This window comes from Uloborus diversus, chromosome 4, assembly GCF_026930045.1.
Source record: "Uloborus diversus isolate 005 chromosome 4, Udiv.v.3.1, whole genome shotgun sequence".
Taxonomy (NCBI): domain Eukaryota; kingdom Metazoa; phylum Arthropoda; class Arachnida; order Araneae; family Uloboridae; genus Uloborus; species Uloborus diversus.
Window position 1 is genome coordinate 47,447,079 of NC_072734.1, and position 50,778 is coordinate 47,497,856.

General features: G+C 31.7%; 1 protein-coding gene across 1 annotated transcript; it reads left to right on the top strand.

The window, feature by feature from the left end:
- The first annotated feature begins 18,943 nt into the window (after positions 1 to 18,943).
- LOC129220423 (gametocyte-specific factor 1-like) lies at positions 18,944 to 47,435 on the top strand. Its single transcript, XM_054854845.1, has 11 exons — positions 18,944 to 19,135; positions 19,220 to 19,332; positions 26,813 to 26,936; positions 29,520 to 29,621; positions 31,700 to 31,838; positions 32,671 to 32,737; positions 37,506 to 37,572; positions 37,661 to 37,783; positions 39,722 to 39,796; positions 40,224 to 40,281; positions 42,074 to 47,435. The coding sequence occupies exons 2-10, from the start codon at positions 19,225 to 19,227 to the stop codon at positions 40,262 to 40,264; spliced, it is 846 nt and encodes a 281-aa protein (XP_054710820.1). The 5' UTR covers positions 18,944 to 19,135; positions 19,220 to 19,224; the 3' UTR covers positions 40,265 to 40,281; positions 42,074 to 47,435.
- The last annotated feature ends 3,343 nt before the right edge of the window (positions 47,436 to 50,778 follow it).

Consider the following 50,778-nt stretch of genomic DNA (forward strand, 5'->3'; position numbering starts at 1 on the left):
GCCCTCCCATCCCAAAGACTTTCACTTGAAAAATATAGAAACAGTCTTCTTGCCAGCAAACACAACATCGAAATGCCAACCTATGGATGCTGGGATAATTCAAGCATTTAAAATTCAATACAGACAACTAGTTATGAAGCATTTAATCAATAAAATGGAAGAAACTAAAACAAGTAGCGAATTGTCCAAAACAATTGATGTGTTAGATGCAATCAGCTGGGTTAAGCACGCATGGAAGGAAGTTAAAAAAGAAACAATAGTAAGTTGCTTTAATCGCGTTGGATTCAAAAAAGGATCTGCCACAGAGGAAATTGACAACGAAGTTGATTGTGACAATGATGGATCCGATTTGCAGTCGTTAAATTCACAAATGTGACCGCTGAAGACTATGCTCCCATCGACGACCAAGTTTTCACTGAAGAAAGCGAAACAGAAATTGCAAGCATAGTGCGCGAAATTAACGAAGATCATACAGTTGAATGACGATGAACTGTCCGTAAAAGAAGACGTTAAAACAATTAAAAATGTTAACGAAGCTTTAAGCGTATTAGATGGACTCAGGGAATTTTCAATTAAACACAACGATCCTAAAGGACTAGACTTGGTACAAGAACTTAAGATGCATTTCGAAAATGAAAGACTTTCATCGATCAAAACATATCAACAGACATCAATCGAACAATTTTTTAAAAGTACAAATTAGGTATGTAATTTTTATGCGAACCTGTTATTTAAATCTCTTTGAGTGTGCAAAACTGTAATATTTGAATTTAACCTGATAAAATAATTGTTTATTATGTATATGTTGGTAAAAACTAGTAAATTAAAAAAAATCTATGCATATGAAAGAGTAGAATTCACACATATTTCATTTAAGATTTCAAAAAACATAAACAAATAACTAAAGTTAATTAAATTAAAAAAACCTCTGTAAAGCGGACACCCCTCTCTTACGGACAAAAAAGTTTGTCCCGTTAGTGTCCGTAATAGAGGGGTTTCACTGTATATTCTAAGTAACGCAACATTTACATAACATTTCAGTATTAGTACTTATTTTAAAACTACTTTTTAAAATTGTTGTTAATTTTTTTTTTTCATTTTCTCCATGTTTCAGTCTTAAAAGGGCACAGCTAAGTATTCTACGAAATGTATAAACATCTTTAAGTGTTGAAACTGATTCACTGACTGATACTTATACTGTTAGTGGAACTAGTTTCAAATTAATTTATTTTTTGGAAATCCCTGTTTTTTTTTTTTTTTTTGGAAAAAAAAGTACATTTTTGCACTTTTTTTTTTCAATTTTTTTGAGACCAAATAGGGCCGGCTAAATATTAAGCAAATTAAGCGAAATTTTTTTGAAGGAGATAACCCATATACGCAACTTTTCCACACTATCCAAAAACAGATTTCCAAAAAAAGTTTTTTCGGCCCACCCTACTGCTTAAGAAGATAAAAAAAAAAGATATAACGGCAGATCCATTTCTGAATTGAATTGTATTGCACAGAAAAGTTAATATTTAACGTGCACTTAAATATTGAAAACTAAACAAATACGGAGAGTAATTGTTTTCATCATGCATTATGCAAATAAATTAATGAATATAAAATTGAGCATAACTCATGAATAAAGTCTTAAGCAAGAAAAGCTATAGATGAATGCATAGGATATATAAAATATGAATTTTCTACGCATATTTCTAACCATTTTGACTTTTGTAATTATAGTACTCTTAGAAAATAAAGAAAAATGATAGTAAAAACAAATAACAAAAATTCTATTTAACGAACAACATGATGTAGAATAACAAATGACAACAGTTCTGTAAAACAACAATCCATTCAAATTCTATTAGCTAACTTTTTTAATGGATTGAAGACGATCCACCACCTACTTCAACTCAAAATTTTAAAATAAAATGTTTGATGAGAAGTTTAACCGCTTAAGTTTAAAATAAACTAGCAAACGTATGACAACATTAAAATACAAGGCATAGAAAAAATTAATATCCTTTCATAACAAAGCTATAAATTCGTATTTTAAAATTATTCGTATTATTCAAAAAATTTTTGTAGTAAATAAGAGAATAGTAGAACTAGTTTATGAACTTTCTTGCTTAATCAGTAATCACCGCGGAAAAATCACATAGAAAAAAAAAACGCAATAACTTGAAATTCACATCGATCATCGAACCGATCAGTTAAAAAATTTACAGTCACAGTTAATCAGCACTCGCTAGCAAAGTTCTTCATTTTGCGCATGCGTGTACTAGTTCCGAGACGAAGCATTAATTTCAGCAATGCGTTTCGCATATTGACCGATCCCAAGCGGTAATTCTGTAATCCACGCTATGGCTTGGTTTCTTCCATGCTCGATAGATGGCGCCACTACTTTTTCATGAATTTTTTTTTTTTTTTTGCTTTCTTTTTAAAAATGTCTTGTGTCTTTTGAAGTTTTAACCATGGATAGCTTAGCATCCGGCTTTACTCATTCAAATATTAATATTACAAACGATCAAAACGAAAATTTAACTTACAGAGTAAAAGAAATCACTGATGAAAATGCTGCAAATGTGGGTTTAAAAATTTTTTTTCTTAATTTAATTGCGGATAATCCCGAAAAAAAAAGATGTTATTAAAGGGACAGAACAGCCGATTTAAATTATTGGAATTTTAAAAAAATGTGAAAATTCATGTGCCTAAAGGTTTAACGTTGTAATTAATAATTTAATCAACGGTCTAATTGATACAACTATATCAATTAGATAACTTTATATGCAGTATTCGGGGGGAGGGGAGTACATATATATAGTGTGAAATGTAAGTCAGAACAGCTCTTTTACAAAAGTACTCCAATAGGCTTTCTAGTTTATTTATTTATTTATTTATTTATTTATTTATTTTTTGAAAAACACAAAGACACACACATATATTTATATATGGCAATGATTTTTTTTTTAGTGGTGGGGGTGTGATCGCTTCCTTTGGGGGGGGGGACACATTCACCCTTAGTTTTATTTACCCATGTTTTGTAGCATTTTTTAAAATTAATTTTCTGTTTAGTTTGTTCTTTAAGTTTTGTTGTTTTTTCCACCAGTACTTACATGTTCTTTACTTAATTGCTATGTTGGGCCTTTTTTGGTTAAAGATTTTTTAGATTGTATTTGTGTTTTAATAAAAATTGAATTAACTTCTCTTTTGATTGGCTTATACAGATTTAACTTAAATATGCTCGTTAATTTTATACACAGAACTGGTTAGAGCAACACAGTGAAAATACAAAAAGTACTTGGCGTGTTGCAACAACATATCCGAAATCAGGGAAATTTAATAAATACAAAATCAGCTATCGCTGTGTGCATAAGACAGACAGAATAGTTTCTGGGGATGGTCCTTCAAAGCATACAGGACGCACTGCTAAATTGACAATTACAATACAAAGGTAAGTTACTTTCAACTAAATGTATATATAACAGGGTTTGAAATAGGGTTCAATTTCTAGGGGGGAATGTCCCCCGTTACTTCAGATTCCAGGGGGAATTTTTTGAATTTCGGGGAGAATTTTTGTAAGTTCTGAAAATTTGTTTACAATTTTTTTTATAATTCATTTTTATTTCATTTTTCTATTTATTCATTTTTAAATTATAATTTTTTTGGTGTAATATCAGTCCCATTTTCAAATAATTATTCCTTAGTTTTGCAATTTTACTTTATTATTCCATTTTCAATAAAATATTTTACAACTAAGTAACATCACATACACTCAAACTGGTGGAAAAAACAACAAAAGTTAAAGAACAAACTAAACAGAAAATTATTTTTAAAAAATGCTGCAAAACATGGGTAAATAAAACTAAGGGTGAATGTGTCCCCCCCCCCCCCCAAAGGAAGCGATCACACCCCCACCACCAAAAAAAAAAATCATTGGCATATATATATTTTTGCGTGTGTGTTTTGCAATGAATAAATAAATAAATAAACTAGAAAGCCTATTGGAGTACTTTGTAAAAGAGCTGTTCTGACTTACATTTCACACTATATATATGTACTCCCCCCCCCCCCCCCCGAATGCTGCATATAATGTTATCTAATTGATATAGTTGTATCAATTAGACCGTTGATTAAATTATTAATTACAACGTTAAACCTTTAGGCACATGAATTTTCACATTTTTTTTTAAATTCCAATAATTTAAATCGGCTGTTCTGTCCCTTTCATAACATTTTTTTTTTTTTGGGATTATCCGCAATTAAATTAAGAAAAAAAATTTTAAAACTTACATTTGCAGCATTTTCATCAGTGATTTCTTTTACTCTGTAATTTAAATTTTCGTTTTGATCGTTTGTAATATTAATATTTGAATAAGTAAAGCCGGATGGTAAGCTATCCATGGTTAAAACTTCAAAAGACACAAGACATTTTTAAAAAGAAAGCAAAAAAAAATCATGAAAAAGTAGTGGCGCCATCTATCGAGCATGGAAGAAACCAAGCCATAGCGTGGATTACAGAATTACCGCTTGGGATCGGTCAATATGCGTCCGTTTCCGCGTCGAAAACTCCTACTGCCATCTGGTGATGGAACAACAAGTTGAATTCTAATTTATTACCGTTTATTTCAAAATTAGCGAAAAAAATATTGACTGGAATTTTGCTGAAACTATATTTCGAGTACGAAAGTGGTCAATTAAGGAACAAAGCTTTTTATCTTTTTTTCAGCGAAGAGAGGAGAAAATCTGTTTTAAAAAAATTTGTTAGCTGCACAAGTTCGTTCGAGATTTTTTATAAATCATTACAAAATTAATGTAAAAATTATGACATTTAAAACAGCTATAAACATCATTTGAAGAACCCGAAAGAAATATAATAGCAAAAATAAAGCTTGCAATCCAAATTTTGTTCTTTTAAGGGGGAAGGGGATGAAAAAAAAATGAAAATGAAAGAAAATTTTTGAACTTTTTTTTCCCTTTTTCATTTTCTTTCATTATTAGAAATTTTTGAAACAAATCATAAAACCGGAAACAATTATATTTTAGATTGTTCTTAATCTAGAGTTATAACAATGACACAGATATGAAAAATATCAAACGTTGGAAAATGAGCAAAAAAAAAACCCGTAACACAACAAGAATTTATTTCATGATAACTCAAAATTTACACACTACAGTAATCAAAAATTAACACAAAAGGAAAATACGACAGAAATATAAATGAAAAAATAAGTTTTACTTAAAAGCATAACTTTTATATATAATAATGAAAAGATCTTAAAAAAATAAAAAGTTTGACATTTTTTCTGAAAGTAAAACAGAAAATGAATTAATAAATAAATATAAAATGGCAAATTTGCTAAAACTCGTAGGGACGTGTTCGGGGTTACAAGGAACCCTTTTTCTTTTCAAATAAGGTGAGAGCTTGCGGATTTAAAAACTCTACCTTAGATCATTGTTTCTGGCTCACATTTTTTTCGGCATTAAAATAAAAAAAAAAGAGTTCCAGTGACTCCAAAACATGTTTCAAATAGTAGAAATTGTAAAACGCTGAAATGAAAAAATGTCTGAAACATTTAAACAAATACGTTTTGCTAATAAGTATTACTTTTCGACATGTAAATATCATAACGAAGCAAAGTTTCAAAATTTTCTGAAAAGTAAAAATAATTAAGCAAAATAAAAGAAAAAGCATAAATCTACTAAAAATTTCGGGCACGTTTTTCGGGGTTACAAGAAAACCTTTTTTATTTCAAAATAGATGTGAGCCCATGAATTTGAAGACTCGTGGCCAAAAAGCGATTTTCCCCCTTTCTTTTGGATTAGAAGTTTAGCTAAAGTTCGTTTTGCCCCATCCCTCCTTACCCTCTGTGCATCATGCAAAGACCAAAAAACACCATTTTCTTTTCGCATGTTTCAAGTGTTCTCTTTTCATTTAAATCATTTTCTTCAATCACTTTACACATTATCCTGATCATTGAAAATTCCTGAAGATCATTCGATGCAAATAAAGTAAGAAATAACAACGTCAAAAAGCACAAATTGCAGATGACACGTATTTCGGCGTTACGAGGAACGCCTTTTTCAACGCGAAAAATGAGCTAAGACGTCCGCTTTTGTCGGAAGCTTATCGTTCCACATCGTTGTTTTTTTTCTTTCTATTTTCGTTTTTGAATGAATATTCGCCTGCAATGTTTTCTTTTTCTTTGCGTTATTAGTTTTGTCTGTGCTTTTTTTTTTTTTTTTTTTTTTTTTTTTTTTTTTTTTTTGTGGTCTCGTGGCGCATATTGCCCTGTGACCAATCAGCACAGTACATTTCTGTTGAACTTTACAAAAACGGGAATATTTTGGCTGAAAAATTTTCGCACCGCATTTTTAGGAAAAGTTACACTTGCTATCTTTTCATTGATTGTCATCTTCTTGATGAAAGCACCCCCCCCCCCTTTTTTTTCTCATTGCTAAAAAGATGCAAACTTGTAATTCTGGTGACAATAGACTGAGGCAAAGTCTTTAAATTCATAGGCTTATATCTATTTTGCGAGGAAGAAAGGGTTCCTTGTAACATGATCGATACACGTGTCCGATGGTTTTTTTTTTTTTCCTTTGCTTAATTGTTTTTACTTTTTAGGAAATTTATAAACTTTGCTTCGTTATGCATTTGCATATCCAAAAGTAATGCTTTTTTGCAAAACTTATTTGCTTAATTTTATTTCAGGCATTTTTTTTTCTTTTCAGTGTGTTATTATTTCTCTTATTTATTTTTGGTACTGTGGCATTACCTTCATTCTCTTTGATCTCACTATTAGTTTAGTGGAAAATAAGGATTTAAAAGTATCACTTTTTTTTCCCCAGGTATAAATTTGCAAAAACTTGCTGACACGTGTTATGGAGTCACATTGAGCTCTTTCTCCAATGCAGAAAAGATGTTAGCTTGTTTATGTACAGATAATCGACTGAGACAAAGTTTTTAAATCCTCAAGCTCACATATGTTTGGAAAGAAAAAAGGAGTTCCTTGTAACCCCGAAACACGTGCCAACGAGTTTATGTCATTTTATATTTATCTATTCATTTGTTTTCGTTTTCACTTCAAAACTAATTTTCAAACTTTTTATTTTTCAAAATACGTTACTAAAAGCTATGCTTTTTAGCGAAATTTACTTGTTTAGTTACATTTCTGGTATTTTTCTTCTTTTCAGTGTGTTGTTATTTCGATTATTTATTTTTGATGTTTAGTGGAAAATAAGAACTAAAGTGTACATGTAAGTGTGTTTCTTTCTTTCCCCAAATATAAATTTGCAAAAACTCGCTGACACGTGTTTTGGAGTCACGGGGAATTCTTTTTTTTTTTTTTTTTTTTTATTATTTTATTGCAGAAAAGATGTGAACAGAGACAATCGACTGAGGTAGAGTTTTCAAATCCACAAGCTCTATTCTCTTTTGAAACGAAAAAGGGGTTCCTTGTAACCCCGAAACACGTCCCTACGAGCTTTTACAAATTTATGTCTTTTCGAATTTATTTATTTATTCATTTTCGCTTTCAGGAAAAACTGTCAAACTTTTTATTTTTTTTATGATAAAAGCATAGCATTACTAAAAGTTATGCTTTTTACTAAAACTAATTTATTCATTTATATTTGCGCCGTATTTTCCAAAAAAAAAAAGAGTGTTATTAATGTCAATTTTTGAGTAGTGTAATGAGAAAAGTTTGAATTATCAAGAAATAAGTTACTACAGTGAAACCTGTGTAAGTTGACCACTTGCGGTGCACTACTTTAGTGGTCAACTTCAACGGGTGGTCAACTTATATAGGTTGAATTATATGATATAGATCTAACTCTGTTCCTGAAAATAGCGGTTAAGTTAGACAGGTGGTCAATTCATAAGGGTGATCAACTTTACAGGTTTTACTGCATTGTGTTATGGATATTTGCTGATAACTAAGGTCATAGGCGTCGGAACCGGGGGAGCTGGGGGAGCTTGAGCTCCCCCTGGAATATATCAAACCGGCTCAGCTCCCCCGGAAAATTCCAGCACTGCAGCTTATTGCCATACATTGATTTCCTCAAACCTGATTTCAAAAATGTGATCTGCCTTTTCCAGGAATTTCGGAATTTCCACCCAATAAGCAACAAAAGCAGGGGGCAGACGGAGTGGTCAGTGCACTTGAATTCACCTTCACCCTTTTTTTACTGTTAAAACATCTCTTGATTCCAGAAATGCGGAAAAGTGAGCTCTACCCCGCGGCCTGCGGAAATCAGTACCATCAGTACCAATATGGATTTGCTCCCCACCTTGAGCTCGTGTTTCGGCTTTCGAGAGCGGCATTGCAGTTCAGTTCATATTCTTATTAGTTTTGCATGCGGGTTTGTTTGTCCAATGCTGTGGCGAATCCAGAATTTTGTTCTGGGGGCGACTGAGGTAGTTAAAATTCTTGCTGAGGTCTCCTTGTCATTACCAAAGTTTATCGATGTAAACGAAAGTGTTCTGTATCATTATCTGCTATCTAGGGGTGTTAATGACTAATGAATCTTTCTGAGTTACATTTGAAATTATCTAAAATTTGGTATTCAGTGTTAAAACTCTAAATTTTAAATGTATATTCAAAGTTTTTTCATTCGTTTAGACATATTTGTTGTGCAATTTGAAGGCAAAATTTTCAATTCTTGTTAAGGATGCAAAACAATTACGCTGACAAGGTGATGTAAATGAAATAGAAGAAAGAAAAGCTGAAAGATGTTAAACAAATAGTGAAAAACAGCGAGAAAGAAGACAAAATTTTAAGAATTGATATTAAACACGAAAATTAAAGAGAGAGAAAGAAAGAAAAACAAGTAGCTATTATATCTACACTTTTTTCTCCTTTCCTTCTTTCAGTGAGTAAATGTATAAATATTTGGAACAGGTAAGGAAAAAGTTCAGAAATTTGAAGGGAAATTTCGGAAAATAAAACTCCTGTTACTATCGCAAATTTGTGTATCAACCTTAAGAAGAGCGAAAACAAATTATTTGATAAAGATAGAATGGATGTAGGAAATTATATATATATATTTTTTAACATTAAGATGCATAGACAGAGGGTGAAAGAATTTATTTCTGGTATGGGGGTGGCTGCAGCCTCATAGCCCCCCCCCCCCCCCTCGGATTCGTCATCAGTCCAATGATCACAAAAAGAGATAATAATGAGCCAGTTTGGCATTTAAATATGAATAACATGGAAGGTGCTCCAGACATGACTGAAAAAAGGTTACTAAAGTTGTTTGTACTTGTTCAAATAATGTTGAACTTGTTCAAATAATTTTAACTTTCCAAAAACTTACAGTGGCTCCCAAGAGTATTCGTACACTTAAGATTTTCAATGAAATACGCCATTATCGATTCGTTAAAATTAATATTTTGGAAGGGATATTTAATTATAAGATCTATGATTTATTTTTTAACAAAACTACATGAAAATTGTTAATAACATAATACAACTTGATTTTTAAAGGAATCAATAATCAAAAAGTGCCAGAAACTTGACCTCACAAAAGTCTTCGTACACTTTGAAAAAATGTCAAAAAACTAGTAAATAATCTAACTTTTTACTAAGTTATTATTTAGTAGAATATCATGCAGTATCAGCAACAGCTTTTAACCGCCGGGGAATAGATTTCATTGTTTTTTTTTTTCTTTCTTTTTGAACAATTTCTGAGTAAGTGTTCAGCAGCACTTCAAGTTTTGCTGTTTCTAATTCGTTTTCCGTTTCAATAGTGTATTTTCGTAATATATCCACCAAATATCTCCAAATATATTCTATTAAGTTTAAATCTGGCGATTGAGGAGATATTTCTAAGCTTAATGACAATATTTGAGGCACCAAACGCAAAACGTGTGCTTCTTATCAATATCTTGATTTTTAAAAAAACGAGGTTGTTTCCGATTGCCAAATTTTGGGCTAATAATTTAAAATTGTTTTTAAAAATATTTCCCTGAACAGCATGATTCATTGAAAAATTTCAAACTTCCAAGTCCTGCACCCTCACACAAGAACACCTTCACCGTCCTGATTAACTGATCCCAACTAAGTTCTTTAGATTTAATTTCTCATTTTTTTCTATTTACAATTATGCAACAATTTAACTCAAAATGTTGAATTAATTTTTATCTTTAAGTAAGACGTTGTTCCAAAATGTTTTGAGCTTATTTATCATTGATTTTACGGCGAAAAACGTAAGCTTTCTGTTTTTCGTACGAACAAGAAAATTTCTGCAGGAAGAGGTCCCATTTAATCCAGGTAATCAGAGAACTTGGCGAATAATTTTAGAGGAAAATTAAACGAAAATGTTTCATTCAATTCTGCAGAAAATTTTTCATCACTCGAAGATGTATTTTTCATAATTTTTTTTAACTGTAAATCTCCGTTACGCTTTGTTAACTTTGCATTTGACATTTTCTTATACCTTGTTTTCGATCCGATTCTTGTCTTTAAAGCATTTTATCAAGCACTTCACTATAGAATGGTATAAATTAACTAATTTAGAGACATTTCAAACCAATTTACAGCTACTGAGAGAGAAAAAACATCAAATTTCGAATTGTGTTTTTGGTTTATGCGCATAGCTGCCATTTTAAAATAATAAGCAGAATATTAGGTCATAAATAAACAAAAAATTAAAGCCAAATGACTTTACAGTGTGTCATTACAATGCAAAAATAATAAAAAACAACTTATGATAATTTTAATCATGAAATTATTCGAAAATATTTCAGTGTGCGATGACTTTTGTGGTGTATTTTTTTCTCTGACCCTTCGTCTTTTGACAAATTTCAAAAATAAAATCAGGCAATATTTTTAAAAAAAAAAAAAACTACTGGGTGTTATTCAGAATGGCATAGGAATGGTGTGAAAAAAAAATGGACTTCATATTCGAATTCAGTTTTGCGTTATTTTGATTTTACTACAAAATTTCAAGGTGTACGAACGCACTTTTGGGAGCCACTGTATCTCATTTTTAAGTTATCTGACCCCTTAGATTATACTTTACAAAGTTACAGTTATTCTTGTTTTCTGAGCAATCACAATTGCTTATTGCTTTCATTTCACTGTTTTGATGTGCTATCATTTTATTTTCCCGCTAGCACCCTCTGCAGCACCACCGTCGACCGGATCCTCACGATGCTGTTCCTCTAGCGAAAACCATCTCCAGGTAGCGTCAATATCCTACACTTACGCGCATACATACACGCACGTACAAACAAACACATACACACACACATACATACAACTACACACATACACAAACACATACACACACACGCATACATACGGACATATACACACACCTACACACAACTACTCACACACTCATGCCTGCACACAGACACAAACACATATGCCTACACACATACACATCCCCCCCTACCACAAACACTCATACACACAACTACCCACACACTCATACCTGCACACAGACACAAACATATTCCTACACACACATACACATTCCCCCCCCCCCCCTACCACAAACTCATACATACAACTACCACACACTCATACCTGCACACAGACACAAACACACACGCCTACATACACACACACACACACACTCGTGATTGCGAAAAACATAATTTGAATTCCAGATGTCAAAATTCAAATTAATTTTTTTTTTCTCAAAATTACGATTTTTTCATCACTAACAGATATGTTTTTATGCCAAAATTGTTACCTTTCATCTATTATTGCAGAAAAAAAGCCAACAATATTTTATAGTTTCTATCAAAGACTCAAAGACTTTAAACTAAAAATTTATCTGAACAATATAATATATAGAGAACAATTCACTTTAACACATATCCAACGTTCTGTTTTTCCACCCTCCTGTTTCATCTATTCCCCGTCTAAATGCTACGCTGTCGAAGCCTCCCCTTTCCTCCAAAATTATTACAGAGCGCCTCAAATTTTGTTTTCAAGGCTCAATTCCCTGAAAATTTCCGGAAGAGAGTCCTTTGAATGCCATGCCCTCCAACAACATGGGATATTATGCAATATTCCGTTTTTGGGACTTCAATTTCAAAAAATTGCTGGACCCCTAACGCCAACAAATATGATTCACAGTCGCGTTTTTCAGCAATTACAACTTTCGAAAAAATTAAGAAGAAGAAACCTCTGAACTTTTTCTGATTACATCATCTGATTATTTCATGAAAAACGCTCTCTATTAGGACTTCAATTTTGAAAAATTTCCAGAGTAGAGCCCTAGTACAGCCTTTTCCCCTGCCATCACTGAAGGTTGTCTACAATTACGTTTTTAGAACTTCTAATTCGAAATATTGGGACGGAGATGTAAATCGTTCGAAAAATCGATCGAGGACAATCTTTCGAGTCATATTTTCACTAAAGGCAACACATACGGTATACAATCGCGTTTTAAGACATTAATTTTGAAAATTTTTCAGGGAGGGTATTCGAACCTTTTCTCCCCTTAACATTATCAAAGATCACCTATAAGTTCGATTTTCGAACAAGAATTTTGAAAATTTTCCGGGAGAGACCCAAAACACCTCTATTTCTACGTGCTCATCTTCGAGTACTAACCGACTCCTTTTCAAAACCAGAAGTTTAATCACCTCATTCTCTCCATAAGCAATTGTATATATACAATATTCAATAAGAGATGGAAGCTTCGAAGCCAATTTTTTATGGGGAAAAACGTTTAAAAGCCTCCCTCCCCCCCCCCCCCAAAAAAAAAAAATATTTTCTGGTTGCGCCTCTGCTTCGGCCCCTTAGATTCCAGACACTTCTTATACTGTGTCCCAGCTCCCCCTACTTCTACAAAGTTCCTACGCCTCTGACTAAGGTTCGCCCAGCGGTCGAAATTCGACCATATTCATTACTGAATGTTTATGAATTTCCCTGTTTCTACTAGCTTCATTTTTACTCTTATACATTTGTTTAGTGTACATCTGGGAACATATAATTTTTGCATGAACTCACAATACTAAACAGTAATAATTTGATTCCGATTTTACTTTCTGTATGTGATGTAGCATAGCGTATTAAATAACGCTTTTGGGCCAAAAAAAAAAAAATGCAATCAAAGTTTTTTGCATGTTAATCTTAATATAAATGATGAAAGGGGTTATTTTGATGATTGGGAAATTGGCGTGGTCGTCAAATTCTTGGCGTGAATAATTTTATTTCGGATAACATGTGTTCCCTTTTCTGTACTCTTTGTTTACGTGTGCGAAGGGAAAACATTTCTAGCTCTGGCATTGGTGCCAAAAATTGACGCCAATGGATAAAGATTGCCAATTACCCAATTATCGAAATCTTCTCGCATGAATGATACCGCAAAACTCAGTTTATTAAACTCCTCTGTTTGTTTATGAAAAACAGCGTGACAAATGCCATTTTCATTTTAAAAAAAATGCGATGTTATATTCTCCCCATTGTATGTCGCATTGTATTTAATTTCTCTCCCCCCCCCCTCCCTTGTCACAACCTTCCAGCAATTTCTTCACGCTAACTATGTCGCATGAAAAAGAAAATAAAAATAAATTGTCACCAACTTTTAATTGCTTCTAGCGGCTTGGCGTTTTTGCACGGTAAAACCGGGCAGAATGTGTTTCAAAGTATTTTTCACGAGCTTTCCAACCATACCAAGCTCGAAGCATTAAAATACATTTTTCGTGTAGAAAAAACGGTTTAAGAAATGAATTAAAACTTAATGTTTCACGCTTCCAACAATGAATTTCACCAATGGAAAAGAGATAAAATTGAAGCTATTGAGTTTCGCTTGGTAAAAATCGCTTATAACTTTTTTTCTAGTGGATTTAGGTTATTGGACCTTGGGCGCTAGGAGCTATTTTTTTCGCTAGGAGTATTTTTTAAAGATCTTTCCAACCTATCAAATTCGAAAAAAATGGACCATCCGTTCGCGTAGAAAGAGCCCTTTAGGACGAAAATGAGGTTTTAATTAATATCTCCGTTAATTAGCATTCTATTTCAAAAATTTTTGTTGATGACACTAAAACTCGGTAATAGCTATTGAACGAAAAAAGAATGAAGGAAATCGGTTCAAACAGAGGAGAAATCGGTACCGAAAGAAAACGGCTTGCGTATTAATATATAAAGATTTACAACGTTTAATATTTTTCATCGAACTGTCATTGTTTTTAACTCTAGCTTATGAATAATCTAAAATATGGTTATTTTCATTTTAATGTATGCACGTTTTCTTCGCGTGCGATTTATTTCTATAATTGTTAAATATAAAAGGAAGTGAGAAGGCAAAATAAAAAGGAAAAAAAATTGCATTCATTTTTATTTTCCATTTTTATTTCTTTTCAATTTCATTAATCATAATTTATAACGTTAGATTATTCACAACTCCAACGAACTATAGGGGGCACTGTAGCCACTTTATAATGGCGGACGAAAAAGGTAAAACAAACGCACGTGGTAACAAAGAAAATGCTAATAAGCCTAGTAAATTTTGTTCGTATGCATGATTTTTTCGCTTGATTTTTTTTTTAAATTAATTTTCAAAGTCTTGTTGATATTCTGGCTCACGTAGAAAGAAATGAGAATTCAAGGAGCATTACTAAACGTCAAATATTAATGCAAACTACGTAGTTCGTAGTTCTAAGCAGCCATTTCCACGATGTTGAATTCGATATTTATCAATACTTGATAAAACTAAATAATAATTGTGGCCTGACAAGAATAACAATTAATGCTAGAAAATTTAATATGACATTACGAATTATTATCAAAAGAATATGACACTTCTTTGCCTTGCTTGGCTAGCGCTTATTGTTTTGCATTTGTAGCCGAGTTATTTCTCTCAAATTCCTGGATCGGTTAATTTAAAATTTTTCTGTTTCGATGTTTCTAATTTCTGAGTTATGATTTAATTATGTCATGCTATGCAAATCATCAACAAAATTCTCACGGATATATGGTGGTAGTTTTCTTTTCAGGTGATCTACCATTATTTCTTTTTACTTATCGAATTCTGTAATCTTTCTACTATTTTATTCCACTCATGATAAAAATTAAATATGGTTTAACTAACATTAACGAACATGCTAACGTTCGCCAAGGGTACTTTGCTCGCACAATACTAAAACTATAAACCTAAACAAATTTGCCGAAACCTTTCAGCTGAGAATAAAAGCAATAAAGTAAATTCATTCTCGGTTAAACATTTTTCATTTTGTTCTACGGTAATATATTCAAGAAAATATTTTGCATACTGTCCATTCCAAGTAAATATTGCTGTAAAATATGGTTAGTTAAATTAATTTAAGATAAAAAAAAAAAAACATGTTCTTACAAATTCACACAAAACAATAAATTTTTTTACCTGGATAACGTTATCCAACTCTGCCATAGGCTGGAGTTCATCTCGTTCCTATAGAGGTCCCAAGCCCGGGTAAAAGAGGAGGGTTGTGCAATGGGCTAAACGCCCATCCACGTAAAAAAACCCAAAGCCCGAGAAAAATATTAAACATATAGTGGCCAAATAAAATATCGAATTCAGACCTGTACAAACGTACAAATTGCAAGCCGATAACCACAGTGATAAAAAAAAAAAAAAAAAAAAAACAGATGGTCATGGATAGGACATGTTCTCAGAATGCAGGCAGTAGACCCTACAAGAACTGCTCTCACGCGAACCCCTGATGGCAAGAGGAAGCGCGGGTGTCCAAAACTAACCTGGCGTCAGATGGCCATACAAGAAAGAAATGTCTTTGGTTGGCCAAGCTGGGGGAGTGCCAGGGAGGCGGCATTAAACCGGTTTGGGATGGAATGCCACGCTAGCTGCCTCTTGCGCCACTAGGCGTTAAGAGAATAAAGTCCCCCTAAGTCTAGTCAAGTCATAACGTTATCCAAGTTTGTTAATCCAGAGTTTTCTTGTGTTAACGCTTTCACTACTTTTCAAACAACTCACGTTTTAGAAGGAAATAAGGAAAACTAACATTATTTTGAGAAGCTCGAGAATACTACTAACCAGGAAACATCACGATCAAGGAAATTCAAAAAAATTCCAAATTGGTGGCATTCGAAAGAGCATTGGAAAACATGTTTATGGCACTGAAACTACGTGCCCTCGTGACCACGTTATCAAAATATGATGTCTTAAAAATTGCCGAAATTTTTAGTAAAGTCGCCAAATTTAGCGAGTTTTGTTCAGAAATGGAAGGTACGGCGCGAATTCAACATCTGTATCTGACAAGACATTTCACTTCCATATTTGGTCACCACCAAAGCGCGTGAGAAATATCGCATTAATTCTTTACTCGGGTGACTACCATGGCGCGGGGTGTCGTGGCACAGATTGCGGCATTGAAATTTTTAGGGGCTTGTGTTCCGGGATATTAACGTGCAACTGTATAGGGGAAAGCGCCACAGCCCGAAATATTTGTTTTATTTTATTGTAAAAACAATGGAATTTTTTGTTATTCTTAAGACTGTCTGTTAAAAAACTGATGTTTAAAACTTTTATGCTTCTGCGGGTAAAATATTTCCACTGAAAGAGTTTATTCGATGATGAAACTGTTTTGAAAAAAATATGATAACCGTAGAAAAACGGTAAACACACTTTAAAGTCTTTTTTTTTTTTTTTTTTTTTGTTGAAAAGTCGTAAATCTGAAGTCTTCAACAGTATCTAAATACGAAGAAAACGACATTTTTAAAGATTTCAAACCATGTTCTCAAATTAAAAAAAAAAAAAACGATTTCTATCAGTTATTTCCAGTGTGTTTTTCGTTATGTGTATCGTTTTCAAGTTATGTGTAAACCCTGTAACAAGTCAAATAAAAAAAAAACTGTATTGATTTTTATTTTGCTCGTATTTGAATTCCCTTTTAACGTGAAACATAATTGGTAAAAGTGACTTTAGTATTTTTAAAAATGACTAAATAACATGCAATATGATGTGCATTTACGTTATAGCGACTTTCAGTTGCAGTGACAGACTTTTCGAACTACAGGGGTTGTTGTAATGAACGTCGACTATAAAATTTTTGATAAGAATCTGTTATGAAGTAATTTCCGACATCGTTAGTTTTGCTGCGCAAATTTTTAACATTTACTATCCGTTGTTTTCTTTTTTTTAATTATTATTTTTTTAAATTTTAAATTAAACATTTTCGCTAGCAGTGGTCAGACAATAAAACTTCATGAATGATAATAACTTTTGAAAAAATAAATAAGAGCTGGGATACTACAATCCATGATCATGTGCTTTCAACATCAAAAACTATCCATTTTATTTTCAATATATAAGCTTCATAAGCATGTTTTTTTTTACTTATTCATATTAATTCTCGTACATAATTATTAATTACTTACAACACATTTCATTACAAGAGTACAAACTTAAATTAGTTAAGTAAAACACACTTCAAATGCACTTAAATTCTGAAATGCATTATTATCACGATTACAAAGTTAAATCCTACGTTCAATTTCGTTATAAATTTGTAGCTCCTCTCTATAAAGCTCACTAGTTTCCATTTCACAGGCTTCATAGTTACTTTTTAATTTTACCCACACAAGTAAAGGGTTAATTCGAAACATCGTTTACGCGCTTTGCAGATGACCAGAAATGGAAATGAGAGTCTTGCTAGACGCAGGCGATGAAATCACGTGGTATTTTCCATTTCTTGCCAAGTCTTTAAATTTGGCGAATTTTCGTAAGATTTCGACAGACTTTGACCCCCTATATCTCAAAAACAAAAGGACGAGGGCACACAATATTTGGGTCAAATTTTTTTCTAAAGATACTCTTTCGAATGCGACCATTTTTAACTTTTTTCATGATTTACGTCAACAGACACACGTGAAACGCAATGTGGCATTGCTTTAGTTTTTTCGGCAGTTTTGTAAATCACTGGAAGGTAGCGTATTCGAGCGCTAGAGTTGCGAATCGCTTTGTCAATGTTTTAACTCTAGCTTATGAACAATCTAAAATATGCGTGAAATACACCGCCAGCTCAGTCATTTCCAGCCGAGGACTGCTGTTGCACGAAACTGCACAGTCCTCGGCTGGAAATGATTAAGCTGGCGGTGTATTTCACGTATTTTTGCTTTAGCCCTGGCTAATGGGCGGTAATTTACTGAATCTAAAATATGATTATTTTCATTTTCGTGTACGCATGTTTTCTTCGCGCGCGATTTATTTCTATAATTGTTAAATATAAAAGTAAGTGAAAAGGCAAAAAAAAAAAAAAAAAAAAAGTCAAAAAATTTTTCAAGAAGGATCTCGTACGGTCCATTCGGTCACGTGTACTCGTGCATGTGGCGCTTTCCATCATAATCATAGACTAATAATAAGAATGGACCGAGCTATGGCAACCCTTTTAAGTTGTAAATATTTTGTTAAAATAGTGAGTTTTTCGTTTAGATAGTATTGTGCATTTTCTTTATTCAATTTAAGATGCAAGCGCCCAAAAAGAAACGGCAAATGGTAAGATTTTTACCTACAATATCAATTTAAGATACCGATTAGTACATTTTTGCGTTTAACGCAAAACGTCTACGCCATTACGTTTACGCCAACGCTGACGTAGTAGTTCCGAATAAAATAAAAGCTACCGAAAACTGTGATCAAAAACTAATTACTAATGTCAAAATAATGCATAACTAAAAGAAAAACAGTTCAATCTCTGCACTTGGGGAAAAAATTACAATAAAAACACATTACGTCTTAAAATACATGTATAGTGCCAAACTATAGATAATATTGCCATCTAGCAACCATGCTGTCAAAGTTTTTGCCAAGCCTTCCACCAGTCACATGATCATGGAGATAGAGTCTATGATGTATCCATGAACCAATTTTCTCATCAGCAAGTTTGGGAAATACGACTCCATGGCACTTTCTTTTCTGCTCTACGGCTCTACATTTATCAACCGCGTGGTGGCAACCTCCAGATCTAAAATTCTGAAGTAATCTTTTGATTGGTTGTGTTAAGTTCCTGGAATGTTTATATAGGCCACGGACTGACTTCAGCTCGGTTTTAAGAAAAATTTTGCACACAATTTCTTGCAGAGAATTATGACTCGAGAGATTGAATTTTAAAAGCTCATAATACTCATTTTCTTGAAATTAGTATTTTTGTTTCAGCATATTAAATAGTTCCTATTAGTTTGCACCACAGGTAAGTTTTCGGAACTCATTTTCACTAGTTTTCCTTTCCTCTTGAATGTAATTTCATGTTAAAAACATTGATAACTTTATTTAGGCATTATGACATCATATCTGAAGTATGAAAATAAATTGGTGACTTGTCCTTACGATCCAGCACATAAAGTGAAGTTCAGCAGACTGCAGCTTCATATAGCCAAATGTCGATTGGTAAATATAATATTTATTTATTTTTTTGAAGAAGTAGTAAAATTTTATAATTACAGTTTCTGTCTTAAAATATTATAATTTCGTCTAGAATAAGAATTCTTACTAATGTCTTTATCTGTAATCCAAATCTACGTAAATTGTAGCAAAGTTGTTTGACTTTTTCATGTCAATAGTAACATAAACTTAAGTTTAAGGTAACTAAACAAGTAATCATTTATGTGCACTTGATCTTTCGATAGAAATTGTAGATTGAAAGTTCATCTATTAAATGTTTAGTTTTTGTTTACAATTTTGTGGGTTTGACAAAACAAATCACGTGTAGTGAAAGTATATTGGAGAGTCATTATACGAATACAAATGAGGTTTTTTGATTCCTGCTCTTTAAATCATTAAAACTTAGGCTGATCATGATTATCAAAGTTGATTTCAATGTTTGGCTGGAGCGCCAATGTTGCATGTTTCTGTTTTTTATTCTTGTCTCATCTAATTTGGTTCCATGCCATAACCATTCAATCAATATTGCATTTTATTTCATTTTTTTTTAATCAACACTAGAGAGGACACATAAGCTTTACACGAAATAAAGCTTCAAATGTAAATTTGACTTGATTTTTGTCCCACTTTTCACTCTAAATTATTTTTAAAAACCTTTAACATGTGTGGCAGCCTTATTAAAAGTAAAGTTGTTAAAATTGTCTCAATAAGATCCCACTTTGGTCATCATAAAATTCAAGATTAAGAACACAAACCAAGATCCAGAACTGTAAATATCACAGTCGTCAAACTCTGAGTGAACATTTTTTATCTATATTGTGAACTTATAGGTATTTCCAGTTGAATCTTGCAGCAAGATAATACATAAATACTCTTCTCATTTTACATAAAAAATGGCTTGCATCTCGGAATGTCACTACAGTAAACTCCATATTATCCACGAGCGGCTTATCTGCAGCCTTTCGTACTTTCACAAAAAAAATTTTTCCACAATGATTACCTGCATTAATGTCGATAAATACATATTTTAACTTAACAAACACTAAATTTAGTTTCAAACGTTCCTATTGCTTTCTTCCTCCTTCTTTCAAATGACATTAAACCTTTTACAAAACATGATTACTGTCTGGCTGTCATGAGAAAACCCTCCGCCGAAATGTCTGTGCCTGTCTATTGCTGTAGCAACAAGGCTTCTTATTTTTCCCAAGGACAGCTTATTGTTAGATAAAGGTCAAGATTTACGGTCGCCACTCGCCACGTGGCGACTCAGTTTTCAAAATTGGCGACCCCAAAAAATCTCTACAGTTGCCAACTTTTTTGGGGGGTTATTTTTATTTTAGATCCCAAGAAAAGAATTCCACACCACAGATGCCTCAGTACAATAAGGATTCACCGATAGAGACCGTACTCCGACTGAATGTTGTTTATTTTACAAAGCTTGCATGTCCTTTCTCACTGCCTGCCTGAATGTTGGTTATTTTATGTTGCTTGAATGTTCCTCTTACGCGATTCAGGCAATGTAAAATAAGCAAAAATACAGTGAATTAGGAAGCCATTTGCACAAGATCAGAGCGTTTGCTCCTTTGTCTTGACTCAGTTTTTCAAGTAATTAGCGTACTATAATCATGATTTCAAGAAGAAATCATTATATTTTAGATTATATTTTAGATAAATTTTGATTATGCCTTCAAAGTAATTACCTTTTAACGTTTTAGTTTAGTTGCTCAAATGGTATATTAAATTCAAACTTTATTTTTTTACATCGTATTATACACCTGGGATTACGAAGCCTTTTTTTCTTCAGGCCCATTTGAGAACCTGCAGATTATAGGCCGCCTGCCGATAATACACAGGAAAATATGGTTATTAAATTACAGGGTTCGTACGCTCCAGGAAAACCTGGAATTGTCTGGGAAAAGTCAGGAAAATTTCAAATTTTGCCCCCAAAAAAATTTTTTCCGGGGAATTTTGAACCTTGAGTTCTAATCTTCGTTTTTATCGATGTTTCCTGAAAAAAAATGTAAAAAGTTTTGAGGCAAAATGACGCTGGCAATAAAATAAAAAAGGCGAACCAAAAAAAGAACTTCCGCGGACGCCATTTTTGCCCCTCAATAGTTCCAAAGAAAAAATTTCCTAGGGTGAACAGGAATTATGCACAAATTTAACGGGAGAAGAACATTTTCCTTCTTCTAAAGCACAAGCCTGCGGACGGTAGGGTCAATTGAGAAAATCGTTTTTTAATCGAAAAGTCTTTTCAGCTACGAATGAAACGTAGTCGCCATGTTCGGTCATTCGTAAGATGGAAGTAGACACGATGCTTAAATGCCTAATATTTCAAAAAAATAAGCAGAATTGGATGTTTTCTTTAACTGTAAACTAATGAAAACAACGCAAAATGTGCTGCAATATGTTTATTTTTATTTTAATTTTTTATTTTAAATATGTAATTTTCTTGAGAAATGAAAATTTTTGTTCTTAAAACTTAATCTTATCCTCATTGCCTTGGACGCAAATGTGCTAAAAACTTTTCAACTGAAGTGTAGTTTCATGAAGATTTATTATTTTTAAATTGTTTTCATGCTACAAATTCAAAAAATTATTTCTTAATTTTTGTCGTAGCCGCCATATTTGGTCATTCCAAAGATGGCAGTACACAAAACCTTTTAAGTGCCTAAGTTTCCGAAAATAGCATTGGATATTTATTGCAATGCAAACTATTGATAACAACGCAAAATGTGCCCTTTTTTCCGGGTTATTTTCTGGAAAATTGCAAAATTTTATCTCCAGAATTTTTTTTTATTCTAATTGATTTAGACACTTATGTGCTAAAAACTGACTATTTTGTCTTATAATTGTAGTTTTTTAAGGATAAATTATTATTTGTAACTACTTTTATGCTACAAATTCAAAAATCTACTCATTATCATAAATTTTTTACTTAGTCGCCATATTTGGTCATTTGCGAGATGGAAATAGACAAAAATTTACAAAAACATAATTAGATGTTTATCTCAATGTCTATTGAAAGCAATGTTTATTGAAAGTAAATGCGCAAAAAAGAAAATTTTTAATTTTAATGCAAGCATCATTTATATGCAAAAGGAAAAAAAAAATCTGATTATTGGCATTGGCTTATGATTGACGGATGTTGACTTTTGATAGAATGCATTGTATGGTATGCCCATCGATGCAACAAGTTAATCATATTTATACTGAAAAATAGCTTTGTACTTTGCTCAATATGTTTTGTGTTACATACTAATAGGAAAATAAAAAGAATCGTAAACCAAAAGCGGAGAAAGATTGCTGCTGATTACAGCAAAACGCTAATATGCATGACATGTGGCATCAGAGAAACGTTAAAATAAGTTGAAAGTACATTGTTTTTAACAAATAGTTAACAAATGAAAACAATTTTTAACGAAATTTTTTTTTTTTTTCTTTTTAAACTTGTGACAGATTTTTTTTTTTTTTAAAAACCAAGTTTTTTTTTTACAAGTGGAAAAGTTTCAGTTCTTACACATTGCTACTTTGAACAATTTTGACTATTTTGAAAATATTGTTACTTAAATTTAATTTTGAGTGAAGCGAGTAACCTGGAATTTTCTAAAAAATTAACCTGGAAAAGTAAGGGAATTTTTTTTTAACCAAAAGTGTATGAACCCTGTACTTTTTTCAAATTACTTTTCTAAAACACTTTTCTTCTCTCTTCTTTCTGTTTTGCTTTAAATCTTGTTCTGAAAGTATGAAAATATTATGCAAATTTTGGCTCTTTAAAAAAACACACCATTATGTATGTTTTTTTACATAAATCCTCGAAGGTCGTTCCGATCCTATTTGATTCCCAATTAACTCAAACAGTCTTTATTCTGAAAATCGTCAAAATAGGAAAAAATTAATTAATTTAAAACTTAAAAAGGCAACTTGTTTTTGACTGCACAAAGCCCCCCGCACCCCGTTTTATCATTCCTTTGCCATAGTCAAAGTTCCATGTTTTCCCATAAATCCTGTATTTCATTATAAATCCAACATCATTAAAAAAAGAAATCAAAAAATATATTTCTATAAACTATATCTTATATTTCTGCTGTGATGTGGACAGTAATACTCGCGATCGATTAGGAATACGTTCCATTGAAAATCGTTTAAACAACGGGGGCTAGTTTCTTTTTATTCGAATAACAGTTGTAATTTTTTAATCTTCAATTGCATCAAATTAAAATATAAGCCAAATAGCCAGTCCTTTGATTGTTTTCCCTTCATAGTCATCCTAACATGGCGACGCTTCGTATTGAACGTAGTCGCCATGTTTGGTCATACTCTTAGTTCAAATAATGCAAAAAGAATGATTTTTTTTTTTTTTTTTTGGAAATATATTCTTGGTAAATGCCAAATTGTACATTACTGGAGGAGGTCTGTAGTTAAATATTTTTATGCTAAATTTTTTTTTTTTCACTGTGGGACCATGGTACTGTGTACACTGCTTTATTTTTGGCTTAATGATTTTTTTTTCTTATGAAACTTTAAAATGGGTGGAATGAACCATTTGCTTCAGGAGCTCCCAACCTTCACCCTATGCCTCTTATGTTTCCATGATTAATATAATTTATATTTCTTGTTAGCATTCCTTTAGCATCACTTTCATAATATTTGTTTCAAAAAATACAAGTCGAAATCCCCCCTTCCCCCACCCCCATTCTTGTACTACAGCACTGTTTTCGAAACCCGGTAAAACTGGTGGCCACCAAGCTTTTTGAGCCTAGTGGCCATTGGCCACTTGAAAATTTTCTGAACCTTGAGGTCTATTGTTAGAAAAACTCGTGTGACTGCACAAAGACAAATGACAAATGGTGCCAAAAAACCCTTGCAGAAAATGAAAAAAGTTCTTTTCTATGGCAGCAGCCAGGCTCAGACTTCATGGCGGGAGCTTTTCTTGTAAAGGACGATGCGCGGACAGTAGCTAAAACCGGTATTTAGATCTACAAAACTAAATCATTTTTGGACCTACTCCACTTACTGATCTTTAAATTTACACTACTTGCGTGCATAAACGAGTGACTGAACGGATGTTGAAAAAATTCTTGTTGACTCTCCTTTGCGTATTTCGCATAACCTTGACCGATCTGTTACAGTTAAGCTATCATTTACTTGGGTATTTATGTAATCCATTTGCAATAATGAGCAATCTGTTTCCAGCTTTTATATACAGTGTTATCGTTTTAGCTATTGTTTAAATATATGCAAGGTTATTGAATGTTGGTTATTGATCTTTTAAAGCTCTTTGAATGCACGATCGTTTTTTTTTCCTAATTTGGAGATTATCCTTGAATTAGCTTATGCTTGCTTACCGTGCCATCCTGTTCTGCAGATAAGCGGAAGTTTAATGTGTAGTGTATTGAACTGGCCTTCACTCAACTCAAATCACAATCTGATAGAGAACAACTAAGAATTCTCTTGTGTGACTTCTACAAGAACGGAAAACAATATTTGCTAGTGCAAGAACTCAAATTAGATTAGAAGCCTGAATTAAGAAAGCCTGACGTTGATTCATTCCTAAAAAAAACCTTCCATAATCTTGCATTATCAATTGAAAATCACATATATTCCATTTTGTCAAGGTCAATGGAAGTACTACAAATGACTAAAAGATTTTTGTGCGGTGTAAATCTTTTTTTTTTTTTTTTTTTTGGTATAAACTTTTGCTATAGCAGAAATATTGATTTCAAAATATTGGGTTGTTCGGAAAGTAACTTTGTTTTGCGAGACAGTACTTTAAACATAGCCCTTTCAAATGGTCATAAACAGTTCAATTTGAAAAAAAAAATTTTTTACTGATCACTGAGGTTGTTATTCACTGTTTCACAACAATCATTTTCTTTATTGTGTCTTCATTAGCTTCAACTGACTGTCCAGAACAAGATCTCTTTTTAACATTAAAATTGTCAATTCAAATTTTTGAGAAACAGCTTTGATACTGGCGTACTGTCAATCTATCTTCTCTGTGTAGGAGGAGATGGGGTACCTTGGACTGCGCAGCAAGTTGGGCTGGTCTCTATTATTTTAATAATATCAATATTTTTATTTTATGACCAACAAATAGCACCTATGGTCCTACAAACCCTATAATGAAATCACATAGTACAGTTATATTGAACAAATTTTATTCCAGAAAATTATTTCAGTAGTCCTAAGTAATTTTCAGAAAACTATTACTTGATTTTTTTTTAAATGGTTTTCATTAAGATTACAGGGGGGAAAATAGAACTCCTTTCTTAAAGCAGGTTCCTTTAGTTCATATTAATTGGCAAGTTTTTCATTTTTTGTCAAAAAGAAAAAAAATAGGACAGCTTTTTTTTTAGACAAAGAACACTGGGTCAAAGTATATAAGTCTGGTTTTTAAAATACAATAATAAGTGGATTTTAATGATGTGTTACGTCAATGTTGGAATAAAAGGTAGTTCGATTCTGTTTCTGTCTTGATCAACCTCAAATTAAAATTTCATCAGTGACTTGTAAATAAAACTTTGTGATGTGTATTAATTTTTGCCAACTCTGCTGTTATTCTCTATTGTTTCAATAGTTCTGCTCTTTTAATATTACATAGTTGAAAAGATCCAGAACATTTTTAACTTCCCGAGATTTTAAATTTGAAAGATCTGGCAATAATAGTACTTTTGCCTGTTGTTGAAGTACAGTACAACTTTGTTTATTCATACTGAACTGCAATCATTGCTAATCTGGAGCATCAATAATTCCAGTTAAAATGAATAATCAGCAAAATAAAACCTTAAATAAACAGGCGTTAAGATTTTTAAAAAACCACGTTTTGTAACAAAGTTACACAAAAGCATAGCTAGATAATATAGAGGCGTGCCTTGCGCAGGTACATTTGATGCTATGAAGATACATTTGCCATAGATATGTGCATTGGATTAAAATTGTTAATAATATCCGTATTAAACACTGAATATCTTCAAAAATTTTAAGATAACTTAATGAAAAATGTTCATTATTTCTTTGAGGAATACATAATTGAGAGCAAAAGGCATTTTCTTCCAAAAAATTTTACATACCCACTGTATGTTGATCTTCTTTCCTGCAGATTAAGCTTTGTGCTATATGCGCAGATACTTTATATTTTTTTTTATCTTACTGTGCACGTAAATATTTAAAAATCATTGTTTAACTAAAAACTGGTCCACTGTCTTCCGTTTCAAATGTGGTTTTTGAATGTGGCATCATTGTGCCAATGCTTTATATTCAATAATTCGGCTGGAGTGATGTCTGGCTGATGCTCCTGATATTCTATTTAGGTTGGCAAATTTTATCCCTATCAACTAGAGCCAGATAAACTAGGTTCTACTGTCCTATATTTAATTGAATCGCCCACTCCTAACATTGAGATTACTGCTAATTATGCTCTAACTCTCCTGAAAGCATTTATGCTTTCAAAAATTGAATTAATGGTTTGATTTTTAAATTCTAGAATCATTTAGATCAAGAAAAGGAAGTTTGTCCTTTCAATGCTACTCATTTATTTGACAGCAGTGAAAAACATTTTCATCTCTCCAACTGTCCCGACAGAGGAGTACTTGATCGAACAGTTGCTGGTAAATATGAATGAAGATATGTCTTTGTATTCAAGAAATAAAAACTGCTACTAATTGAATTCTATCATATATTTTTTCAGTAATAAACTCGAGGAAGATAGGCTGGGTTAAAAAAAAGGAGGGGGGGGGGGGGCTTGCAGGTGTGGAGAATCTGCTCCATTTGTGCCAAATTGCGCTGATTTGCTAGATCTGGTACATTCTGATACCAAAAAGCCAAATTTGTTATTTCTGCACCAAAACTTGCAATTTTATTACCTAACACCAATCGTTAAAAGAAAATAAATGAATGGCAGTAACATTCATCTTTGCAAAGTAAGTGATGAATAAAAAAAATTCATCTCACATTTGCAGTAAATTGCATGCCAAGCTTCCAATCTTTTTGCATTGTGTAAATTTTTCAGTTATTTTGAAACACTAAAGTTTTAACCAATGTTAATTGGAATTAAATTATTTTAATTTTTAGATAAAATTAAGTAATACTTAATAGTTTAATATATAGATGTATGAAAGCCTAAGAGCTTATAAAAACCAAATATATTCTTTATAAAAAAAAAAAAAAAGTTATGGCTGGAAGAAATGTAGATTCTAATTTCTTTTAAATAGTTAAACAAAATGATTTATTTAACACATTACCAACTGCTGATGTTTACAAAAAAAGTTCCTCTGGTTCCTGGTGAATTTCAAAATAATTAAGAGCAGCATTGCATGATGTTCAAAGAAAAGCAAATGAACAGGAATTTTGAGCAAATCAACAAAATCCGCAAAATGTTGATGAAATGTTCCTTATTCTTTTCCTAAAAATGAACTGATTAACAAAGTTATGCAAGTATGTTAATTTATTATCTTAAAAGTCTGTTAGCTCTCTCTCTCTTTATCTTATGTTTAAGAATAATTTCTTCGGTAATTATTAATCACAAATTTGGAGGGCATTTTTATCACCCTTAGTAATCCTCGAAGTTACTGGTTTTGTAGATCAGTAAGCATGAAAATATACAGGTCCGCTTGACACAAAATGTAGTTAAACGTTAGAAATATTTCTACATAAATTAATATTGGTTTTATTTACATCTATTTATTTTGTTCATTTAATCTACATAAGCTAATTCTATAACTAATCCAGATCTGCTGTAGCTAATTGTCTGAATTAGCTACAGCAGATTTGAAATTTAATACATTACACTGATGGTGCATGCGACAAAGAAAAAAACTAAATGTAAATATATAAAATTACTGTAAATGTTTTTAAAAAATGTTAAAAATGTAAATAATATGAAATACTCATAGATATGACAACCAGAAATAAGCTATAATTGTAAATGAATAGAAACCCATTTTCCTCCCTTTTTTATGTTTTTCCATCGCATGTGTATTATTTCAATTAAATAGAATTTAATTGTAGCCTCACACACTTTTTATTTTGGTAAAAATGTCACCTAGGATTCTTGTTTTGATGCTTAGAGTATATTTTAGGTGGCATTGATTTATAGATTTAAATACTTATTTTTAACACAAAGTAATGAAAGTTTAAAACAACACTAACCTTGTTAGTGTTTTTTTAAAGGATGCAGGAGTGAACCAAAAATAGTACAAATGTTTTTCGGTTTTCCCCTTCCAATTCTTCTGACAGTAAAGTTAGTTTATTGATGCAGTTCAATTTCATGTTTCTTTTATCTTATTTAAGTCAAATTATTTTTGTTGTTTATCATCATAAGCAGATGTATACATTCCATGTGAGCGGGCACCCTGTACATTGTGTAAAGTCATGGAGTCAGTTTTGAGCTTCCTCGTAATTACTGATAATTTCATACTTGTCCTCAGAAAATTTTGCTTGATTCAAATCAGAAATTAAGTTCTAAAAATTTAATTTTGTTTTATTAATTCTTATTTTAATTATGAATATTCCCTCTCCATCCTAGCTGACCACAGAAACGAGGGAGTTATTAGTTATGCTTCATTAGACAAGCTTGCATGAATTCATAGATACTTTTATGATCAAGTGTTTCAAACTTCAAAGGGGCATTGAGAAAGAAGGCTGGGTGCCGTGCCCTCCTAAAATTGGCTGGGAGAAGCACTAATACAGTATTGTATACATGAAAAACCAACATGCATTCAGCACATCTACACTTACAGGTTCAATTGCTATGCATTGACAAAATATATTGGTAGAAAGTTTACTTGATGGCATATTTATTTTCAAAAGAGCAAATTTTTTGCATAAAATTTTTGTTTTGGCTATCAACAAAAAAATTATTTTTTAATTGAAGTTGTTGAAATTGCTAATCCATATATCTAGATTCAACGAACCTTCTGTTTAAGAATGTCTTTTGTTGTTTTGTCAACTTCCTTATATAAAAGTCAGATTATAATAGTCATTACAAAGCTTATTGTAACTAACAAATTGAAATTGAATCTTTTGTCAAACTCAACCACCATGCAAAAGAGATTTTAAAAAGTAGCAGTTTCAAATCAATGCTTTACAAAATTAAAACTAGAAAATACGCTAAATAAACATGGTGTTAATTATGTTTGATATAATTGTGGTTGTTCTAAAAAGTGTTCCAAATAACTTTTTTTCCTTTTCAGCAAAGTCTCTGAATGAAAATAATCCTTTTAAAGGGAGAACTGCTGTTCCTAGCTATACAGCATCAGCTCATGTTGTTGAATCAGATGAGACCTGGGATATAGGTAATTAAAAGAATAAATCATCTTTTTCTTGCCATATGAAAAAAATTTCTGCTTTTTTTATCTTTAATATGTCCATAAGAAACTTAGTTATTATTTATCTCACTTTGATGCATTCATTTGTTTTCCTTTTTCTGAAATGTAACATTGCCAAAAAAAGGCTTAAAGTAAGGTTTTAAAAAGAAATGCATTCACTGCTGGACAGAAGTGTTCTTCTGTGGTTCTCAAACTAAATCTATTGTGAGGCTCTGAGAAGTTGAGCTCAGACTCTGACAATGTTTACCTCTCTTTCAGAAAAAAGGGAGGGGTAATTGGGGAAAAGTCAGGGAAATATCAGGGAATTTTGAAAAAATTACAAAAAATCAGGGAAAATTGATTTTATGAAGTTCCCTACGCATTTTCCACCAATTATCTGCTCAAAAAAAAGTAAAATTAATGAGGTGTGATTATACACTGCCGCATATTTGTGCATTCTTTTCCCTCAACGTCAAAGTATTGAATCTTACTTATTCCCCACAGGATGAACTTCCTAAGATTGTTTCTGTGTCTGTTAGGTTGTTTATTTTACCTAGCTTAAAATTTCCTTTTACGCTTTCAATGCTACGTAAAATAAACAACCATACAGGCAAAGAGGAAGCCTTCATTAATGCCTTAGCTCCTTTGCCTTTATTCCATTGTCTCGAAGTAATTATCATACTGTAATCAGAATTTCAAGAAGAAATCTTTGGTTTTTGAATTAATACTATAAAAGCTTAAAAATTATTACTTCTTCCTGTTTTTAATTTGATAAAATTGAACTTTCAATAAAAAACTTTGTTTTTTGCCGTTATATTATTTGTTATCACCGCAGATTATAAAGGTTTTCTTTTCTTCGGACTTAAGTGATTCTTTTATTTTATAACCAAGTTGTATTCTTCTTTTATATATTTTGAAATTAACTAATTGCTTTTTAATTTCTTTTTTCCCCCCTTGCATTTCAAAGTTGTTTGTTACAAAAGCGATGTAAGATTTTTTTTTCATTACATACTGAAATCATTTGAAATAGAGTTAACTAAGTAACATAAGTAAATATCTTTATTTTTTTATTGTTAAAATGCTGTATTCATTCATTAAAATCTATGTTCTTGATTAGTGAAAAGCTCCATATGAATGGATGTCAAATGGTTTCATCTGTTTTGCATAAATATGTCAATTAGTTACATAAGAATAACTACATTACTTCTATTATTTCACTATTGCTTGTTATTCTTGCAACAATTATTATACTGTTTGAAAATTTAGTTCAAAATAATTTCAATTACTTTTTAGTTCTATCATAAATACACATATGTTTTTAAGAGTGATTTTAATAGTTTCTTAAAATTCTTATGCTAAGTGGTTTCTGGAAGTAAAGTTTTTTTTTTTTTTTAAATTCTCTATAATCTTTCCATTGTAGAAAAATTTAATATTCTATTTTGTAGGGGGTTTTTCCCCCCCAAAAAAATGACTTTATGTTTTTTTTAACCATTTTATTAAAAAAGTAGCATTTTTTTTAAAATATACCTTTAGTTCAACAACTTTACACAACTTAAAACGTTTAAAATACTGCATTTTATACAAACATACAATGGATTTCAAGTAGAGCAAAGAAAGAAGACCATTATCATTGGTAACGTAAATCGGGGAAATTTGGTGAACTTAATCGGGGAAAAGTCATGGAACTTTTTTTCACAGTTCCTGTCGCCACCCTGTATTATTTTCATCATCACTTTGTCTTAACTGTTGCTGCACATAAAATCATTTTGAGCTTTTTTAAGTGTGTAACATTGATGAAAATGTTTAGAATACATTTGGACATGCTACAATTTTAATAATGGTATGTGTAAAAAAAATATGAAAAATCATACATGTTCGATCATACACAATAATGAAAGATTACTTTCATACCTTCCCCCCCCCCCCACCCTTTTTCTTTTGTCTGAAGATAGGCTTGAAAATCACAATTTGTTGAAAAACCTTGAACGGCCAAGGAAAATAGATTTGCTTAGTCAATGGCCAACCTGATTATTTTTAGATTTTAGTTTTTGTTTTGAACATTTCAGATACTTCTGTGCCACGACCTGGTTTCATACCTCAAGGCCCTCCTCCTGGTGCAATTTTGGAACCGAGGGAAAATGCAAAACCAGCAGAAAGGAGACAATTCTACCAAGAGCTTCATAGGATTAATGCAGACATGCCTGTGTAAATCTTTTCTGTACTCTGATTTTAGATTTCTTTTTTTGCAGTACTTACTATGTGAAAAGTACTGTACAGGAATATAATACTTATTGTAATTTGATTAACATAAGGGGGTGATTCTCAAAATAGTTCTTTTGTGAAAAATTATCTTCAAATATTATGGTGTAAAATTTTTGAAAAAAAAAAATTAACCAAGATAAAATGTTTAATAAAATATCCTGTTTAGTGTTGTACTACACAGGACATTAAATATTTAAATTTTCACTTTAAAAAAGAACTTGAAATAGAATAAAATGCTGTATAGCTGAAATATAATGTAATGATAGAAATGCTTTGACCATTTACAAGGAAAAATCTGGTGTAGATTTCCGTCCCCCCCCCCCTGCCCTTTCCTCTCAACCCTTAAAAAGAAAACAATTGGTATTAACAATGCAAAAATAATGTAAATTGGTTTTTAATTCAAACCACAGTTTCTTTTTGCCAGTCCCCCCAAACCACTCGGTATGTTCCTCTAAACATTTCGTTTCTAACTATAACACAGTTTGAAATCAATTCACATTAAATTTGTATTTTTACTGTAATAAACCAAGTGTTTTGACAAACAGCACTTCTCTGCATTCACCCCCAACTCTACTGATAATAAATATCCCATATGAAATTTGGGTAAGAAAATTAATATTATAAGATTTTCCAGCTATGAGATTTTTATTGATGTGTTTCGTATTTTGTTATGGAACATTTTTTATAAAGTAATTTATATCATAAAGCATACCTAACTAACCTATCTTAAGTGTTATGTTAGATGTCGTCTCTCATTATCAATTTTCTGTTCTAGACCAAAGGTGCAGCCTACAGCCTCATCTCAACCTCTTGAGTCTAGACAACCAAAAATGATAAGTGAGGTAATTTTTTTTTTTTTTTTTTGGATTTCCTTTGCTTTTATGTATGCAAAAAAAAAGCTTGTTATGATTAAATTTTTCACACAGTACTTTCTAGAATTATAATTTTGATATTCTCCAGTTATGTTCATTCAGCGTAACTTTGGTATGCTGATTTTCGATTTATAACTATCCTACTTATATTTTAATAGTGTTATTAGTTCTATTGACATAAAAATATTGAAAAAGTCCTAAAGTATTATATTGTCATCCAAAATTAAGAAATAATAATTACAAAAACAATTTAGATTGAATTATAAGCATGAAGAGATTTCAATAGCTTCAAAAATAAATATGGGATTACAAACATATTTTTCAAAATGAAAAGTGATAGCATTTTTCAGCATTGGTCCTTCGACTGTTTCTCGTTCTCTCACTTTCGAAAAGTGATAGCATTTTTCAGCATTGGTCTTTCTACAGTTTCTCTCGAATCTATAGTTTTGTTTTAAGTGGAGTATTATAAAATACAGAATTTTTTGAAAAATACTTAGCACTTTTCATAATGCACTCAAAAGGACAAAATAACTTTTCCGAGTCAGAGAGGACAATTTAAGTATTCCTGTTTTCAATTATTCCAAGAAAATAACACTACAAGCAAAGAAAAGTGCAGCTCAAGTCATGTAGAGAATTTCTTATCATTATCTAGCTTTCAATCATAAATTTAATTGTTGACCTATGCATATTTTTCTGGTAAAATTTGGTTTGAAATGACTTGGGTCATTCCTTTTTAAATCAACAAATTTTCAAAAAAGTTCTTGCATCACCATTTATAATTTTGATGAAATTTTTCATGTGCATTCCTTTTTATTCCTAGACCTAAAAAAAAATATTTTTTTATTTAAAAAAAAAATTACCCTTTATATATAGACTTTTTGTTTTCAACAGCAAAAACGGGGCATATTGATGCTTTGTTTTATCAACCATAACTTTTTTTTCTATCAAAGCTTTTGAGCTCAAACATAGCTGATTGGAAAGCTAAGAAAAATCTTTTCATACACTATATTAATAAATTTCAGATGTAAGAAAAATGTCAAAAACTATTTTTTTTACCACTTTTGAAAATTAAAAACCCATGAAGGGTTTAGAATAACAAGCCCTATTTTTCATCATATATTTATATGCATAGTTACTTGTATAAAAAAATTGGCTTGTTACTCCCTCCCCTTTATGAGATATGCACCCCAAAAGTTGTAAATTTTCCAAAAAATCCAATTTTCAACGCTAAAAAAATGCATGTGGGGGGCAAGATAAAAAAAATTTTATTTGTGCTATTTTAAGTACTTTTTACCAGCTTTCTAAAAAGATAAGTTGCTTTGTTATTCAAAGGTGTTTGGCAGATATAAGGATCTGAATTGTCTGAAACAACGCAGTTTTTTTTTTTTTTTCATAGATTAAAAAATCTTAGTTTTTTATTGAAATGTATACTTTGGGATGGTCGTCTAGTTTTTGCAGTGTAATTTTGTTTTTGTTGGGAATATTGCATATTGTCAAGCATGGGGAGGGATCAGAAAAAAAAAGAAAAATATAGAGGAAAGTTTCGTGATGGCTACAACATACTAGTTATATTGTGCAGCAGACCTATCTGAAAAGTTAACTTTGGAACTGAAGGGTGGTCCGCCTTAATTTTTTCAATAAGGATCTTTTAAAAAGCATAGAATGCGGTATTGTTGTGATCCTGGTAATCTCTTACAAAGCAAAAACTTTCAGCTTGAACATTTCCATTTTTTGCCAGAATACAACAAAAGGATGAAGAGTGCATTGAACACCTAACCAGTTATATGTCTGGATCTCATTTTGGAAAACACAAAAAATTTCTGAGCAGTCTTGAAGTACCAAAACTTCTCCCTTATCCAAGGGTGCCCATATGGGGGGGGGGGGTGCAAGTGCGGGCTCAAGCCCCCTCCCCTTAGATATTAGAACCTCCTTGCTTTTAGTAATTTTTCTATGCAAAAAACATTTCTCCTGCCATTAACGAATAAGTTATTAAAAATGTTAAATTTTATGAACTCTAATCTGTACTGAAATCAGTTTCTTCTGGGAAAATATCCTGCTAAAAGCTAAAGCATGAGGAAAATATCCGAGTCCCCCCCCCCCCCTTAAAATTTGGCATATGGACACCCATGCCTTTATCCAGAGCATCTTCTTTTTATTTTAAAAACTCTGCTTGCTTACTGGCAATGAAATGGAGGAGCTTCAGATGTTCCAAGTTTTTCACAACACTTAACCAAAAATTCTTGCAAGGGGAGCACACATTTCAATAAAAAAAAAAAAAAAAAAAACTAAGATTAAAAAGTGAAAAGAAAATTGCGTTATTTCAGTGCAATTTTGAAAATTTAGACCCTTATATCTGCCAAACACCTTTGAATAACAAAGCAACTTTTATTTTGTTAGAAAACTGGTAAAAAGTACTTAAAATACCACAAGTAAAAAAAAATTATCTTCCCCCCCCCCTCCCCACATGCATTTTTTTAGCGTTGAAAACTGGATTTTTTTGAAAACTTGCAATTTTGTGGGAGCATATCTCATAAATGGGGCGAAGTAACAAGCTAGTTTTTTTATACAATAAGTTATCATGCATATGATGAAAAATAGGGCTGATTATTCTAAACCATTCGTGGTTTTTTTTTTTTGATTTTCAAAAGTGGTAAAAAAAATAGTTTTCCATTGCAAAATTTGACCTTGAAAAAATTGGTATTTTTATTAAATCTAAAATTTATAAATATCATGTGTGAAAAGATCTTTTTTCTTAGCTTTTCAATGAGCTATGTTCAAATTGCTTTATTAGAAAAAAAGTTACAGGCCATAAGACAAAGCATCAAATTGCCCAATTTTTGCTGTTGCCTACAACGAAAATGGCCTATATTTCAAAGGGTAAATTTCTTTAAAAATAAAATATTTTTTTAAGGTCTAGAAAATAAAAGGAATGTACATGCAAATTTTCATCAAAATCAAAAATGGTGATGCACACCCCATTTGTTGATTTAAAAATGGGATGACCCATGAGCCACACTTTTCAACGTTTGTGGTGTCATTTTCTTGGAATAAATAACTACAAGAAAACTCAAATTGTCTTTTCTGACTCAGAAAAGTTATTGTGTCCTTTTGAGTGCATTATGAAAAGTGCTTAGTATTTTTAAAAAAAAATTCTGTTATTTTATTCTTTTTTGTGTAATGTATTCCAGAAATATTATAATGTTAACATCACGAAACTTCACCTTATTTTTTTATATAAATGCTCCATACTAAGAGAATAAAGAATCTATATACGTGTCTAAAACTTGAAGCAATTGGAACCAAAAATTAATCCCTTGTTTCTCTCTAGGATTTATTTGTGTACTAATTTAATTGGAACCATTTAACTACTAAAAGTTTCCCAAACTAAGTTATGTTTCACAACATACAACTAAACTTGTGATCCTAATATGTCTCTTTACTTATAGTGAATACATTTCATGCTTCCTTTAGAGAAGCTTTGATTCAAAATTTTCATTATGATTACTGTTAACAATACTGTTGCAAGGCAATAAAATTTGTAACAGTGGGCTTTATATTTAAAAATTTAATGGGAAAATTTGCATGAAACTTGCTGTTTGCATCCTAACCGAAATAATTTTATTTTAGAATTTTAATATGTCAGAGTTAAGTTGTACCTTAAGATTGAGCGAATCATTTAGTGAAATCCCGAAGTCTCTAAGTGGTCTAGTTGCTGAGATGTAAGCAAAAGCCGGGCGTCAGATTTTTCTGTGACCATCAGGCCAAGTATAATAAAAGTGCTTAAAAAAATACATAAAATCATGCAAAGTTGACCTAAATGTTTGCACATGAAGCTTAATGTTTTAGCGTAAAAAATAACTAATATGAGACAGTTAGTAAGCATTTTTATCGACTAATTAGTAATAGTGGTTGAAAATATACTAATCCAAGTTAAAACATTGTATCCGATGAATATTTCATCAGTCATTCATCTATGCCTACGTCCCAACCATGGTAAGATATGGGGTATCTTCTGATTGAGCATGATTCTTCTAAACTTAAAACTTTTTTGTAACAATTCTATGTAAAAGTTTTATACAGGAATTTAGTTTTATTTTGGGCTCTTTTTTGATTTAAAAAGACCTTGAGTCTTAGCGATGGAAAAACTTATTTGCATTACATCATTATCAGCTGGGTTGTTGAACTTCTAAAACTATATTTTCATGTTTTCAATTCTGATGGTTGAAATAAATGAAAGAACTGTAATATGCAGAGAAGAGATTCTTCAGACTTTCTGTCTGAATTTCAGATTTACACATTTTACTTTTTATATGTAGAAGAAAAACGATGCAAACTTTAGAAAAAGTTTGCATCATTTATTTTATTTTTATAAAGCATACCTGATGCCAAGAAAGATTTCATGCAACTTTGTTTTGCAAAATGCAAGATTTATGTGTATTTCATACTTTTTGTACATATTGCATTCTCATGCCTGAACACGATTGTACAATCTAAATCTTATTTTTATTCCTGTAGGGCTGGTGATCTATTTGTTATTCATTTAGCATTGTATTACAACAGTGTTTTGCTATTTAATTACAAACATATAAATGGATGTACATACAAATTGTTAGCAATTTGAATTTTGCTGTTATATAACAGACAATCCTAAAGTTCTTGGATTTTCTTCCCTCTCTTACATGTTATATCAAATAAGTTTTTCATATTTATAACAGTGTGCCATCTTCATCTAATTTAGGCTTCAAAACTGCAAGGTGTAGGAAGCAAGTTTTCAAATGATTTCAAAAATTCAGGAATTGGAAGAGGTATAATATTTGTCATGATTGTTTTACAATGATTTGTATATTTAAATTTAATAAGCTTCTTATGAATATGCTCTATTTTTAAACACAGGGAGAATTGCAGCTGGTATTTTCCCACCTGACAGTAATCGCCCAGTTGATAGCAAGAGCTACAGTGCTATAACAAATGGCATGAGTCAACTTGGAATTGGCAGAGGACAGTCTGTGCAACCTGGTAAATAGAGTACATTAGAGTACTTGATAATACAATTAATCAGGTCTCAGTTAATGAGTAATTTAGATATCTGAAGCCTATTAAACAGATTTTAAAATCCAAAAATTTCATGGGTTATTTATTTCTCCTGTGGGAAGCAATCTTCCCAAGACCTATGAAAGGGTTAAAACCAAGAAATTCAGAGATGGGAGTTATTCTAATTTTCCTAAAATTCCTAATTTTTAAAAAAAGTGTCCTAAATTTTTAAAATTTTGAACTTTGTTCCAATTATCCTAAAAGTTTCAACATAACTAAAAAGTTCCATTTAAATCAATTCATTTTTTTTCCTTTGCATACACATTTGTGTGTGGTGAAACCTATTGTCTGTTAAGAACTTTGCATGCTATGATGTCTCTCCAGTGGATTTGTTATTACGATTTGAGCTAACAAAAATATTTACATACCAGGGGGCTATTGCCCCCTATTAGTGATGCAACAAATAGTGATTTAGCCGAATAACGAATGCTCGGCCACAATCAAAGCCAAATAACGAATATTCAGCCTCAATCAAAGCCGAATAACGAATATTCAGCCGCAATCAAAGCCGAATATTCGGCTATTCGGCCACCAAATAGTTACTTGTTTTTGTTTAAAGACAAAGTTCAGGTTGCATTTAGAGCATAATTTTGTGTGGTTCATAGTTCAATATACATTAATGATGATTTGGAGCAAGTTTTTTAAAAAATGCCAACATTAGTTGAAACTTTAAAACTATCGGGCTACAAAGTTACCAAAAAGAAGCCTTGGCAACAGTTTATAAAGATTAGTCCTATATTTATGCTATAATATAGCATTTTTTCTGTTAATCATAAATTCATAAAATTTCTCATACAAATTAAGAAAAAAATATTTAACCGAAATGATTCATCGTGGAATTGTAGTATATAATTTTCTTTCGCATCGACAGTTACCAAAATTAGCAGTATTGAACCGAATATCTCCATGAGAAAAAAGTCTCTGACTCACATGAGACAAGATTAGCAACTCGGCAGTACACAAATAAGAAGGCAAAAGAAAAACTTACTCTGCCATGTCACCAGAGGATTCTAGGTATGTTTAAAAAAAATTGTGGGGAAACAGACTTACAGTGCAATCATCCCAGATTCTTTGATACGGGACAGACAGTAACTGTAGCATGATTCTTTCAAACCTGTTCTTGCTTGAAATCTCGCTCCTTGTTGCTGGTCATTCAAAGTAAACTTCTTGCCAAGTCTCTGCGTAATGACCTTCTTTTTTATCCTTCTTGATCGCGTCTGCATGTGACTTCATTTCATAATTCTTCTATGAGCATTGTTTTTCTCTTGCAGTTTTGTGGTTTAATTAAGCAAAATGATTTTTAGACTTTTCTTTCTTTCTTTATTTTTCCATTCTACCAAAGTTCTCTTTCCACATAAGTGGTCAAAAACTTTTAGTCCCTTGAGTGATGACTTACCAAGGTTTTACTGTATATAGTAATCATCTTGTGAATGTGAACATGTTTAAAGCCAAAGTTAAAGTTTCTGCTGCCTCCTGACAGCATTTTTGAGTACTTCTTTTATCCGGTACTCCCTATATTCCGTAAGATCCGATCCCAATCACTTTAGTTAATCAAAGTTCTATTGTTCTTATAGGAAATACAAGTCTTTTTTTTTTTTTTTTTTGGAAAACAAGTTTCCTTCTGTTTACTAGTTTTAATCCTTAAAGCACCTCATAGCTTATCCCAAAGCAGTAAAAAGCTAACGACTCATTTCAAAAATAAAATTTCAAGTGACATACATAAGCATTATTTAAATGTTTCTTTTTTCCCCTGTTTTCTGTGCCATTTTATAAGAGAAAAAGATTTATACATGTTTCTCTGTACTATCCTTAATTTCAGTAATTTATGTGTATTATTTATTTTATTATTGATTTCTTCCTTAGGAAGTTTTGCTCCTGGCATGGATGACTTTCCTGAATTAGGATTTGGACGTGGACTTACGCGTAATCCTAAAAATGGTAATTTAAAAACGTGATTTCTTACTTTTTTGAGTTGACTACTAAAAATTGTACATTTTGGTTTATCTGGCTATTTTGTATGCTCATTTTAAAATTTAAAGACATTGCCAAAAGGTTCTTATGTTATTAAAAAATAGGATGATGAGAAAAAACTCTGAATAGTTCAGAAAAGTTAATGTAGTTGTATAAATTGCATTTTCCCTTCATTAACTTATTTTAAAAAACCATTTTATTTCATGTTTACTAAAATGAAAATGTTTTAAAATATTTAAAAAAAATTAAATAGAATTAAAATTATATTCTGTGATTTTTTAGTGTTTCAAAGCTAATGTGATTTGTTTTTTATATTCAAAAATGACATTACAAGATGATTTTTAGTAGAAACATAAAATGCTTTTTCATTTTTCATTTATTATTTTTTCTACAGCAAAAGCTCCAGGTGCTGGTTTACCACACCAGAAAAGTTGATGACTTTAGCTGACGTTGTAAGTATATAACTCTTTTATTTCAAGTGTTTTATGTTCTCCTTGGGCATTTTTTACTAGGGTTCTGGCATGTCTGTCCTTTCTCTCAGGTAAATGTGCCCTTTTTGTGAAAATAGAAAAGTTCTTACTTCAAATATTACTAGCTGTACCCACACGCCTGTGCTCATAGTATAAAGTTACAAGCAGAAAAAAAAGGCTATTTGAGCAAATGTAAATTTTCTTTCTCACTCTGTAGTAATATATTTTATTAATAACATATTACTTAGCATAATTTTGTTTAAGCTCCAAGCAATTCCATGAACGAAAAAAAAAAAAACTTGGTATAATGGTGGGCAAAGTGACCACAAGAAGCAATTTTGATTGCTGAATCAGAACAGACTGCCCCACCCCAAAGAAAAAATATTTTCATAAAAATACACAGCCCGGTTGAATGAATCAGCTGAAAACCATGCATAAATTCCTACCAAAGATAATCATGGTTTTTATGAAAAAAAAAATATTTTCAGGTATGAAGAAAGGAATTTTGACTGATTGATTGAAAATTCCTCACTTCTGTGAATCTCACCTCCATGATATCCCTTGTCATTGTCACAAAGATGAGAATAAATATTGGAGGGGGGGAATACATCAATTTTAGACATAGCACTGCGATTATGAATTATCAAAAGTTCTCAAATTAATTTGGAAATATATTAATAGGATACTATTTTAAACACAGATTTAAAGTTAGCTAGAAGTATAACAAATTTAAGCGGTACTTAAATAAAGAGTGATATTAGATTCTCACTAATCATTATATTAACTCATTGTTTGCACAATTAACATAATTATTTCCTTGGTAGTAAATCGGTCTGTTTTCAAAGACAGTTTTTTTTTAATCTCTGTGAACAAGGCATTTTAATTTAGGAGTAAAACAATTGGAATTTAGTTGAGCCATTTATTATGGTTACTTCTAGTAAGTAAGTTTCATGTGAGAATGAAATCAAAAGCAGTTTTGATATTGAAAAATATTTTTGCTCAAAAGTTACACGTTTTGGAGAATTGCCCACATGTAAGTAGTGTAATTCCCCAAAAAATTCCTTTAAATTTTCTTTGCAGCAAGTATCATCTTGTAATAGGTATTATGGTTTTGTTTATTATTGGATGCAGGTTCCTCTAAGCAGGCAGAGTAGGCTGCTTGTCAGCTTAGTCGCCGGGCCCTGCTAAATCATAAAACTACTAAAACTTACACTACTCCGAAACCAAACCGGACCCCCTAGTTTCAAACTAGAATGTATTACGTGTATGTGTATTACTGAATTACTTGCATGTTATATATCTGTAGTTATGTTTTGTAACTTTTCCCAAGTTTATATTTTGGCAATATACAAAACTGTCCTCAGCTGGCCTGAGGACAGTTTTATCCTCAAGCCAGCTGGCCAATAACCGAAACCTGTCCTCTGGCCAATAATGTCGAAACCAAGGGGTGTCCTGAATGAATCCCCAAAACCTACCCTTTCACTGATTGTTTTAATGAATGGGGAAAACCCGTTTTTTTATTTGTAAATTTATTGCATGCATGCGTTTCAAAGTTACAAGGAGCTCTTTTTAATGGAAAGAAGTTTTGACCAACACTTACAAACAAAAAGACAATACAAACAAACGGACAATGTATAAACAAACACTTAATAGTTTTGTCATTTTCTACTGAAGGTTAAATTTTTCAATTTTTATTCCTAATTTTATTTGTGCGCAATGCTTTTGCTATGAGACCTGATGTAAATACTGATTTGTTTTTCTCTTTTCCTGTTAGGTATTGTTTTGCATTTTTTCCAGACTGATGTTATCAAAATACTAATGCTCCTGGGGAAAATGTTACGATGATGCATACATTGGAGATTTCAATTTTATATTAGCATTTTAGAAAATTTTAAATAATGATATATTTTTTGAAATTGTGACTTTTTAAAATTTATTTTGAATTTAAACAAGGGAACTTAGATACTTATTGTAATAGCACTGATGTGACTATTTTTATCGCAGAAGTAAGAAAGATCTGAATATGCTATATAGTCTAACAAACTGCAAACAAATGAAGTTTCTGAGACTGTTGTATGGCACTTGATGTCAAGAATGTGGAAAAGCATCTTTTCTCATGAAAAAGCAAATCATTTTTCTACTGTGTAATTTTTTTAATTATTCTTCTGTTGAAATTCACATTTAAATATTTCTAAATGTGATTTATTATCATTATTATTTTTTTAATGAGGCATTAAATTTTTTCTGGGAATTTAGAATATTATTTAAAGTAAAGAATTGTCTGATTTATTGGTAAATACAAAGTTAAAATTAAAGAAAATCTTATGTTAATTATTATCTAATCTATCAAGCAGTGCTCAAGTTCTGCTAAAAGTTCAAGATTCAAAGTGTGGAAGACTAGTTGCTGTAATTTATGAAATAAATGGAATATTTATGGATTGAAGACACCCAACTATTCATGAGCAATTTTAATTATACAAAAATAAACGCTTGTCTTATAAAAAATGTTTTTTAAATGAGAAGAGGGATTTTGCCTGAAAGAATTTTATTTTAAATTATCTGTTAGGTTGATTAATATCTTCATTTAATTCTTAAGGTAAGTATATACAGTGAAACACTGTTTATACCTTTCTCTTCTTTTTTTTAATCATCAGTCATGTTTTTTAAATTGGTCCATGCAGAGTCTAATACATATTAATGTATACCTACTACAGTAAAACCTGTAACGTTAACTACCCTTGTAAGTTGATCACTATTTTCGGGCACAGAATTAGATCTATACCATATAATTCAATCTCTATAAGTTGACCACTAAAGTAGTGCACCTCAAGTGGTCAACTTATACAGGTTTCACTGTATACACTTTTTCATTAAATCAGGTTTTTTATACAGTCCTTATAAAAACGTATAAGCAGTGCTTCTCAGTGTTGTTTGAAAATTGGTCTTGCTGTAACATGAAATTTTTTTTGTTCATTAAAAATATTTAACTTTAAGAAATTAATGTTAATTTAATGTACAGTAATCTCTCGAAAATCCGAGGTAATCGGGGCTCACGTCACCTCGGATGACAGAAAACTCGGATTACCCAGAAAATTCTTCCAATTAAAAATTTACACTATTTGGATAACATAAGGAGGAGAATTACTTCCTTGTGTCTAGGAAAGGAAGTATGATCTTCAGGAAAATTTATCCCTCAGATTTACATATAAATTTCCATTTTAATTACTTCTAAATGAATTTTGGCTTTAGATTTTCAAAATGTCTGTACGTATTTGTGTGGGAAAATTTGTAGGCAATCAAAACATGTATTTTGACTGTGCCGGAATCCACTCCATTTCCACAAGCTTTCCGTCATGACATCTGTATCCATATGCATGCATTCTTATGTATCTTGGTTAACACAAAAACGATTAGTTGTATATGATTTAATATTTGTGTATGCAACTCATGTGATATTAAGTTTTGCACTATTTTTTTTTTTTAATTGAAATCGAATTATGTATTTTATTTTAACTCGGAATGTAGTTAATAAGTTTTACTGTAACAAAAAAATTCTATTTTCAAATTTTAATGAAAATCAGTTTTTTACCTACTGGAAAACTTAACTTGAACAATAAATAAGCACCTCGGATTAAGCGGAACGTCGAACTTTCGAGACTCGGATTTGTGAGACTCTACTTGATATTGTTGCCTCAGAGCAACAGTAGGATATCTTAGTGTTTCTCCGAAGCGAAGATATATGCTTGAAAGCAAAATCTGTATCATGATCATGCCTGCAAACTTTTTTTCATGAAATTATTGGATTTTGAACATTCCTTCCAACTATGGATATGTTGTAAGAAACTTGCATTTGATTGTATTTTGAGGGATGGCAAAAATACCTATTTTTTCTCTTAAATAAACATGAAAGGTGCATATTACAGTGCATTACAATCATCTACTGGATTTTTATTTTGCTTAAAATGTTAGAAGGTACGTATGATGTATGCATTGTGTTGCACACTCAAGTTCATAAAAGCCTATGAGCTCCAGAGTCAACTTCACTAGTCCATCTCTATTACTTAGATAAGTGCGTAAGTGTGCCGAATGAGCTTATCCTATAGTTCAAAACGTTGGTTATCAAATCACGAGGAAAAAATGACAGTATGCAGTGACGTTTAGCATCCTACAGTAGTTATGCTATACTACCATGTAAAAGCAAAATATATAGCAAAATACAAACAGGTAGGTTTTACAGCACTCTTCAGTAGTAACTTTTGCTACACTATTGTCTGGTTGTTAAATTCTTGTTGATAATACTTTGTCATTAGTTAAACTTTCTGACGAAGATGAAGTCGTGATCTAGTGAATTTTTAATATGTACATCAAAAATTGAGAGATTACCTTATTGGTTTATATGATTTTATTTAAAAAACCCACCTCACTTATGCTATATCGATAGCATGGACAGTTCACGGCAGCCCTCACCTTTTCCTACCACACCCCAGGGCACCGTGGCACCCTGTTTGAGAACCCCTGGTATGTACTTTTTGTATCAGTTTTTTTCTCAGATGACTGGTTAAAATATAAACCTTTAGAGCTGGCATTTTCCCTGAAATTTAACAATTTTTCTCCAGAGAAATTCTTTCTTATGTCCAAATACATAATTTTAGACCTTGACTAATGCACACAAATTTAAATAAATTTGCTACCCCAGACTCAATGTAAACAATCTCACTGTGGTACTATAATTACTTGCAACTTAAGTTAACACTGATGTCACGGCGCTCGGAAGGAAAAAGGTTCAACTGATAAAACTTCACACCTACCTACTTTACAAATAAGAGATCGCCACCTGTCTATGAGCTGCTACTGTCTAGCGCCTTTGATTCAAATGGATCAAATGCTACGAGCTGCTTAGCTGGTAAAACTTAAAATATTTATCAGTTGACAGAAATTGTGACAAAAAAGGTTACGTATGCGTAGATTTAACTAATTCTTCGATTTCTAAAGTGAAGAGCTTAATTTCACCCGAATATCGGACAAAGCGCTAGGAACTATTTCCTTTGCGTGACCTTGGCTTATTTCTCCATTGTCAAGTAAGCTTGTAGTCGATTATAGCTCAACTATTGTCTATGGAAAATTATGCTATATGCTTCAGTATCTCTCAATATTCTTAGATTTTTTTCTCTTGTCTGCTGTAGCTGTGTCAACATAGAATTTGTTTTACAATAAAGTATGACAAAAATTTGTGTCTTAGCAAATATATAAAAATTGAAAAGTTGCAAAAGCCATTAAATTTTTAATAGGAATACTGTCGGGGAGTTGTTAATTTTGTAAAGTAAAAATATTATTCTGGGCCATTCATATTTTCATTTATGTGCTGAACATATTGCTTGTTGCAATTATTTGGTAAAGAGGACAGTGTCATAGGAATATTGATGTATTTTTACCAGTCACTGTTTGTTGTCTTTCTGAGAAACAGTCTTTCATATTATACATTCATAAAGGTATCGTACGGGTTGTTGTTTGTAAAAAGTCCTTTTTTGATGGAAAGAATCTGTAATATCTCAATGATATTGATTATTGTTAGCCACCCTCTCCCTCCACCCCCTTATTAGCTTAATGAAAGGTAGCTTCTGTACAAGCAGTTTTATGAATTTTTTCACTTGCTGTAACATGTTATTTTATTTTGTTACTCAAAATTATGGTAGCTGTTTCTCTAATACCAATTTAATTAAATGGTGGGAATATGTTAAAATGTTTTTCCTAAAGGTGCATTAGCCAATTTTTTGTACCTAGTCATGTATTGTTGTATGCAGGTAAGGTTTTTGTTGATTACCTATTTTTACTGGTATGTTGTTGAAAATGTGCAAAATGTTTCCTCTTCCATACATGTTTACCTAAACTTATAAGAAGTGGAGTACACAATTGAACCAATATCGTGAGAGAAGCAGGAATGGAGGGAGAGCATAACATGTTTGCAACTCAAATTTTTCAACCAGTGGAAGAAATTGCAACAGTTAAAAAGATTTGATGGTGTGTGTGCCAAGTTTTCAGCATGAACATTTATTTTGTTGAAGTTAATATTCCACTGTATACTCAATTTTTTTTTTTTTTTTTTGTGCAGTGTATGAAAATGTCAACGAAATTGGCCCTTTATAAGTCAGATTGAAAGTTTTATAGAATATTCTTAATTGCAAAGAACCCTGGATAATAAATTTATTAAATTGCAATTTCAAAAATATTAACATGTATAGTGATCATGAAAATATTTACACTGCAAATTGTTTTGGAATGTTAAGCAGCATGTATATGATGTGCATTATGAAAATGAAGATAATATAAAAATAATGCCAAATATTTTTGTGATAGTATAGTTTATTTTTAAATTTTATCATTTAATTTTTCTCATAGAAGGTGCTGTTTAACCTAAAACACATGCATTATTTTTTTTGTTCTGATATCTTCGTTAAAAAAATTCTTCTGTCAGAAGACTACTGACTATAAATATTGAAGATTATAAAACTTAAACAAAGTACACTTATTTAATTTTGGTTCCTAATTATTATAAAATCATTTCTATGTAGTTTGTCAAGCTTCAGTTTAAACACCCTTTTTCTTATAAACTATTAGTGCAAAAGTTAATGCTTGAATATGTTGAAATATTTTGTCATAATGTTTTGTGAAACAAATGTTAGAATGAAGTTGCAATGCTGCTGTATTAAAATTCTGAAAGTTTTCAATGTTCAAATAATTCAGAGGTTCAATGTTCTGCCAGGTAATATTCAGTTACTTCCATTGTTGTATGTTTTTTATAGCATTTATATATTTTTCTCTATTTTAGCTGAAATTCTTAATCCTTTCCATTCTGTCTCGATAAAATATTTTTTTCTGTCAATGGAGTGTTGACATAGCAGTAGTGGGAAGATGTAAGCTATTTTATATTGAACATTACATTTGCAAAATAATTCTGTGAAAAGTTGAAGTTATTGTATAGTGTTTTCTTATGAAAAATATTAAACAAGAGTCTAAGTACTTGAAAGGTGAATCCAAAGAATTGAAAGATCTTTCACTTTATTTCCTTATGAAAAGTATTTTTATGTTGTTTAATTATGTATTTGTAATTAATGCCAAATAAAGTGTTATTTACTTTATATTGTGTTAACTGTTACATGGCTTTTATGTAAGTTTTCTGTTTTGAAAATATATTTTCATTGAAATAGTGTCCCCCCCCCCCTCCTGGCTGCTGACTTAACCTTGCTACCTTGTACCATGTTTGCAAATTGCTCTTTAATATTCTTAATAAATTTAGCCTCCAATGCGAAAGTAATCTCAATTTCTGTGAGAAATTGACTACCTCCAGCTCTGTCGTGGGAAAGTAAACAGCAGTATCTACAAAAATGAGTTGTTAAGCTATTCGAAGAAATGTTTTCGATTGTCCATAAACACTAGCAAAATGTTGGAATTAGAAGTTCTTTTCATGCTTTACTTTCAGACAAGGGCGCCCATATGGGGGGAGGGCGGCAAGTGGGCTCAAGCCCCTCCCCCCTTTGAAATTAGAACTTTCTTTCTTTTAGTACTTTTTTCTTTGCAAAAATGTAAAAACATTTCTTCTCTAGCAATTAATGAATAAGTTATTAAAATTGTCAAATTTTAATAACTAATCTGTACTGAAATTGGTTTTTATTTGGAAATTACCTGAGCCCCCCGCCCCCTTAAAATTTTGCGTATGGGCGCCCTTGCTTTCAGATGATACTGAGTTAGGAAGTTTATATGATAAAGATAAAGCAAAATGCATGGCAAAAACGAAAAATTTGTGGATACAGCTATTTACTTGCCCAAGGCAGAATGACTATTCCAAAATAATGATCTTAACAAAGCTAAAACTTTGGTCACTAGATGTTGTAAACAAACTGCTAACTATTTGCTTGTAGTTCTGTTGAGCATTACTCATAGCTGTATTCTACAAGAAAGAGAAGTTTAAATTCTTTTGTGAGATTCCTAAAAAGAAATATGTAGAATATTCGCTTTCTTGCAGTGAGATAAAATTGAGAACTGGAGTGTTGATAAAGTAGTCCTTTGCCTTCAAACCCCCAAAGAAAGGATAGTGGCAAAAGGGAATCCTTTCAAAATGTAAAATTGATTAGTAACTTTCAAAACACATCTTCCAGGATTTTTCATTCAAGAAGGTACTGTAAATCCTCCCATTGCTGAGCAAACCACAAGCTATTTGACTGTAAGTACTTCCTCCTTTGATACATTACTAGAAGAATGTATCGAAAGATTGCAACATTATTTTGCGTGAGAAATGTTACTAAATGTGTACACACGTCTTTTTTGAAATGGTTCATTCAATGAAATCTACTTAGGTGATTAATAAAGCATTTACATTTTACAACAAAAGTAATTTATTGTTCCATTTGTCAATCTTTTAATTTTTGAAAAGAGTACAAAACATATAATTTTTCTACATGGTACAGGTAGATTGGTAGATAGCAAAGATCATTTTTTAAAAGTTTTTTCCTCAAACGTGTCCATTTGATCATTTGACGTACCCTTCTCTCAAAATGCAACTGAAGAGCATACAAGAATTTCAAAATCGCAAAAAGAGTACACCTTCCCCCAAAATGATGCATACAAACATTTACGACTGGGCACCACTGTTCCTACGCTAACTGTTCCTGCATTCCATGCTCTACCTATGAAAAGTGGTTCCTTCTCTGAAGTACAACCACCTTGCAAAGTACCATTGGGCATCTCACCCTTAGTGCACCACTCCCAGGACAGTTCCGCACCATCTGGATTGCACAACACTTCATACTCATAGTAGGCGAATTCAATGCCTTTCCAGCCAATATAGCAACAGCCGTTGCATGGTAATAATCTTCCTATCAGTATCTCACCCTGATGATTCACTCGGCTTATGTACAAGGTGTTTCCAAATGCTTCGCCTCCACACACAGCGTGTGGTGGTACATTACCTCTCATTGAAGATACCCAAATAGCGGGACGCCGGTAGTCCTGAGGAAAATAGTCGCACATCGTTCTTGCTTCACCTGTGTGTTTAAAGTTAGTGATATTAGCTCTATTTTCAGTAGTTGGTGAATTAAGAGCATTCTAGAAAAGAGGTCTGAATCTCGAATTAATTGAACAACACAAAATTGAAATCATACCGAGTACTTTCCCCGTTGTCAACAAAGGCACAACATATAAGAATATGATAAGAAGTAAAATAAAGTATGACCGCGAAAAGTTCAATATAAAACAGTAAAAAAAGCACATTTTGTTTAAAAGTGTTTTGAAATTTTTTGAGGGGGTTGGATCCCGACATACTCAGCCTTGAATACGGCCGTACGTAGAACATGCCAAATTGACGAAAAACTTTCCCATTGCTGAAAATTTCTGTCGCTGTTATTGCTCTTAATGCTTTAATTTTGCCTTTTCAGATAACCATTATTGTTTCTTTATGAGTTAACTAGCATTACTCGCGTCTTGGTTCTGCTCATGCTATAAAATTAAATTAAAAAACTCTTACAGCAAGTGTAAATTTCCCTTTTCACTCCGAAATAAAAAGATTGTTTCGTTAGTTAAAATGTGCAAATATAATTTTGTCTAAGCTCCAAACATAGTCCATAAAGTAATTTTAAAAAAAATCCTCATATAAAGATTACACCTGTCCATCAAAATTTTTTCTTTCAAAGAAAATAGTATCTAATTTAAATACGCTTAGAATCATTTAAAATCGCCTTAGTTTTAAAGTTTAAAAAATATGATAATAACTTTTAACTCTCCAATCCGGAAAATACTGCCAATAAAAGAAGCAAAGAAACAGAAATATCACTAAACTTGGATTTATCATCTCAAAATATTTATAAGCAGAACAAAATGTAATGAATAAAAACAAACACTGTATTTGTACATGCGAAAACATAATAATGATCACGTTATTCGCTATCTACCATTTGCAAGGAGAGTAGGCTTTGACAAACATAAGACATTGGGCAATGTGACCACTATGAGCAATCCCGATTGCTGAATCAGAATCAAGTGAAAATCTTCCAACCCAAAGAATAAATAATTTTGATGAAATACTCAGTACTTAAAGAACAGAATGAAAATCCGTGCTTCTCCTGATAAAAAGGTATTTTGTTGAAACATCTGTTACAGTTACAACGAAGGCAAATTATTACCGAAGAAAAAAATCTTGTCATCAAAATACTCACTCCAGCTGAAACTCCACATATGTTTTACTCACTCCAGTTGAATCAGCTGAAACTACACATATGTTTAGGCTTGCCAGATTTTTGAAATGCTAAACCGGGACACAGGAATGCCCCCCCCCCCCCACATTCTGTCAGTGTCGCAGGTATTCAAGGGTACACATCGTTGGCTGGTTTTTAGAGTAGTTTTTTCTCAATGCTAAGAAAACGAGCTGATGTGTGCATCACATGACTTCCTTTTACTCTAATTTAATATCATTTTCTCATTATTGGCAGT

Bases quoted from the DNA above. Each gene is read 5' to 3' on its own strand.
- LOC129220423 (XM_054854845.1), top strand. From the start codon at position 19,225: ATGACATCATATCTGAAGTATGAAAATAAATTGGTGACTTGTCCTTAC. The intron at 32,738-37,505 runs GTAATTTTTTTT...CATCTAATTTAG, and splicing joins AACCAAAAATGATAAGTGAG to GCTTCAAAACTGCAAGGTGT. The intron at 39,797-40,223 runs GTAATTTAAAAA...TTTTTTCTACAG, and splicing joins TACGCGTAATCCTAAAAATG to CAAAAGCTCCAGGTGCTGGT.